General features: G+C 30.7%; 3 protein-coding genes and 3 pseudogenes across 5 annotated transcripts; 4 read left to right on the forward strand and 2 right to left on the reverse strand.

Annotated features, from left to right (window-relative positions):
• Positions 1-7,831: 7,831 nt before the first annotated feature.
• On the forward strand, positions 7,832-9,300 carry LOC106794724 (shaggy-related protein kinase theta-like; annotated as a pseudogene).
• Positions 9,301-12,972: 3,672 nt separating this feature from the next.
• On the forward strand, positions 12,973-14,051 carry LOC100815684 (protein BIC1). The gene has a single exon (XM_003535583.5). The coding sequence runs from the start codon at positions 13,210-13,212 to the stop codon at positions 13,750-13,752; it is 543 nt and encodes a 180-aa protein (XP_003535631.2). The 5' UTR covers positions 12,973-13,209; the 3' UTR covers positions 13,753-14,051.
• A 9,918-nt stretch (positions 14,052-23,969) lies between these two features.
• Positions 23,970-27,503, forward strand: LOC100810335 (tRNA-splicing endonuclease subunit Sen2-1-like). 3 transcript variants are annotated; one of them, XM_006588419.3, is made up of 4 exons: positions 23,970-24,252; positions 24,437-24,484; positions 25,162-25,234; positions 25,355-27,503. In XM_006588419.3, exon 4 carries the CDS (start codon positions 25,360-25,362, stop codon positions 26,125-26,127), a length of 768 nt encoding a protein of 255 aa, XP_006588482.1. In that variant the 5' UTR covers positions 23,970-24,252; positions 24,437-24,484; positions 25,162-25,234; positions 25,355-25,359; the 3' UTR covers positions 26,128-27,503. The 3 variants fall into 3 exon arrangements, with proteins under 3 accessions (XP_006588482.1, XP_006588481.1, NP_001240148.1); XM_006588418.3 differs by having other exon boundaries at positions 25,162-25,190; NM_001253219.2 differs by lacking the exon at positions 25,162-25,234 and having other exon boundaries at positions 23,982-24,252; positions 25,355-26,238.
• Positions 27,504-35,241: 7,738 nt separating this feature from the next.
• LOC100819426 (iron-sulfur assembly protein IscA-like 2, mitochondrial) lies at positions 35,242-38,623 on the reverse strand (annotated as a pseudogene).
• Positions 38,624-39,552: 929 nt separating this feature from the next.
• Positions 39,553-43,320, forward strand: LOC100785951 (1-(5-phosphoribosyl)-5-[(5-phosphoribosylamino)methylideneamino] imidazole-4-carboxamide isomerase, chloroplastic-like; annotated as a pseudogene).
• A 2,717-nt stretch (positions 43,321-46,037) lies between these two features.
• LOC100780937 (uncharacterized) lies at positions 46,038-47,005 on the reverse strand. The gene has a single exon (XM_003535603.5). The coding sequence runs from the start codon at positions 46,930-46,932 to the stop codon at positions 46,444-46,446; it is 489 nt and encodes a 162-aa protein (XP_003535651.1). The 5' UTR covers positions 46,933-47,005; the 3' UTR covers positions 46,038-46,443.
• Between the last annotated feature and the right edge of the window lie 17,352 nt (positions 47,006-64,357).

Genomic DNA, 64,357 nt, shown 5'->3' on the forward strand with positions numbered 1-64,357 from the left:
GATGTTTTCACTCTTGCCTTTTACCACTCACTCCCTAAGTTCCTGGATGAATCAAATTAGACACACAAGGTAATATAATAGGAAAGATTTAGATAACATATTAGATTTGATTGGACAACAAATTAGATTTGATTTGGATAACCGAATTGATATGGATAACATATTTAATTTGGATAACAAATAGAAGAAACAAGGAAACTACTTAATCACAAAAGAAGAACAGAACAAAATTAACGAAGATGACATGTAAACTTCAAATGGTCATAACTTTTGCTACGGTTGTTCGTTTGAGGCCCACTATATATCAAAACGCTTAGAATTCATAGGAGAATCCAGATAAAGGGATTTGGTCCATGATTTTCTTGCCAAAAAAATGCCTATAACTGCCTCAATTTCGTGTTCAAAGATCAAACACCCACTTTCTTTTTTCTTTCTTTCTTTCTTTCTTCTTTTCTTCTTTTTTCTTTTCAAAATTTCTACAAATTTTTTTTATAATGCTTTCTTTTCAAATTTGTCTAGGATAATTTAGGAAATTCGTTTAATAATCAAATAGGCACATAGATTCAAGAGCCCACTCAACCCCTAAATTCTTCCAGTAAGCCCAATTATCCTCAAACAAAATTTGAAACAAAGTTCAAACAATTTTTTTTACACAAAGTCTAAAAGAAACAATAAACAAGAACAAGAACGTGACAAGAACAAGAATGAAAAACAAGAACACAACAAGACGCAAACAAGAACACAAATAACAGAACAAGAACAAAACACAAACCTGGACAAATTACAAAGAAAAAGTATTGGATAGGATAGAACCTGTATCAAGAGCCGAAGCTCTAATACCGGATGATGTGATCCTTACTAGGAGCGGGTCACTTGATACAGGTTACGGATTTTTGGATGACCCCACTTCCAAAGAGGGAAGATAAGTCAGGGTAGACGCCACAAGGATTACCTTAATAAGTCTGAGATTGGTTCAACAAGGAACCCAGAGAGAAGCTCTCACAAAATTTTATCAAATGTCAAAAGTCTCTTTATTGAAAACGAAATCCATACATATAATGTATCTGAACAAAAAAAATAGAAATAGACATAGGCCTTTAAATCAGTTTGGGCCAAAATTACAATGACAAAATTATAAATAAAAATAGAACATATTGGCATGGGCCTTCAAATTAGTCTAGCCCTTCAGCAACGATTAATATGCTTAGTAGTGCCTCTGCTTCTGGGCTTTCATCCTTCTCCACTTGGGCCTTATTAAGTATGTCTGCTACCATTTGTTGGAGGATATCCACTGACTGTTTGGTCCTACTCCTGGTCATAGGTCCCTGTATTTGGGCAGTTTCAGGATTCTTATCAAGCGTTATGCAACAAATACACTAGACTTAAGCCTACATGCAATGTGGTACAATTTTTCAATGAAAATCCTCGTCGAGCGCCTAGGAGTACATGACGAGACATGTCTCACAATGGATAAATCAGGTCACTCCTACTAAGTGAAATCATAGGGAGACTAGTCAGGATCACTCTGTTTTACGAGAATGCTCCAACCATATGAGATCAACATAGGCTTAAAGGAGCCCTCAAACCAAGTGTATTTACCCCCAAGGCCTAAACTTCGAGAATCCATCAGAGCTTCTCCCTCCTAATTCAAGTCCAACCCTGAAAATAGTTTAACACACAGACTCTACCTATGAACTATGTAATGCACACAACTACTCAATTATTTTCAAAATCTCAATTATTTTCCAAAATTATTTTAACTCATCGGGCCTCAAGTGATTAACTCGTCGGGTTCCCACCATGGAACCCATCATAACTCATCGCACATTAACTTGTCGTCCTTAAAGGGTCTTACAGTTATGTGATTGCATAATTCATAACTCACAATTCATCGCATACTTCAATTATACTCATATATCATGTTATACATTCATAGCAATAAATATAAGACACAATCCAATATGTATACATCGACTCAAATAATTTTCAAAATCATATCAAAGCAACATTATAACATTTTCAATGTCAATTAATTAATAATATAAATTCTAGGTAGTATATTTGCACTAACCAAATCAAAACATTAAGTATAAAATACTGATATGTACCCCTAAGTCTTGATTAACTAACTAAAAAAATATTTAACTAATAGGTAAACATGTATTATAATAATAAAATATATCTAACTTCGAAGCTTATAAATATATTTACATGTAACGAATATATACAAATATATATATATATATATATATATATATATATATATATATATATATCTCACCCGCAAGAACTTGCATGAATATTTCCACTGCTGCAAAACCGTTTGCCAATTTAATATCTCCCATGATTAACATATTAAACATGTATATATTGCACCTTGAAAGAAAATCTCTAACGTATCAATATATTTACTGCTGCAATCCATTTACCAATATAATATGCCTAATGATTAACGTATTAAACATATATATTACACCTTCAAGGGAAACCTCTAATGTATCAACATATTTACCGCTGCAAATCCATTTACCAATATAATATGTACAATGATGGTACAAAAGTTGTGCCTCGACAGATGCAATTTGATGCCATAATAATTCATATTCACATATCTAATAATACAAAGGTTACATGAATTGAGAGGCAAGCGATGATAAACAAATTAGACTGTTAAAACATTTGAAAAACAACTCATATATTTATCTAACACACATGCAGACATATTGTTAATTTTTATAACCAAAGGACACAGGGGCGTGATAAGAATTATTCATACGAAAAATCAATTTGAGGTTTGACAATTCACCTAAGTTTTGCAAATGAAATCAATGTAATAGGTCGTAATGACAATTAAAGCGTATATAAAAAAAATCGTATAACTCCATATATATATATAATTATTATATAATTTAAAATTTGAAATCAAAGCTTGAAACATATGTAAATAAATCAAATTTGCACGAGTGAAATTCAACCACAATGACAAGTAAAAAATTTAGAAAAAATAGAATTTAATTTCAAGAAAAGAAACAATCCAAAATAATCCAGAATTGATCCTCTAGGAATCCTAGTACATGTTCCTTCTAATCCCCAACGAGTAACTCATCATTTACCTTGATATAGTCGCTCAAACATTCTCCGTGTGGCGTTTCTGATGCTCTCTAGAGCTCCTCCTCTAGTTACTCCGTTAGGGTTCTTATGCGTTAGAAAAAAAGAGAACAAAAAATAAAGTGAATAGAAATAGGTGAGAATAAAAATGTTTTGTTTAATAGAAATAAAGAAAAAAAATAAGAAAAAAAGTATTTAATTACAACAATTGATTCAACTGTGCAGGAAAATCTATAAAAGCATTTGTGTGAGCAATGTGCAGCGCATAATCATTTTTTGCAATTATGTGCATGTTTGGATAAGTATGAGTAAAATAATTTTGAATTAAATTAATTTTGGTTAAAATTGATTTTAAAGTGATTTGATTTATATTTGAATTTTTTTTATAGAATCAAATTAAGAGTAAAATTTAATACAATTTTTGTGATTCAACCCAAAAGCAAGCATAATTAATTTTTCCGTGTGTGGTGTATAATCCAATTATTGTTTTAAAAATAATCAATTATTGGATATCCGAAACTAAATACCTATGGAATTCGATTTTTCCCAAGCAAGGGCTAGCGGAAGGTGGTCCGAGGATCAGAACTAGCTCTGGTTCCATCTTAGAGTGTATAATGTGAGAAACCTAACTCAACCCCAAAAACTAGCTCAAGGGATGAGGGTTGCCCCTCACTTATATATTCTAATGTGAGATTACTTTTAACCGATGTGAGACTTGAATATTTCCCGGTCCTTATATTACATTTGTTAGATACCCATACATAGATTGTTTTAGCTTAGTAGTTTTGAGTTTGATTTTTAGTTATACAAGTGTATTCAATGCTAAAAAAAGTTTTAAGTGTATAATAATTTTATTGATTTGAACAACATTATGTCTTTTATATATATATATATATATATATATATATATATATATATATATATATATATAATCTCTTAAAAAATCCAACTTAAAAAAAATTGTAGTGGCCATGAAAAAGATCCAGCAATTTGCATTAGTTGATTTTTATTTTTATTTTTTAGTTTTTTTGAGGGGCATTAATTGGTTTTATCAACTATTATTTAGAAGGAAAAAGAAAAGGTAAACAATACTAATACCAAGAAGGCAGGAATACTGTACAGGCCCAGCAAGACGCCAAGACCTCTAGTCAAAATCTTTGATACAATGCCACTATGCTGAACATTTTTCTTTTCTTCCTTAAAGTTTGGTGTCTGTGTATGCATAAAATTTGGATTGTATATTTCATTGAGAAGAAAAGGCATGAATAATAATATTTTTATTTAATTAAAGAAAAGGAGGAAAATCTGTTTATTTTTAAATCAAATTTCTTTTCTTTAATATAAATTTTAAGCTTTCCGATCCCTAATTTTCTTTCCCCTATGGCAAATATAGGGGCATTGAGAAGCAGTCATGTCATGAGTATTGACGTAATAGGTAGGGCAATGGAGGAGACAACCCACGTGTAATGTATGGTCACTAAACATCTTGGTTTGCATCAAGCCAGTGACAAAGGGGCTGCATCACCTTGTTATTCTCCATAATGCGGTTCAGTCAATCGGGACGGTGACGCATTAATCCACCCTCTATGTCTTGTTAAAGAATGCAAACGACAAATAAATCTCTTGTATTTTCAACAATTTATGTCTTCATATGTTATTTACATTGACATATAAGGAGTGCATATAGGTTGTGTTCTTCTAACAATGATTTTTATACGTAACAGTCAGAATTTGATTCCCTAATGATATACTTAAGAGAGATGATTGTTTACTTGTTTGGTAGGATAGAAAAGAGAAAGAAAGAGTTAAAGGAAAGAAAGAAATTATTTTTAAAATGACATAATTATCTTTAAGTAAAAAGAGGTATAATAAAGAGAATAAAAATATAAAAATTAAATATTACATCAAAGTTTAAGATAAATTTAAATATTTATTTTTATCTATTAATAAAATAAAAATAAAAATTATTTATTTGTAGTTAATGTTTGTACTATATAATATAAAGAAAAAAAATAAATTATCAATAGAAAAAAATAACAAAAACCCAAAATAAATTTAACAATATTAATAAATTTCAGAATTATTTATTTAATTATATAAAACAAAAATAACACTTTTTATAAAATATAATTTATTTTTTATAATCATAAATGATATAACTATCCTTTTATCATCTTCATTCTTTTTTTTATTATTGTTTCTTTCAAATTTGGAGAGAGAAAAATCTTGAAGTGGAACCTACATTATATTTTTTTTCTTCTCTTGTTTTCTTCTCTACCAAATGAAGTAAAAGTTTTTTATGGAAAATGTTAAATGTTCACTCCATTTTAGGGTGAATTAGGGTGGAAGGAAGAGTGAGAGAAAAAGAGAAAAATATAAGGTAGGTAGATAAATAAAAGGTTGTAATATTTACAATTAGAGTAGTGAGCGCAAGTAATAACATTTAAGCATCTTTTAATGATAAATTAAAAGACTAAACTATACTAAGAAATTGAGGAAGTTATATCCTTTATAAACATTATCTTGATAGTTATATAAAATAAATGTATTATGTAAATTTCTATTAAAAAAATTAATTATTATTTTCACTTTTATATATATATATATTATTTATAATTTTATCAATAATTAATTTTTACCAAAAGAATTTATAACTGACCGATCTTTAGTAGAGTTTACAATTCTCAACCAATTTTTTATTATCTTTGGCAATTACTAATTTCCTCTAAGAAATCTAATCTTAGCTACACTGAGATTAATGTAATTAATAAATATTTGAAATCACTTAAAATGTACTGGCTCCATATTGTAACAAGTGTCTTACTAAAAAAATCCCAAAATGAGTACTATTTCTTATTCTTATTATAAGGTGAAATTAACTAATTCATCCTATTTTTCTAAAACATGAATGTGTCCTATTTTTTAAAAAAAAAAACACAATAAATTTGTCCTTTTTTTTTTTCCAAAACTATCATTTGTGAATAAAACTTACAAACATTATTATAAGTTCTCAGTGTCACATCATTCTAAAACCGGCTTTCATGAAGAATATTTTTGTAAAAAAAATAATTAATACAAAAGATATTTTAAATTAAACCTTATAAAAAAGATCAAGTCATACCTTTTATTTGATCTTATAATAAAGGCTGGAGCTAATATCATTTTAGCTTTTTAATCTAATATTAATTATTTTTTCCATATTTATACCCCTAATAATATTGTTTAGGATATTTTTGAACCATATGTTTCTAGTAAAAATAAATAATAATAAGATTAATTTCATAAAATTGTTGCATTCTTTTATTTATTTATTAAATTAAATTTTTTCGAGAAAAAAAATTAGGACGACACTTATTATTATGAAATGGAAGAAACATGATAAATAATTGTTATATTCTAACATAATAAATATTTTGAATAAAAAGATATTTTTCATTTCTCTAACTAATACCCTAAATTAAGATAGTGTTGGCCTGTTGGGTGTCCCCATCTCCACGAAGAGCTTAACACTTCCAAGCCTCCAAATTGCTTGAGTGGCATGCAATGAGTTTCTAATTTCTAAAGAACCAGCACACAAGGTATATACCAATTTCTAAGTGAAACCTAGCCTCCCTAATTGTGTGTGTAGTGTAAATGTAACCACGTTGCCTTGACGTTGTGGTTTCATCGACTGATTAAGTGAATTTTGAATTAATTGGAAAATTAGCAACGTTTCATGTTCGTGCAAGCTTCCTTCAGCTTTACCAAGTTATTATTGTGCTGGCATATGCCTAGGTTATTTTGTTTGGATCCTGTAGATGCTATGTGTGGGATTTGACGTTTTAATTGTCTGTTATTCCCACTACTAGAAATATAATTTTTTATGACACCTATTCTATGACAGTTTTCTTGGAACTGTCTTAGAAAATGAAACAGTGGCATTTTTGTAATTATTGTAATGAAAAATGCATGCCTTTTACGACACACGTTCTAAGACGGTCCCTGAAAACTGCCTTAGAATGTTACATCTAATAAAATTTACGACGGGCTTTAATAAAAAAATCGTCTTAATTATGCTGAAAAAACAAATAAAAGCCCTATATGCGCAACGAGAAGTAGCCATAACTCAAGCTCGACCCTTAGGGCAATCCCTTTCTGTCATCTCCTCGAGCTTCTTCTCACTCCAATGTCGGTCGATGCGTATGTTGAAGGTGTTGTATAGTTCAGCGGAGGCCACCTTGCGGCGCTGGGCGTCAGCCTTCTCGGGCTTCTCCTCGATGTCGTCTTTCTTGCGGATTTGGTCGCGCATATCGTTCTCGTTCTTGACGATGAGCTTCTTCTGCTCGTGGCGGTTCATGCCGGCGCGAAAGCCGCGACTGAAGAGGAGGTGGGCCTCGTGGGGGATCTGGTAAATGGAGTTCATGACCGCTCCCTCTCTTTGTTGTGGCGTTTGGCTTCACGGTCCCGATCATGTGCCCTCTCACGCTCGCACGCATTCTCTATCTCTGTCCCGGTCTTGGTCACGATCACCGTCCCAGTCTCGGTGGTCTCTGTCGCAGTCGGAGGAGGGCTTGGGATTGGATGAGTGGTTGTGGGTGAGGAGCTATTCCTGGCGGCGCTTCTAGTTGACGATGTCTTCCTGGCGGCGCTGGAAAGCCAATTGCTCATGTTGGGGTTTGGTTAAGAACACTGACTTGGCGATTGAGACAGGAGCAGCGACGTCGTCGTTTGAGCGTTTCATGATATGAAACAAGTGATTGATAGATTAGATAATAGAGAGAGAGATCGCTTGGGTAATTGTAGGAGGGGAGGGGAGAAAAGTGAACGTGCAAACACCAAACCACTTCCAGACACTTTTATTGAACCTCCACTACCTTCTCCGCAATCAGACACTTGTCTTCTGCGAATGCTTGACCATACTAATGTTCTCAGACTAAAACACTGTTTCTATTCAACGACTGAGAAAGATGATTTGTACCTTAACCTAGTTTTGGAGTATGTACCTGAAACTGTCTACAGAGTTTCAAAGCACTATGTCAGAATGCACCAACATATGCCTATCATTAACATGCAAATGTATACATACCAGGTAAACTAGAAATTTTAAATTGATTGACCTTTTTCTATTTATTTTTGGTTATAAGTTTCCCTGATCATGCTTATAGTATTCAGTTATTTACTTTGAGCTTATTACTTTTGTGTTGTTATTGATTGATCTTGCCAACACTCTCATAGATATGTCGGGGTTTAAATTATTTGCATCATGTGATTGGAGTCTGTCTTCGGGACATCAAACCCCAGAATCTATTGGTAAGATTTTATTTTCCTTAAAATTTCCTTGTTTGTGAACCATATTTAATTTATTTCTTGCAAACACGAGAAATGATTATTCCCAGTTTGATGCTTAATACCATTAATTAAATCAATTGATCAATATGAAATATGCATGGTAAACCTCATTTAAATCTTGCCTGGCGGCAGATGCTTGTAAGTTATAAATCTACCATGTTATTGCTTGGAAGAATTAATAACTAGACAGTAAACTGTGCCACATTTTGTTTATTTTGTTATTCTCTATGGAAGGATTTACCAGATCTTACTGTTTAATGTATGGTTTGCGAGTGATTAGTTCTGCTCATTGTAGATTTTAATATTTTTTTTGTAATGATTATTTTGACATAGTATATATTGCTTGGAATCCTTCTTTTATAATACCAAAGTGTTTTGAACTCATGATGTGATTGCATGTCACAGGTTAATCCCCATACTCATTAATTAAAAGTATGTGATTTTGGGAGTGCAAAGATGTTGGTAAGTTTATTTTCGTTTTTCCTTATCAATTTGAAAGTTGTACAATAGTTTGTGCCTAAGCTTCTGATACTATTGTGCTATAGGTGCCTAGCGAACCCAACATATCGTATATATGCTCATAGTATTATAGAGCTCCGGAACTTATAGTTGGTGCAACAGAATACGCAACTGCTATTGATATTTGGTGTGCTGGTGACGAGAAAGTTTCGAGCAAGAGTAATTTTGTTGGTGATGTTAATCTAAGTTCAGAATCTGGTATTGTTTCTAAGTCAAGTGTTTTTACCTGCTAAATGTTGTTGCTCAATATATTGTTTGTAATTTCTATTTTCTGCTAAATACGAGCAGGGCATTAGTCCATCAAACATTCTTGCAATGACATTTACTATAGCAGTTGCTTCTTAAATGAAAGAACGCATAAGAGCTATAGCTGGGAAGGCAACAGCTAAAGAACTTACTATCAGTACTTTCATTCATTTTCCTTGCAGCTTTGTCGTTCACATGGAGAAAAGTATGTTGCTGTGAATTTGATTCAGATTTTCACTTTAATTTGTCCTCAATCTACTGATTAAAGGATACAACTCATGTCCTTTTTTTTCTTGTGAAGTTGTAGTTTATTTCCTTGCTATTTAAATGTTAATTGTGTCGTTTATCATAATTCACAATCCATCTATCAATTCAAAAACTGATAACTCATTTATATAATTAGTTTTGAATATATTTTGTTGATTTGTTCCCATGAATATCTTAGCATCTTGAGATTAAGTTAGCAGAAATAAAATAGCTAGTTTAAGGACATTTTTGTATATTTAAATTTAAAAGATAATGACATCCTACATTTTAAGAAGCAATAAATTTCATTTGGTACATATAATTCAGATGGAATAGCTTTTGGGAAAAAAATGCTAATTTAACTGCAATGTTTATAAGTTGAATTAGAAGAACGAAAAATTCTTCACCAGATTCTTTTCTAACTCTATTTCTTATGTCATATTATGTGACTAGTATAGTACATGGTTTCCTCAATTGTGCTAGCAATAATAGCTTTGACACTGTAATATTGCTAAACTATTCTGCTTTCATTCTTTCACTTGCATGTGGTCAAAATAGTCTACAGAGTTTCATCTTCTTTAACTTCCAACCTAGATCAGACATATTATGTGACAAATGAAACAACACATCATGATTTGAAGATAAAGGAAAAAAAGGGGGGAAAGGAGCAGAAGGACAAGGATCAGTGATGTCTGGAGTTAGAAATGTGAGGGTAAAATTCTTCACAGTTACCTCTAACACCCCTGTAACACAATTACACAATTGAGGAGAGTTGTCTAGGAAGGTACCTTTGTAGATTAATTTATGTGTTTCTACAATCATGCTAGAGGAATCTAAATATATTGTTTGAACTTGTTACATTATCTGGTTAGAAAATTGAGGCCACAATAGAGGTCCGATCCATAAATTTTGTATACTACGCATGCATGTGTGTATTGTATTTATCATACTTTCTATTCCTCCAAATCTTTTGGATTGATGGAAAGCCAATAGTAGAAGCTATGATAGCACACAAAAAATAAAAAAAAAAATCAAATTCTAAGTCGGTTATGCAAAAACTGTCTTAGAATGACACAGTGGTTATACGCATAACCGATACAAAAAGCCACACACATTCTAAGTCGGTTATCCAAATAATCGTCTTAGAAATTAAAAATCGGCGTTATATAAACCACCATATTTTACAACATCCCTATTTAAGACGGGTGAAAACTGTCGTAGAATGGCCCCAATAGCCAACTTAGAAAGACTTATTTGTAGTAGACTCCCAATTTTATATGGAACCAAGTATAATATTATTTGTCCCCATGCTTGGATTCTAGCATTTTTTTTAAACATTATTGTTAACGAATTTTTTATACGATGATCTAATCATAAATTATAATATATGTAAAGTTTATTAACATGTGAATTTCTTAATCAATTTTGATCTCTTTGTAAGTTTAGGTTGACTTTTGAATGATAAACTTATGTGAAACACACATATTGAAATATATGACATAGTATAGGATCTAATTTTATAGTCAGATAAAAGGACATTTTGGTCACTAAAGTGTATAGCATTAGTTTTTGAAAGTAAGAAAGTTGGAAAATAATTCTTGAAAATACAAGTTATTTCATCTAAGTCCATAAACTTTTCATTTAAGTTTCCAAAATTAAATAAGTTGATAAGTGATTAAAAATATAATAAATAAAAATATTACATATGACTATCTCATTAGACTCTTTGTTGGCCTCAAAAGTTTATAAGCTGACAACATAATTATGTCATCAAATAACACTATTACTTGACAATAACAACTAAGACAAAAAAATTAATGAAAAGTTATCATGCTAAATTCATAGAAAACATAAGGAGTGTGAGTGAAAGGGAGGAGTGTCCAATGTTACATAAGAAAATAAATTAGATTTTTCTGTAGGACTACAAAATGAACAGGTGAGTTTTTTTTTTGGGGGGCATCCTATTGTTTGCCTAAAACTATTACTTGTTGTCTAAGAAATTTGTGAAGTTTATTTTTATTTACATGGGGATAAATGGATATCTAGCTTGTTTTTCGCTCATTTGTTATTATTTATCATCTTTTCCAACTTTACTCTTCTTTCTTGATTTCATCATCTTTTAAAGTCTTCTGTAAGCTAAAAAAAACTAGTTATGATACAAAAATAGTTTTTGTCTTTCTTATACAAACCAACTATTATTTTGTCTTATTGCAACATATTAAAAAAAGAGTAAATTACATAAATCTTCTCTTTCGGAGGTTGAGTTATTACACCTAATATTCTTCCATTTTATACATTATTTTTACCCTCGTCACCACCATTGTAACAACGTCTATTCTTCATTAGTTTTTCTAATAAAAACATAAAAAATAACTTTATGTAAATTAGTAGTTAATGTTAGGATTGAGTGACATTTCTCGGGTTGAGACTTGTTGGACTTCGATGCCGAAAGCTCCCAAAAGAGGACTTCGATGCATCATTGTAATAACAATTCAATGACGTTAGGGGGACAAGGGGTGTTACTATTATGAGACCATAAAAAATTAGAGAGTTTTGTGTAGATTGAAAAAATGGAAGAGTATTAGATATAATTTGTGTAAACTTTAGAGGGGTGTAATTAACTCTAAGAAAAATGATCTTTTGAAGCTTAGATCCTTTAAAGTTTGAGTTTTGGTTAGAACCATCTAAATTATTGTATACTAGTATTCAATTATGAATCTCATGTTTATTTTTATAAGAAATTAATTGTAATATACATTAATAGTGTAAAGATCCTCTATACTACGTTCTATTCAATTATAAATGAATCATCTTATATTAATCATTTTAAAAATCATATTTAAAATAACTTTTAAATAACTAATTTGTGTAAAAATTTATAATCATATTTAAAGTCATATAAAATCAAACTCTTACCATAATTGATCACACATATTGTTCAAGCTATTAGTTGGTTAATATATTAGTCCATTAATAAGTTAATTTATTAACTAAAAGTATCAATTTAATTTAATTTTTTTATTCATAAGAATCAAAAATAATTATTATAAATTTATAAAAATTCATATATTTTACTCAATCAGTTCAGTTAAATTATATTTAATTTGAATCTGCAATACCAAGCAAGAATACTAAAAAAGAAATTCTTCAAAAAAAAATTAAACAGAAAAAAAAATCTATAAAAAAAGTCTCTTCTATATCAATACGTGATATACATTTATATCTTTCAATTTTAAGTTAAAATATTATAATTTTCATGCCCTACCAAAATCAAATCTTGCATCCTCATTGATTGAATCGAAAGCCAGGAATAGTCTATACTGTTTTGCAGATCAACATCAACCTCACAATCCTTGCAAAAATCCAGCCAAGGAATCGTTCGCCCCCTTCCACTCTCTTTCTTTTATTATTTCTTTTTCCTATGTAATTTTTCCCAATTGGTTAATTTGTGTACTTTGCAAGCAGGAACTAACTACACTAAGCCACACATTATAAGAATCCCACCTCAAACAAGACACGTACCTTTGTCACTTACCATACAAATGAAGAGTCTCCAAGTGGGTGACGTGTGAACTAATTTCCCACCCATATCATTGCTTTTTTTCACCCACCCAATAACACACTACCAAGCTCTAAAATCTTCTCCTTTCCACATAAAAAAGATTGCAATAGAGAAAGAAAGAACAAGACCACATCTATAGCACACAGAATCACCAAAACAGCCACAACACAACACAAAACTCTGCTATATTCCTCTTTTGCATGAAAGAGAAAACCCTCTCAATGGCTCACCAATATTCCTCCTCTAATGAATCTGATAGCCAGATCATTCCTCCTCAACCATTCAAATTGAAGAAACCCCACCAACCCAAAGGCAAACAAATGGGGCAAGAACAAGAAAACGAGTCTCAGTATCTCGAGGAATTAGTCTCTGACTCTCGGCCACGAAAATATAGTGGCAAAGATAATAACAACATACTTGGGCAAATCCCATCTGCTTCGAAAATCCACAACAAGGTGGAAATTGCATTGGATCACAATGCTACAAAAGAAGGAATCACAAGTGTTGAAGGTGATCATCAAGATAGTGGACGTGAGAAGTTGAAGAGGCATAGAGTGGAAGTTGCTGGAAGGGTTTGGATTCCTGACATATGGGGACAAGAGGAGATCTTGAAGGATTGGATTGATTGCACAGCATTTGATGCTCCTTTGGTTCCAAGCAGAATCGTTATGGCACGAACGGCTTTGGTTGAAGAAGGTAGAAGAGCCACATCGGGTGGATTGAGAATCGAGAACAGGTGTTGAATTTTTTTCATCAATGTTTTATTACTATGTGGATTATTCAGTTTATTCGGTGACAAACCATATATTAATTGTTATTGGTTATGTTATGAAGAATGTTTTGTTAATCCTATGATGATGTTTTCTTTTGGGTATATATGTATACATTTACATATCCTTCGTTATTTGATGATTTTGGAAGCGTTTGATACCTCAACAAAAATAAGAAAAAAATATTAGACTACTTCCAAAATCTTGAACCTTAAACGAGTGTACAAAGCCACATTAGTTCAATTAATTCACCTATACTTGTCTTTGTTGTCTCTTTTCTGAGTATATATAATCGTTGACTTCTTTGCTTTGTGTGGGGACTAATTTGTTCAAACACCAGCTTTACCTTTGGCAATAATAAGGTATTTTTTTGCACGTGCTTTCGAATTCATCGCAGGTAGTTAGATTAATTTGCCTACTTTTATTTATTTACAAATGAAATATTATAATTAATTAATAAGTTTCTGGTGTGACTGCCCGCGAATTTTTTAAGACAAAATTCGATCGTAAAATTTCTAGATTATAGCTTCCTATGATTAATAATAGATATTTTTAAGTAACCTTCCCACCTTAGACAAATAATTCTCGTATAATTTTTTATTTGGGTAATTAATCAATTCAAGAGTTTTCATAGATCCCATGCCATATTTGAACCTATCCTTCAATGCTTTGAGATGATAGCAGTAAACATCAACATAGCTAGAGAGGATTTGGCAATCAATTCAATCACAGATAAATTAGTTTAAACTAGAATGTTTCATTCATTTCATAGCTATTTTAATTATAAGTCTAAACAATTTTTAACATAAAATATAAATATATAATAAAAATATTATTATTCTTTGGCAATAGAGAATATATAATTTATTTTATTGAATGAAAGTTAAGTTAAAGAGGGAAAATTATATAAAAAAAAATATTTGTCAATTTTTTATGTCGATTAATTTGATTTAGTATGTCAGAATTAGATTGATATCACGATTGACTAATATTATAATCTTAAAATAGATTTTTTAATTTAATATAGTCTGTCAAGAATTACGATTTTAAAATTAAATTGATATTAACTTAATTAAGCAATAGTGTTTAAGTGGAATAAAAGATAAAAATAAATAAGAATATGATACTTAATGAAAGAGAAATTATGTGACTTAATGAGAAAAGAAATAATTCTTAAAAATACTTTTATTCAAGAATAAAAACTAAATTTTATAATGTAAGAATAGATGAAGATTCGATTTCAACCGAATTATGATGAATTTAGAAGCCCCGCTTTATAATATAGCAATAGAGTTTAATAATAAAAATCAAAGATTTAATACAAGAGTTTTAAAATGCTCAAAAAAGTATTTTTAAACAAGTTTAACCGAAGCCATAGTTCAATTTTTTTTAAGCAGCGCAGAAGCGCTAGCCATAGTTTAATAAAAAAAACTTCTTTATTCAAAAAAAAAAAAAAACTTCTTTCGTATATTTTTTATATTAAAGCAGCTGAAATAAGTTGCTTGTCAAATATGAAAAGTTTGAACAACTTTCAATATTGTGAATAACACACAAAATACAACAAAGGGATAATAAAGTTTAACTCTTTAAGTCATTCATTCAGTTCAACTTTGTGCCTAGAGTGACTTCCAAATTTTAAGAGAATCACAGAAACTAAGGAAAATTGAAATTTAACTACCAAAAATTTTATTTTATTTATTAATATACAATTATTTTAGTCTTTGCAAATTTGAGTTAATGTAAGTTTAGCTATAAAAGAAGATTTAATTAAGTTGAATGAGGTCATCTCATATTTGTTAGTTATTTTTATAAGAAAGATGCAAAATTAATGTAATGCGACTTTATCATTACAGTTAAATACCATTTTTATCTAATTTCTCTTTCATATTTAATATTGTCATTCTAAAAGGGTGTTATAGATTAAAATTTTAAAAGATTATTTTGCCTTAAAAACCTTTGGATTTTAAAAGACAAGAGTATTATAACTTTTAAGATTTTTTAAAAGACTTTTATGATTAAGATTTTATAGTTCAGATTTTAATGGATTTATAAAATATGAATTCATAAGATTTGAAAGGATATTATGAATTTTCAAGATTTAAAAAGATTTTATGAATTTTTTTAAAAATTTAAAATTATTGATAAAAATTCATGAATTGTTCTCACCTAATACTTTAAATAAAATTCATCCTATACAAAGAATCCTAAGCCTATTATATAATAAATCAATTTTTCCTAACATATTCAGAAACACAATATGTTCATTCTCATTCAATTATGTTAACTGTAGAAAATTATATACCGCAATGTCTGTAAGTAGAATGAATATTTGTAATCATTCTCACAATAAAGATCACATCAAATAAAAAGTATGTCCAACAATTGTTTCAAACCTCATTTATAGATGTACCAACTCATGTAAAAACAACATTTATATATTTATTCAGTTATATACAAATCAACTTCTCATGTTCCAGGACATGTTGTCTATATCACATGTTGTGAAGAATTGTAAAAACTTCTCATATCGCATTGTAATCAAGATGTCCCAAATTCAAAGAATTGTAAAGATCTCTCATATCACATGCTTCATGGCATGTTGTCTATGGGTCAAAAGAGTAAAAAAAATTATGAATGTCAATTGCTTTCTACAAAAAGACAAGGAATTATGTATGATGGAGAAAGAAAAGTATGCCAATTGACATAAAAAGAAAGAAAGAAAGAAAGAAAGTCTCATGAAATCTCAAGGATTTGAGTGGAATTATTTTATGTGTATTTTCTACTAAAAAGTCTCACAAAAGTCATTAACATTCATCATAAGAAAGAATCCATTGAAACTTATATACTTTTGAATTGTAGAAAACTTTTTTTAGAGTTATAAAAAAAAATATTAATTGAATATATACCAACGAATTTTATTGGATTTCTTGAAAAATCTTAATAATCTTGATTGAATATCACAATACTTGTTTCTATTATTTTAAATTTTTTATTAAATACCTTAAGATTTTTTTAAAATCCTTTCAAATCATGATTGAGTACAAGTCCATAAGGTCCCAAGTTACAATAGGTTCTAAGTTATATTCTTATTCTCATCATTTTACACCAAAAAGTTGTCATATTGTTTACTAAACACGAAAATATTTAAGTCCAACTAAATTATCTTATTTTTTGTCCTACGACTATTTTTTTTACGATTGTATAGGTACGAAGTAATTACTACCAAAAGTAATGTCTAATCTTTGTCGAGGACCATGAGCACACACAAGATGTGTATTCACCTCCCAACATGATTTATTTTATATCCAATATCAAAATTTGAACTTTGAACAACTTGTTTATGGGACACAAGCGTTACCACTTGTCAACTCTTGTGCTATCTTTTATCATCGGAAAAATATTTTCTCTACTCATATGATTGTTCCTCGCTCATCACCTGTAAAACAAAATACACACATTATCATAAAAAATGATTTCTACAAGCATTTCCTGATGCCAAATCATTAATAGTAACATCAACATCAATGTTTTTTTACATATCTTTCTCAATAGATAAAATTGTTAAACCAGTCAACCTTTCTTGTGACATTGATGACCTCAAGTAAGTTTTTATTAATTCTAGCTTTGAGAAACTCCTCTTGGTTGATGCTACAGTAACAAGCATGATTAATAAAACTCTATAAGCAATTGAAATATTTTGATAACAATATGCCACTTTAATAAACTAAAGAATTTCAAAGGCTGACATTAAGTTATCAAACAAAGTCACTTGCAATACATTAAATTCAAAGAAAAAATAATCTAAATCAACATCCAATAAATCACCATGAGAAAAGGTAGAGTGAATGTTAACACAACTTTCTCTCAAGTCATTGCCATCTAATGACTTTAACTTCTTTGAAGTAAACAAAAATCCAAAAATACGTTCAAAAGATTTTAATTGTTCAAATCTATTCTTTAAAGAAGTAATTGTCATCTCTACAACATCTAGAAAATAATTAACTCTAAATGACTCATCAGCTAACAAAATTTCTTCATCGTGATTATTTTCATCAATTTTTTTCCCTAATAACACAATGTTTTTTTTTTTGAAAGATAGGCCCCATATTCATATCAAGTGCAACACTTTTTAGCAGCATTCATACTAGATGTGAAACCATCATCTCTATACTTTAAAAAAGAAAAAACAACACCATTTCTAATTGTTTTACGGTAGTATCAAGCACATAGACTTAGATTGTAATTTCTTATTCACCATATTAATTGCGAATAAGATGTCATACCAAATAAACATACCAAGCAAAAACTCAAAACTCTCAAGTGCATTAACCAAACTCTCTGCTTCACTCTTTGACTTGGCATCATCATAAGATTTATGTAATTCCAACAAAGCCAAACTTAGTCAGGGATTATGAAACCTAATAGCTTTAATACTTTTAATTTGACTTTCCCAACTAGTGTTAGACAAAGATTTAATAGTTAAACCAAGAACATTATCAAGCAAAACTTTTCATCTTTTTGGAGAACTCAAAAGTAATTAATATATGCGTTGAACAACTCCAAAAAATAAAACAACTTTAACACAAGAATGCGCCATATCACTAGCAGTAAGATTAAGACTATGACAAACACAAGACATATATAATGCTCTTGGATTTATTTCAAGAAAACACTTTTGAACTCCTTGGTGTTTTTCTTTCATATTAGAACCACTATCATAACCCTGAACCCTTACATCATCAACTTAAGATCAAGAGACTTTAACACATCTTGTAAATCATTAAAAAGTCTTAAGCCAGATGTGTCATCCACTTTTAAAAATTCTAAAAAGTACTCTTCAACTTTTATTTCATTTGACATATTTACACATTGTACTATTAGAGTCATATGCTCTTAATAACTCACTTCAGGGGTACAATAACATTATGGGCCAAAAGGGATATAAACTCATTTTAAATTTTATGCCCAAGATAATGATAATGAATTTCATGATTTTCAATGCATCTAACATGATCTTGGATTATCACATCAAATTCTGCAATCATTTCAATTAATTCTAAAAAATTATTATTGTTATCTTGATATGATTTTTCATGTGATCCCCGAAAAACCAAATTATGTTTAGCAAAACATTTCACAGCTAGAAATATTCTAACTAAAACTTGTCTCCAACGTTCTTTCTCTTTCATAACCTCATGCTGCAAGTCTTTATCAATTGTTTGATTCTTATCCAATCTTTCTCTTAATTCATTCCAAGCATTTATATTATTCATATGCTTAATACTATTCTCATGTTGTTTAAGTCTCTCACTAATATGCCTCCAATCTTTAATGCCTTCATTTGCTATCAAAGTTTTGTAATTTTCAGATTTCAACAACACACAACAGAACCAATATACTTTGTCAACATGTTTGGAGTAAACATTTTTTATCACTAGTCTCGTCATTGCTCAACTTTCTAGAATAATAACCATATGAAAAAATGTCTAGAAGTGTTATACAAATGAAAAACAAGATTCATTTCACTTATGGGCCCTTTTTCAACTAAAATGTCCCTTGCTATGTTATCAAGATTATCCCAATTTCAAGGATCATATATATCTAATGAGGGAATTGATTGTTCTTCATCAATGCCAAAATTTTCATTATTGGATACATTTTTCACATCATTAGGCTCAATTGAATCATTAACTTCATCATTCTCAGCCTTGCATGATTTTCGTTATTCAAATATTCATTTAATTGGTTTAAATTTTCATGAGAACCTACATTCTTTAGAACAAATTTATCAATAGTTCCTCGTTGTGATTTTATCAACCCTTCCTCTTGTTTTTTTTTTTATTTTTTCACTTCAAGATAAATGCTTTTTAGGAGACATCTTATAAAAGATAAATCAAATAGTCAATTAACAAAAAAAAAAAGAACAATAGCACCCAATGGAAGTAGAAGTCGAAGTTGAATACTCTTTCACATGTTTGCTAATTCCAAAAGCTAAATTCAAACATTGTAAACATGATAAAAATGATATAAAATTAGTCACGATAATTAATGATATTAATGCAAGAAAAATTATAAATGGACTTGAAAGAAAAAAAAGATAAGTCTCATATAAGCAATATTCTTATTTCGACTATTGAGTGTTATGTTTTGCATAGGCTCCTTAAATTATATATTCACAAGATTGTTTCACTTTAAATTTTAAGCTGCAAAAAATAGTACCAAATCATGGCAAGCAGCAAGTACAACAATACCAATGCATCATTTGATCAATCCAACACCAATTATACAAGTCAAATTATAATATACATATACATATACATATACATACACACACACACACACACATACTAGAATAACATTATAGAATGAATGAATAGTAAATAACCTTCGAATTTCAAGCCTTGCGAGTTCAATAATCCTCTCGGTAATCTATAATTGTTGTGTGCGGCACTAGCAACAATGTTGTTCACGACCCTCTCCGCGATTTGGTCCTTCCCTCCTTGACTTGTTGGCTTAAGTTCAGAAGGAAATCACGATCTAGAGCACAATCCAAATGTCGTTGGCAATGATAGTCACTACTCAAACTCAATATAATATTAATAATTAGTGTATTACTCTTCCTTTTTTGGGGGGTTCTCCCCTCTGTAGTTCCTTGCTTTCCATACCTTTTATCAGAGAAAATATATTAGCATTTCCACAAAGCTAGAAATTGGTGCATGCTATTGAATAATTTAGTGGAAGTTCAATGTTCAATTGCTTGTAACCTTTAAATTTGAGGTTGGAATTTGGGAATTGCCATTGCGTGCGCTATATCGAGAAGTGGAGAAGAAGTTGAAAGGGTGAGTGGTGCATGGACTTTTTTTTTGTTGATTGATTAGTGTGTGAATTGATAAGCCATATTAAAATGATTTTTTTAACTATTACAACAAAACAAAACTTTGGGCCCCTTAAATTTATGGGCCTAGTGCAGGTGCACCTCTGAACATAGTTGAGGGTCGACCCTATATATATATATATATATATATATATATATATATATATATATATATATATATATATATATATATATATAAATATAAGAATATTTGATTTAACTTTTCTAAAAACTAAAAAATTAGAGGATAAGGTATAATTATAATTTCTTATATAAAATCATTTGCTGATTTTTTTTATATTTTAACTTAGGCACTAGGTAGTTTACCACAACTCATACAAACTACATAATTTAACATACATTTGATTGTATTTTATTACTATTTTAATTATTTATTTATTTTAGAAAATATACCATGTTTTGATAGGGCAAAACATTTTTACACTGTTATCTAATTAGAAATAACTATATATTGTAAGTACCCAAAGAGGTTGGCCTAGTGAAAGTATGTTACATTCACAAGGCATGAGAATGTGTACAGAAATACTCCACAAGGAGGTCCTTGGTTCGATTCTTGCGAAAGCATCTCCTTGAAGAATAAGTTTACACATGTCGTTCTAACCCTCAAGGATGTGAAGTTTCCTCTCCATACTTTTAATGCAAAAAAAAAAATATTTATACCAAATTTATTGACTTAAAAATAATCACCTTAAAAGTCATATCGATAACGAATTCTAATTAATTAACAGTGTAAAATTATTTTACATTATATAATAATTATAAATATACTTTAAATGAGTTATATCCAAAAACATTTAAGAAATTGATCCCTTATCATCATTTCTTAAAATCTTAGCATTCAAATTCACATTCTCCCAAATATGTTTAAACCATTGTGTAGTTCTAGGTATTGGGTTTCTAAATACTATGGGTTGTTGTTTGTGGCCAGTGTGGAAGACTTACACATGTGTGTTTTCCTTGAGAATGGGTAAAAACATCTTCATCTCGTGAAATGACAACCACCACCCTTGCCCCTGGGATGAATAAAATGCAACACAAATGGCACCATGGTCCTAACTTAGGGTTTTTGACCAAAATAGGTCAATTTTGCTAACTAAATACCATTTTGGATTGGTCTCCAAAGTATTTATTAGAGTGGGTGAGTTAAGTCACGTAAGATTTTGGGTGGTGTCAATTAACTCCTCTTCACCTAAGTGGTGCCACTCTACAAAGTGTCACCAATTCAGGTCATTAAGTGACTTAGTGGCACCACCTTGGGTGGATTTACCTAGTTAGACATGTTTTTTCAAGACAGTGCAATCTTCTTGACTTGGTGACACCACCTTGCATGACTTCACATAGGTGACACGAGACTAGGTGGTTTCACCCAATTCTTATTTAATAATATTTCTACTAAATATTATTATAAAACTATAATTTGACCCATCAATTTTTTTAATTAAAACTATTTTTTTCTACAAAACTAAAAAATGCCCAACATAGTTTTCTATTAAACTTTATTCTTCAACTATACTATTTTCTATTAAATTATTAAATAAAACATTTTTTTATACGACATATTTTTTTCTACAAATCACAACATTAAAATTGTATGCAAATATTTTTTAAAACTATTTATATCATACAAAACTAAAAAATTGGCAACAATGATTTTAAAACTATTTTTTAGTTTTGTAGAAAAAATATTTTTATTTAAAAAATTTAATAGGTAAAATTATAGTTTTATATAATATTTAATAAAATTAGTATTAAATAAGAATTAGGTGAAGTCACCTAGTCTAGTGCCACCTGTGTGAAGCCATGCAGGGTGGCGCCACCAAATCAAGAAGACTGCACTGTCTTAGAGAAGTGTGTTTGACTAGGTGAAGTCATCCAGGATGACATCACTAAGTCACTTAGTCACCTGAACTGGTGACACTTTACAAAGTGGTGTCACCCAGGTGGAGAGAAATTGAATGGTGCCACCAAAATCTTATGTGGCTTGAATCACCTACTTTGGTAAATACTTTGGAGACCAACCCAAAATGGTATTTAGTTAGCAAAAATGACCGATTTTGATCAATAAACCTCTAACTTAGCTACTTGTGTTGGCCTTTTTAGATCCCATGATTACAATGCATGAATGTCATAAACGTCACCCCAAATGTTCACTAGTTGAGAGCATCCATAAATTAAAAAGGTGCCTCTACCCTTTCATCGCATTCATAGAGAGACAAACATCATCGTAGATAGCTTAGGTAACCTCGCACATGCTTTGTCGTATGACACCCAAGTCGTGCATAATTTGACAACTGTTATTTATACCTCTCAATTTTACTTATATATATATATATATATATATATATATATATATATATATATATATATATATATATATATAGAGAGAGAGAGAGAGAGAGAGAGAGAGAGAGAGAGAGAGAGAGAGAGAGAGAGAGAGAGAGAGAGAGAGAGAGAGAGAGAGAAACCAAAAACTATTTTTTGGACATTTTGGAAAGTAGTTTCCACAAGTGTTGAAAATTTAACACATTCTAAAAAGTACTTTTTAGAAATTCAATTTTTAAGAAAACACATGGGGGAATCAATTGCATTGTTTAGGATAATCCTAGAATATTTGTCATAACTATGAATGAAGTGTTGATGCATCCATGAGATTCATATTCCTATAACTTCTTCCAAAATCTCAAAATTTCTCTTTTTCCTAGGGTTTATTTAAAGAAATCGAGAAAGTGAGTATTATGCATAGCAACCACAAAGCAACTTAAAAGTGATTGGTGCTTGAACTCTTTTTTTTTTTCCCTTTCTAACAATTGGTTATCGAAAAAGTATTTTCCAAAAAATGAGTTAAATTTTTAACACTTTTGAAAAATAATTTTCCTGAATGTGTTAAAATTTGAATCTATTTCGAAAATTCGTTTATGAAAAAAAGATTTTTTTTAAAGAAAAAGTAAATAAAAAAGGTATATTAATAAAACTAAGAGATGTAAATAACAATTGTTGGGAGTTACTTCCTACACCTTCAATTTTGGTTGCTGCGCTTTTTTAAGCTTCCAAAACACTTAATCCGAATGTAAAATTACATTATGGAAAGGTTGGAAACACGTTTTTGAAATGTAATTTTACATCCCAGATTAGGTGCAGGAAGTAATTTGGAGGTTTAGGAAGTAATTGCCCTGGTTTTTACGCAGTCCTTTCTTTATGGCCCACGTTTCTTAAAAAAGTTCAAAGAATTCGCCTAAGTAATTATCCATATTTAAATATTTATTTTTTAATAAATGATAAAACGCTGCGTATTAGCGAAAATTAAACCACCTTGGCGAAGAACATTCTCGGTTGTTGAACTCTGAGCAGCCAGTGTGAACCAGTCTCACCTCATTGATTCATTCTCCGTCAGAAATACCTTTCCTTTGCGAAAGAGAAGAGATCTGAAACCCTAACCCTAACCCTAACCAGAGGTAATGGATTCAGTGCCTCGAAGAAGCAGAGGAGGAGGCGTTTTGGAAAACCTCGACAAGGTCCTAATGCGTCGCAACTGAGTCTACGTCACCTTCGTCATCGCAGGCGCCTTCCTCGGAGAACGGGTCAGTGCCGCTTTTCCCCCCTTCAATTCCAACAATTGCATTCTCATTTTCCTAATTTTAACTATTTCTTTCACGGTTGGAGGATGCGCGTGTTTATTGTCCAAATAGTTTATTCAATTTCTTTGTTTTGGACTTTACATTGCTACTTGTTTATATACTGAGGTTCCTGATTTCGCGGTTGCAGGCTGTGGATTACGGAGCTCACAAGATCGGGGAGCACAATAACGTTGGGGTAAAATTTACGAATTGAAATTATGATTTGTTTGCATCTTATTCTTGTTGTTGGTCTCTGTGTATCAAATCTTTGATGTTATCCTAGTAGTTTATATTGGTTTTAAGATTTTCATGAGTTTAATTTCTATGATGGATTATTAGTGAGCCAACTAATAAGAAGGGGGCGCAGTATGGCATTTTTAATGCCTTCCCCGTCTATACTGTTCATGTAACAGTGCTCATTTTTTAATGGCTTCCAACAGTTCATGTAACAGTTTGTCTAGTTGTTTAATTATTGATTTAGTCCGTTATACATACACAATCTTTATGTAGTCTTAGTCTATTGAAAATTTACTACAATTTTGTAAACTATTACATGTTTAATTTTTTGAAATAACAAAGTACTATAATCAATATTTCAAGTGCAGGTCAAGAGTTGTTAATTTAAGCTGCTTCTTCTGTTCATATTTTATCTCGATGAATGTAGCTTAAAATATGTATCCGAAATGTGAATGTATGAATATAGGAAATCTATTTCCATGAGAAGTCTTGATCCTTAAAGCAGTCAAGAAGTAAATGCACATGGATACCTGTCGCAATTTCTAGTTTTCTACAACATTTATTTGGACCTTATTTTTGTTTTACTCAATCCTTTCAAGTAAACTAATATAATTTACTTGATGGTTGTGTTAGTAGGTGTACAAAATTGCTCATGTTTGTAAATTGTGAGTTGGCCAAGCAAATGACAGAGCTATTTCCGTGCATTTTGGTGATTGTTTGGGAAAACTTGAAAATTTTTTCCACCTTTTTATTGCAAGAAATTTTCCTTTCATTTGCCTTTACCTTTTTTATTGACTTGGGTTTGACACATCTGTCTACTCATTTTAAGTCCAAATGGCACCTAGATGGAAAGGAAAAGATGCAAAAGCTAAAAAGGATGCACAAGCTGAAGCGCTCAAGGAACCCATGTCAAAGATTGTATCTCAACTTCAGTCTTCTCTAGTTCAATCAAATACTTGTGGATTTCTCTCTGGTAGTAGTGTACACTTAGCAGTGGGAGCAGAACAACTTCATTTGCTCGATAAAGCATGCTTTGGCTCACCTGTGAGAACAGTTGAAAAGGACAAACCTCGGTTTCAATTAAGCTTTGAGGAGGCATTCTACCTATGCTATTCCTTGAAATGCCTTAAGATTAATAATGACAGTGATGATACTAGTCCCCAAAACAGTGAAGAGCTGTGGCATTACATGAAGTCAAAGAAAGAAACATTCCCTTGTTTCTACAAGGCTTATTCCCACCTGAGAATGAAAAACTGGGTAGTGAGGTCAGGAGCTCAGTATGGTGCAGATTTCGTTGTCTATTGTCACCATCCAGCTCGGGTCCATTCCGAGTATGGTGTGCTTGTTTTATCAGATGGAGAAGATAAAGATCTAAATGGAAGGTTGAGAGTATGGTCTGATGTTCATTGCACAACTCGACTTCTTGGAGGTGTTGCAAAAATCTTATTGGTTTTGTATGTCAATAGAAATGGTAGCAGCAATGAGTCTCCATTATGTTTGGCAAACTACACCATTGAAGAGCACACAATCACCAGATGGAATCCAGAACAGTGCCGCGAAAAGATGGTAATTCATGCTAATTCTGATAATGGAACTGGGTAAATACTTCATCATATGGACGCAACAAAATATATCAAACATGAAAAAAAAAGTATTTTTTTTATTGTCTTTGTCCAAAGATATTAGTTATTCAAGCATAACAATATTCTTAAAGATTTGATTCCTTTTCCGTTTAAAGTTATTGTCATTTCACTTTTTATTTTTGAAGGTTCTATATGCTACACAATTAGTTTTTTTTTTTTTTTTGTACCAAGAAAAAAGAAACTAAATGACTAGTCTTCTTTTGTTCGTGTTTTCTGTGTTTTGGTTTGAACCTAATATTTAGTCACTGGTGAAACCACTTCGTTTTATAATTTAGGTTTAATTGTATTTTTAGTTCTTATGTTACGTGTGATTTTGTTTCTTAGTTTTAATTGCTCATGCTCACATTTGAGTAAAATCTTTCTTTAGTTTTTTACTTTTCCCTTCTTTCCCCTCCTCTGAAGTCTGAACCATGATTCTAACATGGTATCAAAGTGATACCACCCACCTTGATTTCTTTTTCCTGCTGCTTTGTTCATTTGGGTTTTACTTTTCTCTTTTCCGTTTTCTTTCTATTTTCATTTTCTTGAGAAAATTCCAACAGATTTACCATCATTGTTTTCTCTTATTCATTTCTCTGTTTTTCGATTTGTTTTCTCCCTGTTCTTTTTCTCAAGAAAACTTTTGCTCTGTTATTCCCTTTTTCTTAGAATTGGATTTGGTGAAGAAATTCTTGCCAGTCTTGAACTTCCTAAAAGTGTTTCATGGTTTCCTTGAGAGTGGTGTTTTCATTTTTCGATTATGAGAACGGGTTTTTCAGCGGCAGTGATTGCAAGCTATTGTTTTTGGCAGCGAGATAGTGTTTAAAGACTAGTAGTGTTCTCTGATTATTGTTTGACTAGATTAGGGAGCACAAGTTAATTGTGATGATGATTTTGTTTCAAGAACGACGATAATTGTGGGTTTTATAGTGTATGCTGCTTCAAATTTGTGGATTATGATTAGAAAATTGAATTTACGTTTGGAAAAGTTTCTATTTTCTCACTATCTTACAGTTGACTTGGTTGCACTTTGAATTTCAAAGTCTCGTATTCTAGTTTGGTGAGCTGAAAAATTGTACTCACTTGTGTTTGTGAAAAATCCTCAATGAAGACTGATTAAAGTTTGGATTTCAAGAAGTTCGTTGGTGGTTCAATGGTTGAAATATTTGGTGATTTGGAGATTGTAGTCAAGTTGTTTGATGAAATGCCTGTTAGACTGCTTGCATTGTTGAAAAAAATTAAGCATTTTTTAATAGGTTCATCGGTTTGCTTCTTGCTTGCCGCTAGTTAGTTTTTGCCATCATGGAAATTTGTAGATATTGAAATGTTGAACACTGAATCTTGGTTGGCATTTTTCTTTGGAGGCTATTGATAGTTAGGTTTACCTTCCTCATATTCACGAGTCAATTTGTCAAATTTGTAGAATCTCTCTCGTATAACTTATATAAATGATAAGAGAACTACTACAAATTAGCTTATATATAAACTCAAATTAGATTATGTATAAATTAATGTGAACTTTTAGCAAAGTTTATTTCATTTTTTCCTTCTAAAAGTGTTTATGAACAAACTTGTCCAAACATAGTCTCTTAAAAAGTTGCAGGGTAGTCACGCATGTTTCATTTTTAAATAATGATTCTTTAATTATTTTTTAAAAAAATATTAAGAGTTTTAGATACATTATTTATATAAAATATTAAGAGTCAATAAGTGTAGTTTTTATAAATTTAAGAGAAATTGAAATACAAACAAAAGTTATATTGATTTCATTTTGATCTATAAAATATTACTAATTGGATGGTGATGGTCTATCAAATTTAAAAAATAAAAAAGATTGAACTATCATTCATTTAAAACTATAAGGACCATTCAATCCAATTCTAGGGACATATAGCTTCGTTTGAATAGAACTGGATCATAGATTTTCCGCCTAAGAATAAGGATTAGTCATTCATCACTTTACACATGATAATTCAGTATATGTATTTTTTTAATACACCGCATAGAATCATGGAAATAAAATTTTCTTAATTTCATGTCTTGCGTATTGAATTATGAGTATAATAATATCATCATATGATAAATTGAAAAATTATATACCTTGAGACAACTGAACCTGTAGTATTTTACACAAAAAAAAAATAAACATATAGAATATAGTATATATATAAATTTATTAATTATCATAGAGTCATAAAGAGTGATTCAGATAGGATTTAAAGGCGTGGCGAGAAGAGATTGGGTGAGAAAAAAAAAAATAAGAGGAACCGTAGTGACTTCTCCATTTCTGATTCTCACTCCCTATGACTCTATCATAATTAATAAATTTATATATATATATATATATATATATATATATATATTACATACTATAGGTTCACCTTCTTTTTTTTTTGTGAAATACTATAGGTTTAGATGTCTCATGGTATACAATTTTTCAATTTTTCCGTCACAATTACATGGACTCTCAATCTGTTTCATCTAGGCTGCGTTCGTTTGAAGACAAATTGAGCGAAAAAGAGAAGAAATGAATGATAAAAGAGTTGAAACCTACATTTTTATACTTATGAATAGGGGTGGGTAAACGGACTTAGGTCCATGGACTGGCCTGCGGGATCCACGGTCCGTGCGGGTAACGGATCAATTTCTTTAAACGGTCGATGATTATATCATATTTTTGGGTCCGTTCCGCTTAACCCGCAGACTATGCGGGTTTGGCCCACGGGGTCCGCGGGTTATCCGTATTAGGTTTGATTTGTGTGACCCAATTACATTAGGTTTGATTTTCTCTCTTTCACTTAAAACTTTTCTTTCTTGTTCTCTTCAGAGACTTGTGGTTGCATGTTAACTCGTTGCAAATCCAATTTACAAGTAAGATATAAAGATTTTTTAATAATAGATAAAGAAATATATTAGATAAGATAAAGATTTAAAGATAAAAATAAAATATTTAAATTAAAAGATGATAAAGATAAAAAAAAGATAAGATAAGAAAAGTAAAAAATAACAGAAATAAAAGATTAAGATAAAAAAGAAAAGTGACTTAAGAAGATGAAAATAAGGAGATAGAGAAGACTCAAACTACTTCAAATATGGAATCATTTTTCTTGGAGATGTTTAAGTTTCATATTTTAGATTTATTGCTTGGATTTTCTTTTGTTAAGACATTATTTATTTTATTGATGTAATTGACAAATTGTTGAGATTTTATTTACATTTGTGTTGAACTTAATTTGATTGTGTTACATTTTTATTGAAATTAAAATTCTTTAAAACTAGACTCGCGGACTGGCCGATTTGACCCGTGGGATCCGCGAGGCGGGGGCAGACCAATTTATTTGGTTCGTGTAAGAATGTAGAGCGAGCTGACCTAGTCTGCTGCCAATGCGGGGCGGACCAGCCCGCTTACCCACCTCTACTTATGAAATACAAACACCTCTTTTATTTAAAATGTGTTGTGATGGACATATCTCTGACTTCGACACACCTCTTTTAGCTACTAATAAATGAAATTTTTATTCTTTTAGAAATTAAATTATCACAATTTACTCGTTAAAAAACCAGAATGATTATTTACCTTTAGTTTTTACCCGAAATTAAACCACCTTGGCGAAGGACATTCGGTTGATGTATCATTTGCCTTTGTTGAATGACTGAGTGAAGCGGTCTCACCTTAGTTGCATTCTCTGTCTGAAACACTTCCATCAGGAAAGCGCAGAGATCTGAAATTCCTCGTCTTCGTCAAAATAGAGTCCCTTTAACGCTTCTTCTTAGAACGGGTCAACCCTTTTTCGGTCACAATTGCATGGACTCTCAATCTGCTTCATCTAGGCTGCGTCTGTTTGAAGACAAATTGAGCGAAAAAGAGAAGAAATGAATGATAAAAGAGTTGGAACCTACATTTTAGAAGAAATTGCTTGGATTTTCTTTTGTTAAGACATTATTTATTTTATTGATGTAATTGACAAATTGTTGAGATTTTATTTATATTTGTGTTGAACTTAATTTGATTGTGTTACATTTTTATTGAAATTAAAATTCTTTTAAAACTAGACTCGCGGACCGGCCCGTTTGACCTGTGGGATCCACAAGGCAGGGACGGACCAATTTATTTGGTCCATGTAAGAATGCAGGGCAGGCTTATACGGGCGGGCCTTATGCGGGGCAGACCAGCCCGCTTACCCACCCCTACTTATGAAATACAAACACCTCTTTTATTTAAAATGTGTTGTGATTGACACATTTCTAACTTCGACACACCTAAATACTTGTTTGACATTTTTTATTGTGTCTGAATTAAAAATTATTTTTTGTTGACTTTAAGCCGTTATCTTTACACAGCTAGTACACTTAAAAAAAATAGAACATTGATTTAAAAAGATAAATATACTATCAACTTATATATTTTGTTATATGTTGGAAAAATAAAATAAAATAAACACTCAAGCGCGCATTCAAAAACTAGAAATGTAATTTGGTGCAAAAAATTAATATTTGTTTTGGGTCCTTAATAAAAAAACATTTATTGAAAGTAACTCAAGTTAAACAGGTGATGTGCTTCTAACTGAAGAGTACAGTAGGTGTGTTTTAGATCCATTCGTCATCTGTTCCAGACACAGGGTTAATTACTAGTTTCGTTGTCTTCAATTCTTTATATGTTCGAAAATCATGGTCCCAAAACCAAAAAGCGTGTTAAGATTCTTATGTACGCATATATTTAGTTTAAGTGAGTTCATATTATTGTGAGTAAATTCAACTAAAACTATGCAGAGTAATAGAGTCAGTGTATCCATAGTAGTATCAAGTGTTTGCATTCACGACTCAAAACTCTTCCACGTGACTTCAAATCTAGTGTTGTATATTTCTGATTTACTGAATGTGTCTGACCAAGTCATTGCATATAATAACAATTTGAAGCCTAATTGTGTTTGGTATCCCATCTTGGATGTGCTTTCAGAGAGGGAAAAAAGAAAAACTACAAAACATTCCTACAGATGTAGAAGCTATAAATATTTGCTTTTGTGGATATGGATCAACTTTGATGCAGTGAAATATCAAATTCACACTTATTTCACTACTTGAATTTCGAATTACAACAGAAGTAGTAATGTCAAGCCGGGCTAGACCAAGAAGGTTGACACCTTTTCTTTTGGGGATCAGCTGCAAAAAACCTGTTGATATCTGAGTTCCATGAATGCATAATGGATCACTTGATACTAGGACAACTGCATCTTACATTAAGAGCATTGTACAAGCAATAAATTTCACCTTGAGTTCAATGAATCGTCCTTTTTAGAGGTATAAATGAACCGAAAATTGGTTACCAGCTATGAAGCACGGACACACTGTCGAAGTGCAGCGTCCCGCGTCGGAGACGCACCGGACACACAAACGGGTATGACTCCGGTGCGACACGGTGTCCGTTGCCGCCGCCGTCGCCGGACACGGTTGGATGTAGGAGACGCGTGATTGGACGCAGCCCAACAAGTGGACACGCGCGTCCAAACGTGGCCCAACCAACTATTTTATTATTTATTTAAAAAAGGCTTACCTAAAACGAAAATCGTTTCTGCACGTCTTCTCCTTGCCGCAAGCGAACCTCCATTGCTGGTCGCTACCTCTGTTTCCCCCTTTGCATGTAGGCCCTTCTTTCTTTTCTGAGTTTTCTCATCTGCTCCATGTTGTTGCTTGCGTTTTTCTCGCCTCCGTTTCCCTCTTTGCTGCTTGCTAATTTTGGTTTTGTTGCTTTTGGTTTCTCTCTCGCCTCTATTGTTTCCCCGTTGATGCTTGCCTGGTTTTATGGTTTCTGATTTCATTGAAATGCTTTTGTGCTTCCACTGTTCCACATTTGTTCCCTTTAAGTAAAATACCAATTCTCTCTCTTTCTCTTTCCATGTGTCGTGGCTAAACTCTGAAGTACCCATTACCCAATGCCATTTGATAGTTACAATGCATTTGTTTTACTTTCTTAATTAAAAAAGGGGCACAAAAAGAGAAACGAAAATTAAAAAAAGAAAAGAAAAGAAAAGAAGAAGTACAACACAAAAATTATTATTATACAAGTCCGGGTAGGTGTGAGACATTAATTGAAGTATACTATTCAGTTTCTCCTACCTTAATTTTTATTTTTATTATTTTATTTAGATACTTTTTTGTTTTGTTGTGCCAGCAAGAGAGTTTGAATGTTTTAAGGTGGCCTCAAGCTCAAGCACGTTACAGCGCACAAAAAAAAGGGTTTTTAAGAACTTTTCTTTTTAATGATAAGTTCTGTACGACAGCTAAGAAAATAGAAAAGAATATATAGAGAAAGAGATTGCTTAGGTATGTAACATCAAAAGTAATACGTTGGAAAATTATAATTTATTATTTATTATTTAAAGATGCAATTATCATATTTTCTAAATAAAATAAATGGGTCGATGTTAACATATTTTTGTAGGATTGAAAGTTTACTTTTTCATCAATTAAAATTTTAAGGGTTTACTTGTATTTTTTATTTATTTTTTTACTTTTTAATTATAAAATTGTCACATTAGTTTAAATCTGTTTTTTGGTTTTAAAAAAATTATACAAAAATTGTTTTTTGTTGTTTGTTTTTTACTTAGAAATTGTTTACATTGATTTTTATTTTTTTTAAATTGTTGTAGAGATTAGTGCTTCTAGTCCTAGTCAAGCTAAAGAACAAGATGATGATACCAAACCTTTATGGACCTATGTTACAAAGATAAAAAGTGTAGGTGGTGGTGGAAATTATGAGATAAAATGCAATATTTGTGATTTTACCTTTAATGGGTCTTACACTAGAGTGAGGACACACTTGTTGAAGATGATTGTAAAGGGAGTTAGAGTTTGTCAAAAGGTAACAATTGAAAAACTTATAGATTTGAAGAAGATAGACAATGAGGCAACATTGAGGGTGGAGAAGTCAAAAACAAAATTTGTGTCATTGCCTCCGGTTTCTACTCAACACCAAATGGATACAAACACTCTTGGTGTTGATCCAAAAAAGAGAAAGACATCAACTGTAGAAAATGCCTTTAATTTGCAAGCTAGAGAGACACTTGATCATGAAATTGCTAGGATGTTTTACTCTTCGGGGCTGCCTTTTCATTTAGCAAGAAATCCTCATTATAGGAAGGCGTTTGCCTATGCTGCCAACAATCAGATCAGTGGTTACCAACCTCCAGGTTATAATAAATTAAGGACAACATTACTTTAAAATGAGAGGAGACATGTGGAGAAGTTGTTACAACCAATTAAAAAAGCATGGAGCCAGAAGGGTGTGAGCATTGTTAGTGATGGATAGAGTGACTCGCAAAGAAGATCTCTTATTAATTTTATGGTTGTCACAGAGAGTGGATCTATGTTTTTAAAGGCCATCGATTGTTCAAATGAGATCAAAGACAAGGATTTTATTGCCAAACTTATGAGGGAGGTAATTATGGAGGTTGGACACTCAAATATTGTGCAAATAGTGACGGATAATGCAACCGTTTGTAAAGCAGCAGGTTTAATAATTGAGGCTGAGTTTCCTTCCATCTATTGGACTCCATGTGTTGTCCACACATTAAATCTTGCTTTGAAGAAGATATGTGTAGCCAAGAATACAGAAAAAAAAAAAAACAATGTTGTTTATGAAGAATGTTCTTGGATCACCCAAATTGCGGATGATACAATGTTTGTGAAAATTTTTGTCATGAGTCACTCTATGAGACTATCAATTTTCAATTCATTGAAATTACTATCCATTGCTTCAACAAGATTTGCCTCCACTATTGTAATGCTCAAGAGATTCAAGAAATTGAAGAAAGGACTCCAAGAGATGGTCATTAGTGACCAATGGTCTTCTTATAAGGAAGATGATGTTGCAAAGACTAAATTTGTTAAAGATACTTTGTTGGATGATAAATGGTGGGATAAGGTTGATTATATTCTTTCTTTCACTAGCCCTATCTATGATGTTCTTAGAAGAACTAATACAGAAGCTTCATCTCTCCATCTAGTATATGAAATGTGAGATTCAATGATTGAAAAGGTGAAGAATGTCATATATCAATATGAGAGAAAGGAGGAGAGTGAAGGATCAACCTTTTATGAGGTAGTGCACTCCATATTAATTGACAGTTGAACTAAGAGTAGCACTCCTCTCCATTGTTTAGCTCATTCCTTAAATCCAAGGTAATTAACTCTATACTTTTTTACTTACCTTTTTTTTAGAATTACATAAATTTTAATCATGTATATATTTCTTTTTAATTATAGATATTATCGTCATGAATGGCTAAGTGAAAATTCTAATCGAGTTCCTCCACATCAAGACTTGGAACTCACTCGTGAAAGATTAAAATGCTTCAAGAGGTTCTTTCTTGATGTGAATGTAAGGAGGACGGTGAATATTGAGTTTGCCAACTTCTCGGATGAAAGAGAAGGTTTTGATGATCTTGATTCTTTAAATGATAGAGGACAAATGGATCCAAAAGCTTGGTGGCTAGTTCATGGCGTTAATGCTCCAATACTTCAAAAGGTTGCCCTTAAGCTACTTGCGCAACCTTGTCCATCTTCATGTTGTGAAAGGAATTGGAGTACATATTCATTTATACATTCTTTAAAGAGAAACAAGATGGCACCACATAGAGCTGAAGATTTAGTATTTGTTCATAACAACCTACGACTTCTCTCAAGGAATACTCCACAATATCATCAAGAGGAAACTAAAATGTGGGATGTAGCCGGAGATGATTTTGGATCACTTGATGATTGTGGTATTCTTGAAATTGCTAGTTTGTCTTTAGATGAACCAGAGTTAGAAGGTGTCTTTTTCAATGATGATTGCTAGTTTGTGAAATTCTTGAAGACTTGAAGATGCTAATTCATCATCTTGCTTTATAATTTTTTTTTAAAGAAACAAAGCGTACAAATTGTATAATGAGGTCTCTTAGTGTTTTTTTGTGACTCATTATCATAGGAAAAGTTCTTTTTAGATGATGATGAATATATAAATCTTGATTTTCAATTTAGATCTTTTATGCATATCACTCATATTTAATTTTATGTAACTTTATTTTATTTAATTATATATATATATATATATATATATATATATATATATATATAGCCGTGTCCGTGTCCTACATTTTGGACATTACAGGTGTCCACGTGTCCGTGTCGTGTCCGGTGTCCGTGTCGGTGTCGGTGCTTCATAGGTTACAAGAAATATCTGAGAAGTGGGTGAAGAGGCAAGAAGGACTAGCAAAATCACTACTGTTTCACCATGAAGGAACTTTTACAACTGCAACCACCAACTGCACTGGGGTTTTCAGTCACCTGCACATAAAACCAGAATCTGACTGTAAATTTGTAATTGGTTAGATACCTTAATGATGCTAATATGGAACCTTATAACAAAGTAATGATAACCAAACGCTTCTTTTCTCCCTTGCACTCTTCATATACACCTTACTGTACCAACAGCTACGTCAATTTTCACATCAAAACTTCTCTTCAGACATACAAGTTAATAGTTTTGTACTTGATGAAAACCATACACACCACTTTTAAGGTTCTGCTGCAAAACTTTCTCTTAAATAAGCATGATACCATGAAATGAAACAAAAGAGAAAACATGGTTGTGAAATCATTCAAAAGTGAACCCAAATAACATGATGACAGTTGGTTATCACTGATTGTGCTTACGCAGGATAATAAAACATAATATCACAGTGCATGGAATGATGTTTCTTAATGTTTTAGTATCAAAAGACTTCTAAGAGCATCTATCGGCATTACTTGATTGATTACAAATCAAGTCAAGTCTATTTAGATTTAGAACAACTGCAGCAGGTTCACCTAGGATTTTTTTATGAAAACCTTCAGATAAATTCCCAAATTCTTTTGCTTTTTTAAATTTCCAAGATTTCAAAAGATTGTATAGGTCCTTAATGTCCTTTGAATTTGTTAGAAATCAGAAGAAGGAGATATTAAAAGAATATATATTCTATAAGGAATAAGGGTGCAGTTAGTTAAGTGGGTTGTAGGTAGGTAAGTATAAATAATAGGGAATAAATAAAGTCAGGAAGAGTTCTGTAACAGAAACTGTATTACAGTTGTCCCTTGTAAGGGTGTTTGATACCCTTGAACAGTGAGTTATACAAGAGCTGTTCTTCTCAATTCATATTCTTTCTTATGAGACCTATCAAAAATCTGAACCATAGATAGCATAGCAGTGAAATGTTCTCCAATTCAAACTAACTATTAATACAAGCAAATCAGCAACACCCCAACAATAACTGTGATGAACTTTAGCTGATATTGAGGAAATTTTCCTTCTTAGAGAACTCTAGGAAAGAAAAACAAAAGAAACAATTATTCCTCAAAAGCCATCAATTCCCAAACATGCACAAAGAAACTTTCCTCCCTAGTTGTTACCACAATAATAAAGTCCTGTGTCACAATAAAGGTGAAGTGCAAATAATGAAGATAGCATTGAGGGGGTAAAACAAAAATAATAGGTCATGATCAGCTCACAAGAGTACTTGACTTACCACAAAAGCTGAACGGATTAGCTCCTCAACATAATCAACAGTCGCCCCTTTTACAAAATCGTATGATATGTTGTCAACAACCAATTTAACTCCTTTCTCAAAAACTCTGCCAATATAATAACAAAAGTTGTAAAGACAAGGGCATAGCACATTCATGCCCAGGGGTCCAGGACACAGTAGGCAAGAAAATCATCTTGAAATTTCAGTGGGAAAAGGTAATTACTTGTCGTCTGAGTTGATTCTATCATCTAGATTAAAAACATACTGGAATCCAGAACATCCACCAGTTTCCACACTCAAACAAGCGTTTTTCCATCTGTTGATGATTCACTACCTTCCAGTTTCTTCATTCTCTGTTACATGTTAATTAGTTGTAGACATGGGTTAATAACTCAGTACTGATTACAGGTAATGATACACAGCTTCTGTGACTTATACACTATGAAATCACATTCACAGGCATGGGAAAGAGGGTCCATGAATCAAATTAAATGTAAATTTCATGGATTTAAACAAAGCTTAAATATCTTTTTAGTCCTTGCAATTTGGCGTTTTTTTTTTGTTTTTCGTCCTTACAAAATTATTTTTTGTTCTTAGTCCTTATAAATTATGTTTGTTTTGTTTTTCGTCCCTATAACACTTTAAATAATGTTTTTTCACTGTTCAAAGCGCTATTGAAAGTGTTTTAAGGAATAAAAACAAAAGAAACATAATTTACAAGATTAAAAGCAAAAGGATAATTTTGCAAGGACGAAAAGTAAAGAATGTTAAATTACAAGGACTAAAAAATTATTTAAACCTTTAAACAAAACAATAGGTCATGATAAACCTGTCAAAAAAAAAAAATATAAGTCATCATAATTGACCACTGAAGCAAGACAAATAGACAGTCGATTTTGGAATGCATTTATTTGTTAATAATTTACAGAGAAGGAATCATGCAGCCACGCCTCTAGTTGGAGAGACAGGAGTGCCTTAGTTTCTTTCATTTCAATGAAAATGACTAAATTTTCAACTTGAGTTACAGACTGTCGGAAATAACAATCCAAAATTCCTTACTCTTTTAAATCAAATTGGGCATTAAATGAAAGTGTAAGAGTATGTGAAGGTAGCAGAATGACATCAAGGATTAACAAATAACAACAGAGCTTGCTCTTCCTAGGGCTTCCACGGGACAACCAAACCCTCAAAGTGACATTTCTAACAATAGCATCCAAACAATAGCATGTTTTATGGCTTTCCCAATACTAGCACCAGATATATCAGACAAACAACAAATTATAACATTTTTTTTTCTCTCCCAATTTTGCACTTGCCAAACACAAATCAAGGCACTGTTCACGTGACCAAACCAATATCTATCACACATGAAAAATAAATAAAACAACAATAATCTTTTCTTTCAATTGTGTTTACAAAAAAAAGTGTCACGGAATTGCAGGGAAGAATAGCCAAGGTTGGATTTTGTTTCCTTTTTCGGTTTCAGCGGCGCATTGAAAAAAAAACATAGTTGGATCCGAAAATGAAAAAAGTTAAGAAAAAAATAAAATTGGGAATGGGAACATACTCGAACGCAGTTTTGGGTGATGTGAACGGGCTCGGAGGAAAAAGGAGAGGGAGTGGCATGATGAAGAGTGGAAGCAGAAGAAGAAGAAGAAGAAGAAGAAAGACGAACGAGGTTGTGGTAATGTCGGAATCGTGCAGCCAAATGAAGAGCAAGGCTTTGAATCATTGATCGTTGTTGTTCTGTTCTCTTCTCTCGCAAATCAAATGAATGATGTTGTTTTGTCTGAGATTGCGTTTCTCTCTGTTATTCGATATTCGATAGCATAGGGTAGGTGGCAGGCGCTTTCTATTGAGATTGATTCAGCCACCTCGTATGATCCAACGGCTCACAATTTAACAACTCACCCCACGATAATAATAAGAAATATATTCTTTCAAACACATTCTCTTTCTTCCGTAACAAGTGTGTTATAGAAAATGTTAGTGTTATTTTTCATAATAATAATTAAATTATTTTTCTTATAATTAAAACTCAAGGCTTTTTTTATTATTTAACTTAAATATATTTTTTATTCTTATAATTTAGAGTTTTTTTATTCTCATAATTTAGAGTTTTTTTATTTTTATTTTAGTCTTGGTAAAATATGTTTATTTTATTTTTTATCTTAAATTATTTTAAAGAATGTTTTTTCATTATTTAAAACATATTTTTTTACTGTTTAGAATGTTATCTAAAATATTTTAAGATTAAAAAATAAAATAAATATATTTTAAAAAAGCTAATAAAAAAATTACAGAAATAAAAATGAAAAACACTCATTTGCACGGAAAAAAAGTATTTAAATCTTATTATTTTGTTGTTGTAAGCCAACCTCAAGATACATTACATGAACATCGTAGCTCCGTCCGATCATCGAGAATGCGAAGTTTCTCTGCACCTCATTCCATTCGGGTTTTCGCCCCAACATCGTGCTTAAAGCTGCTAATTAGTAGTTTTTTGAATGTGATACAAGGTGGATGCGATATGAGTTTTTTAAACTTTTGACAAATGCAAGTATGGAACCAAGAGAAATGCTAGCAATAAATAGACTTTCATTTCAACATGTTTTTCTTCAATAGGTTGAAAGGGATAGAGGAGTGCTGACAACATTTTCTCTCATGGGATTAGTTTAAAATCTATTAAAAACTATACAATCATGAGTGAGGTTCATTTAAATAAAAAGCTAAGACTTATATAATTTTATGATTTCCAACAAATTTTAACTAGTAGTTGAAAGTGTGTCGAAAAAAACATATTAAAAAATGTGTTGCAAGTATTTCTCTTGGTTGAAATTCATGTGGGCGCTGTTAATTTGGGAATGGGACCACACATATTTAGTAGGACTCATGAACTTCATCCAATAAGTGAGAGTGTGTTTGAGAGCGTTAGAGGATGTATTGCTAGCATGAGTAGCATCATGCCACTACACATCTACTTGAAGAAAAGAATTAATTTTCAACCACTTAGTATACACGGTTATTTTAGGGAACTGATTGTTTTGGTTTTTCAAAGATATCACCCAAGCAGCTAAAAAAGTTATTAGTTCTTCAATAAGCTAATTCAAACACACTAACTTAAGAAGTTTTGCGCTATTAATTAGTTATAGGGTGTCACCTATCTAAATAACACTTCAAAGCTTTCACTCATTATAAATAATCGTGGGTTGAATTTACACTCCAAAGTCCAAAGTAGAAAAGTAAAAAGATACAGGACATATATTATTTGGCTAATGTTGAATTGCATCTTATTTTTTCTGTTTTGGTCATTTTGTTGACAAGAGACTATTTGTATTGGCCTTGAAAGTGTCTATGCCATCTCAATATAGATAGCATTCCCTGTGTCTTTTATGGTTGATGATATCTTTAAAACTCAGATTTTTGCTCTGCTGGACTTACTGTGGAGGACTGGTAAAATTTAGGTTGTCTGCAAGTTGGAGGGGGAATAAATTCTGACAATTGTTTGAGTTGCATTGAAGAAGGAGCAAGCCATGTCATTGTGACATCTGTAAGTCATCTTTTTTTTTTCCTTCTTTGGGCTGTTCAATGTTTTCATTCCATTATCATTATTTATCTAATATACATTGAGAAAAAAAAAACATGTTTCATTAAATGTATATGGATAGAGCTTCCTCTTAAATGCACTCTCATTAATCACATTGTATATAGCGCTTGGTCTTCAATCATGAAGAGCAGTTTCCCTTTCATTTTGATGTAAAGTTGTTCTTTTTTTTTTTTGTTTCAAATCTAGACTTTAAAAATGAAAACACAAAAAAGGATCCATAATATGTTTGTCAGATGGCAAGAAAAGCTCGTTAATTTCCATTGGGGGGCTCCAATCTTGATTTGCATTAACTCAGCTCACTGATTATCTCATTGAAGAACATGTTATGTGGATTTTGTTAATGGAAGTTATTTAGACATTTATATTTATTGATTCTGTCTTTGCAGTATGTATTCAATAATGGACAAATGGATCTTGAAAGGCTAAAAGATCTTGTTCAAATTGTTGGAAAAGAGAGGCTTGTGTTGGATCTCAGTTGCAGAAAAAAGTTACTAAACTACTAATAGTTATCTTTATATTTGATGATGTTGGTAAATTTATACCAGAAGAAAAATGGGAGTTTTTTAACAATTGGCTAAAAGTGTTCAAATACTCTTGACTGGAGCAGTTCCGTGTTAGCTGAGGGAAGCGTTTGTAATCAAGAAACCGTTTCATGAATTGATAATTTGATCCACATGTGAACGAACGTTATGGACAATTTTATGATGTTACCTACATGTCGTAACATTTCTATTCTTTTTTATCCATTAGTTGCATTATTTATTAAGCACTCATGGTTTTCATTGCTCGGGATGGTAAATATGCAATTGTCACTGATAGATGGCAGAAGTTCAGTGATGTTTTTTGTTGATCCTCATGTGACGGAATTTCTTGCCAACTTTGCTGATGAGTTTCTGGTTCATGGTGTTGATGTTGAAGGGAAGAAGTAAGTAATATTTTTTGTTTTATGATAACTCCATATTTATTAGAATAGTTGGTAATGTATCCTGGAAGAAGTAGAAAAGTATTCTGTAAGTAACTTGTTCTGCCTATTTGTTGGTTTTTTCAATGCTACTAGAAGACATCAAAAATCTTTACATTGTATTCTTGCATAGGTCTCTCAATCTCCGTCACTCCATGTACATCCTAGTTTAATTCCCACTTTTCCTGATATCCAAGAGCCTCCACTTTCATACAAAAAAATATTGACAATTAATTTGGGAATAAGATTCGTTAAAATGTTTTTAGATTTTTTGTCATCTCAAGTGCACTGGAGTGAGTGGACTAATCAAATACTACTTTTAATAGTATTTTTTGGATTGTCGACATATCAAATTTGAGCTCAAACTTTGATTCTGTACGAAGGCCATCAAAGTAGTTTAATTGGTGATTGATGAAGCTTGCTTCCCTTTTTGGTTTTGTACATAAAGAGATTGTTTCATAATCAGAAGTACTCTGCAATTAATAGTTATGAAATAAACAAGTTAGATATCAAAAGATCAATTTAGTTAATTTTTTGGATTTGGCAATTGTTGAATTTAAAAGGGTAGAATTAAGAGAGACAAAGAACTCAGAGAATGAAAATGCTTTATTATTAAAGGGAATGTAGAGACTATTTTGTTGGCTAATATTAATTGAGTGAAATTCCCTAGACACTAATATCCATGAACATTTTGCTAAGTGCATTAAGTATTATTATTTGCAACACTCCCTCAACCTAAAGCTTAATAAGCTTTAAGCTTGTTACAATAAATCCTCTTTTTTTTTTTTAATAATACTGTATCCACTAGACATGGTTGAAATGGCAGCATAAGGCATGCTTAGATCAATTGCTAAATGCTATAACAATAGTTGGAGATTAACACAGCTGGAAATGGCTAGAGTTAACTTAAAAGTCACCAGAAAAGCTAGCAGCAGTAAGATGTCGCTGAAAAATTGACAATAGTTGAATATTGCCCAATGAATTGAGTGCAACTCCTTATACACTAATAGTCTCGTACCCTGAACAATAAATGCATCTTATCATGTGATGCATGAATATACTATTTGTCTATTTCCCCAATGCATTAACTATTATTATTCCCAACAGTATTGTATACACGCTCCTTATCATTGTTGTCTTGTTAAATCAACAGTTGATTAAACAAAAACTATATGTTGTACTTCAATCAAAGTATTGTGTGAAATGTTTCAAATTATCTGTTCTGGTAGTTATTTCAAAATATTAGTTAAAGAATATATCTGGGAATCTATGGTTGTGTTCAAGATCAACAGAATTTATTTCACAGATTGAAAAAAAAAATCACAACTCCATATGCATGCATTGAAAATACATCTGATGATAAATGAAATCTCCTTGTAGGTTGAGAATTGATGAAGAGCTTGTGGCTTGCTTTGGCAAATATTCACCGGTTGGTAGCCCTTGATTTTATTTTCACCCATTTTAAAGAACTTTTCAAAATTTTCAAATATCGTAAGTTTTCAATCATTAAGGATTGTTTGGGGGTGTTTGACCTTGTTAAATAATGTGTGTCCATTTCCATTGAGGAGTGGCATATGTAAGAAAGAATTTTTTTCGTTGTTTGAAAGACTGGCTCTGAAATACTAACAGTTAAAAACTTGTGCCTCTAATCGATCAGATTTCCATTGTGTTTGTATCTGGAAACTATTTGAAGAAACTATTTGAAGTGTGTATATTATTGATGCATTTTGATTTTCAGATTCCTGTTACTTATGCTGGTGGTGTGACTGAAATGGCTGATCTAGAGAGGATAAAAACTGCCGGGTTGGACGGTGTGAATGTTACTGTGGGCAGTGCCTTGGATAGCATTTGCCTTCAAGAGGTTGTAGCTTGATATGCCCAGCAAAACGCCTTTGAAATTAGTATGTTTTCTTTTAGTTGGGGGTGGGGACTGGTGAGCAAGGATCTCTTTGTTAGTGTTTCTCTGGGTGTGAAACCGACTAACCGTGTATCAGGTTATTTTTGTATCATTTTTTCTTAATGATTCTAGCATTTGCCTTCATCATTAACTTCTGTGAGATTTGACATGATTATTATCTGCCACTATACTTATTTGCACCTTTATAATCTAATTTTAAGACAATGCTTACATATTTTTCCTATGTATAAGACTACGAGTGTCTTGTTAATTAAAGTCATGCTAAGATAGCATTGTGTCAAGTTTTGCATGTTGAATGATGCGTTATGTTATATGTACTAATACAAAATACTGTTAGGGTTATAGTTTTAATCAGCAAGTTGTGTTGTAGCAATACAATGGAGTTCATACGTCAAGCTAGATTGTGTATTTGTTAAATATGCACCCTCACCCACCCAAATTCCGTTCATTGATTTCATAACATACCAAACATAGGAAAGGAATAATAAGGAATAATCTTGAGTGCTTTTGCATAAATAATTTAATTAAACGTTTTTCTAGTGTCTTGATAAAAAATGCAGAAACATATATAAAACTTGAAGCAATTGTGGAATAAAGTGGCAGTTTATTCATTTTTACCCTTTGGTGGAAAAAACACGAAAAAATTCCAATTTGATATGTTGGATCATGGAAATAGTCTGGCGGAAAAGGATAAATTATTATATAATTTAGAACTACAAACAAGTTTGTGGTCATTGAAAATTTGAAATAATGAATTGATCATAATAAAGAGAACAGAGTTATTTCAAACTTTGTAAGTGACAAGAATAATACAATTCCTTCTCTTTTCTTTACATAATTTAGAACTAAAGATTAACAAGACACACTCTAAAATAGAATGAAAGTGACAAGAAAAAATCACAATTACACAATCCCTTCTCTTTTCAAACTTTATACTAGGAGTGTAAATGGACTCAGGTCAACTTGACCCAACCCAATTAGGTTATTTAGCTAGGTTAATTTTTACTAACTCAATTAAGTTAGGTCAGGTATCAAGTTGATGAGTTCCAAAATTGATTAAGATGAACTAAATCAACTTACATCTTACTACTACTACTATCATTATTATTTGTTGAGTAAACACTCACCTAGACACAATGTATTGCATTATGTTTTTGTTGTTTTCTTTGTATTGATTTTTAAACCATCAAATCTCAAAAATACATGAAAACTTGCACAACAGATGAGTCATTGGATAGGATAATTAATTTAAAAAAAAATTACTAAAAGGTGTAAAAAGATGTGCAACCCAAGGACTTTTTAGGAAGTTATTCATTTTAGTACTACTTTTGTGTAAACATATTTAACCGCGAAGTTCTAATGAAATTTAGTATATTAGTATTCTATGATTGTACCTTATTGAATAGGATTATAAGTTATTCTAAACTCTTTTAAATTTTTCTCTTATCTTGGTTAACCATTTCGACCAAGTAGGAATATTTATATTTCTTTTTAGTTTTATGTGAAATGTCATTTTTTATTTGATCTTTTGCATTATATTTGTTTTCTTCAAATTTTCATAATATGATAATATTATAATAAACTAATCTATTTACCACACCCTGAACTAACTTGTCACCTATTTCATCTGTTTGGGTTTTAAAATAGATCAAACCCAACCCAATTCAATAGATTATATTCATACTTTGTGGCAGCTGCTCCCCAAAATTACTTTCTACCCCAATTTTAATTTTTTTTATTTTTTAGATTGGTCATTCAATAAATGCAAAAAGTATCATCAATCTGGAATATAATTTTACATCCAGATTGACCAATGCATAAGGTAAAAGGTGCAGGAATCAATTCCCCCTTTGTATACAAGAGAACTACTTCCTTGGACACCCACAGTTGCGTCCAAATCTTCTCACTTTCACAGTGTCCTCCTTTTTACTTTTTTCAATTTTTGTTGATTTTTTAACGTAAATCTTACAACACCTTTGTTTTTATATATATACAAGAACCAGTTCTCTACCTAGATGTCACTTCATCAATAGGAGAATCTCCACCTAGATGCTACTTTAGTATTTTTAATGGGAGAAGGAAATAAGAAGTGATTCTTACTTTAAGAAATTACCAAATAAATAATCTACATTGGAAATGGTCTTGTGGTTCTTATTAAAGTAGAAGGGAAAGAATAAAGGGACTCCATAAGTCAACATGCATGATGCATGTGATAGAAATCCAAGACCCCCTTTCGTTGGATGTGGAGGCTTACTAGAAGTTGACCTCACTCAACAACTTATGTATGTAGTGCTGGTAATTAATCGTGGGAAATTGCAAAGCCACCACAATAATAAGAGAAATAGCAACACCATTATATATGACTAATATAATCATATATATTGTCAACAATTTTCCCCTTGGTTTAAACGTTTAAAATCTCTAATAAGTTCATATTTAACGTTCCTGTTTTTCTTTCTTTCCTATGCTATGGAGGATGAAGTGCTTACATGTATGGACATGTTTCTATCTTACGTGGAACGTCCTCTTTACTATTTGAAATGAAAACAAATTAAGACAACAGAGAAGGATGATTATCTGATCGATACTGTTCCTAATCTATTTGGTCATCGATAATTATCTTTTATTCATTTGGTCATATAGTTAAACCTTTTTATAATATTAGATGATTTTGAAACACATGGCAAAGGTGCTATATCTTTCAATGACCTTCGTTACCTTCCTCCTGCTGATCATAAATGTTCTCAGTATTCAGTAAAATTATAATTTATGAAGCTAGTACAGCATAAGATGCAAATTCTATACTCTTCATTATTCAAGATTAAGAAGTTTGTACCCAGAACAAGAATGTTTATGGTTACCCACGCACTCACTGCTGTATATATAATTTTATTGGCATCAGCAACATTTATAATTTTAATAATCAATGTGAAACTACAACTATATTTAGAATATGTTTAAATAAACTCATCCAGAAAAACTTGTAGCAAATAAAAAGAAAATAAAATAAGTTCCTCCATATGAGTTAAAATTAACTTATGTCTCATGCATAAGCTAAATATAAGTTTTTGGAAGAAAAAAAAACTAATTTAATTTGCGTGTAAGCTAATTTTAATTTATATACAGAGAAATTTTCTTATTTTTTTAATTTTCTTTTCATGTAATTGCTACAGAAAAGTTTATCCAAACAAACTTAGGACAAGGTAAACTAAAACCAAAGCCAGAAAAAAGTAGTGAAAACTTTAAATATACATATGATATAGCTACTTTTATTCTGGTATTGTTTCTAACGCTGGTTTCCACCCATGAGAACCATCGTTAACTCTTGTACACACATCTACATCACCATCCATTCCCTTTCCTTGTACCAAAGACAACACCTCTCTAACAGAAATCCCTCCTTTTTGCACTATGTCCTTCAGCTCTTGCTTACTAAGAACAAGCTTAATCCTAACCACCTCATCACCCTTATCTTCCACTTGATCATCATCATGATCAGGTTCAGCAAACCTCACCCTCTTTTTGTTCACTTTTTTCGGCGAAGGTTGTGGCGGCGGCACGAGGTAGTATAACTGGCCCTTGAGCAATCTTGTGTTGGGGTGGAGATGGTGTAAGACTGGTAGGGATTTGGATATTGCATGGCCCGGAAACTGGTTCAGAACTTGATGGACTTTGATGGGTGCTTTGTATTCGAGGATTTTGCCGTCACTTTTCATGACCCTTACCACGTTTTCTTGTAGAACTATGCAGTTCCCCATGGCTTTGGTTAGTTTATTTATTCCTCGGTGATTGCAGAGTTTTTTTATTTTATTTTTGACAATGGAAGAGGAAGGGTCACTTGTGGTGAAGTATTTATAAACAAGTGGGTGTGGAAAATGCCCTTAAGAGGGTTCTAATATTACGCAATAGCCCATTTTTGTTGTTGTTTATTGTTATTATTGTTCTAGGTTCTAGATGGTTCCCCTCCCAAATGTCTTATGCCATGTTAAGTACTACTACTTTCGTTCATATAAATTTAGAGCTTGGGAAAATGAAGGAGCTAACCCGGCCTAAACAATGAAATTGATTCGGCATGGTCTAAGTCCGTTTAATTTAACCCCTCGAGTTACATGGGTTTACTAAAAAAGATTCATTTTTATTTGGATTCTCTTTTGTTTTTAGTTCAGTTTCAATTTGTCAGTCCTATATATATTTATAAGATATAGTCAACAAATATTTTTGTTACTTATTATAAGATTTCATTTCTTTTGTGTATTAATTTTTTCTTACTAAAATACTCTTATTTATTTTAATCTATAATTAAATGGTACTTTTAATTATCATTTTATCTCTCCTGTATGAAGATTGGAGAAGATAAATAAGCTTTTATTATTGTTAATGTTAGAGGAAATTTTGGAAAAATATTAATTTTTTTAATAAGGGTAATTTAATTGGTAATCAACTATGTCTTTTAAATAAGGAAAAAAAGAGTAATAGATTATATGTCTGGTTAATAAGTGTTCTTAGGATATTAATTAAGGAACTAAAATGAAAAAAATATTTATTGTGAAAATTACAGGAGATTGTAAAAAAAAGTTATAGACAATATAATTTTACGCATCCCAATAAAAAAATTCTTTTTAATTTCTTAATCGTTGCTCTAAGGACACTGATTAGCATTTGTCATATATTATATATTCAGTTTGGTCGAATTATGAATTAAATTATATGTATTGAAAATGCCTATAATATTCATGTGTTTCAAGCTTGGTGTATATTATATTGTTAGGATCATCACATATGAGTTATTGTCCGTTTTGACGTTGGTTTTAACCTCATAATTTTTCCTTAAAAAAACATTTCCATAAGTTAAGGGAGGAGAGTTTTCATTATGAACTATTCCTAGTCGATATGAAACCATTTTGATGTATTAGAATAATATATAAATTTTATATTTTAAGAAAATATTGTATATTTATTTTAAAAAAACTTATTCAAATTCACATTATTAAATGTATCCAGAACTAGTTCAATTGGTCACTTATTTACTCAAATAAGTGTCATGTATATAAAACTAATTAGACCTGGTTAGTCACATCTAATTAAGAATTGGATCCATTATAACTATAATTGATGTTGAAATGAAATCTTCTATATTAGTTGTGGTTAAAATTAATGTAGAAAGTTTATTTATTTTAAAATTATATTACAACTATATTGTCTCGTTGATATATAATATTTCAATTCAAAATCTATAAACATAACCAAAAATAGATATTGGCCGAAACATTATATATGTATATATAAAATAAATCTCGTATTTCAAAATATTAAGTACAATTTTCTTATCTTATTAGTGACTAAATTGAAAACAGGATGTCTATAATTTCTCTTTTACAAGTGCAACTAAGCTAGTTACATAGGCCAAATGTGAGAAATTTGACTATGATTTCTTTTTGTTTTTGATTGATCTAATAGGAATTCAATTATTTCCTCTAAAGTAACTCACCTTCTCTCTTTGTTCCACATTTAAGTTATTATAAATATCTACTCACATTATATTCATTTATGTTTGATAAAGTTAGCACCACCACTTTGAACAATCAACAACACCCATTTTTTAGTGGTTGATAGGTTTAGATATAGTAGAAAATGAGTGTTAGAGTGTATGATCTGGTGGTAGAATTATTAAGGATGAATGAATATAACTCAAGAGGAAGGTTTATAATAAAAGAAATGTGGAATGAAAGAGGGAAGTGATAGTTACATTGGAGGAAGAAACTAAATTCCTATTGGATCAAATGAAAACAGAAAGAAGGACAAGTCAACAATTTTCTCGAATTTGGCCCATGTAACCAATAATTAAAGAGATCTTAATTTGTTATTATTTATGCAAACGAAAATTCATTGAGTACGTGAGCTGACAAAAAGGTTTAGAGCATTCTAACACACTATTTTGGATCTTCAACCATAAAACACTATTTTGGATCTTCAAACAAAACGCACACGTGTCATCTGTAGAAAGAGATAAAAGTATTAGGGTTTAAAACAAAAGAGACAAGGGATTTGAAAACGAAGTCATAATTAGAGTGGAGAAAATTAATTACCTCGTGAAGAAATGAGGCGTATAAAGCTAGAACTCATAATAAGGTTAAGGTTTGAAAGTCGAATGCACGCTAAGAACAAACAATTTTGAAAAGAAAACCGAGGAGACGCATAAACAGAAAACAAAATTAACTAAAGTCATATTTATATAAGAGATGTCAAGATGGTGCGTAAAATATGTATTTGCTAGAAGCAAGTATATCCTACGCAGTAACAACAATAGACTTAAAAATTTAGATATCATACTCTAGAGATTAATTGTGTTCTCAAATAATCTAAATCACATTAATTAAGTAATTTTGAGTTTTTATCTTGAGTTGAAAATTGTTTGTATTTGCATTCAAAAAATAAAATTAAATACAAACAATAATTTTAAAAAAGAGATATGTTTGAATAAAAGTGACTCGAATTATGATTTTACATATATCATTTTTCTCCTAATTCATATTTTAATTAAGAACTCTCAGTTATCAATTGATTGTCTAATACCTCTTATTCTAATTATTAGTCAATGGTCAAGGTTTGGGAATACTCTTCCCCCTAAATCAATCTTGCACTGGTCATTTGGAATTTAATTTAGAATTAAGGATGAATAACAAATAAGTTTGTAAAAAGGGGATTCATGTTGTCAATATGGTCATGCAAACTTTATGAATACTATCATTCTATAGGTCACTTAATTACGAGAAGATGATCACTAATACATAATTAACTAATAATCAGAGTGATCAATTCCAATATAGAAGTGAAAGCGATACAAAAATACAATTAATTGAATAACATCAAAGAACTTTATTAAAGAGAAGAATTAAAATACATGGGTACAACTACATCACAATTCAAGTTCTAGGGGTTTAGCCAACCATGGTCATAAAATAACTAAACAACATATAATATTGCATTATAAATAAAATAAATCAAAAACTCTTACAGATTTGGACCACAATTGTTCCTGATGTAGTTCTCCACTCATAAGCTTTTATTGTTCGTAAAATATCTAACGAATTTCGAATCCCCCAAATACAAACTCCAGCTTATTGTTTATATACTCCTAAAGATAATTACTTTAATTAGGAACACTATAGATAGATATTCTAATATGATTTCTAAAGATAATTATTTTAATTATGTGCAATGTATCTTGATTAGATCCCTAAAGATAATTAATTTAATTAGAAGGCTAAAAATAATTTCCTTAATTAAGCTCACTATGATCATGGTGATATCCACCACGACCGTTATTGAAATCCTGACGCTAAAGCTTGAGATGTTGTGAAATGACAAGGGCTCTCATGGTTGACCATGGCCTTCCTGGTTGACCATGACTGTGGTCAACGTACCATGACAGTCATAAAGTGAAATTAGGATAAGATCTTCATGAAATTGTGTGTTTTTTAACTTTTCCATTTGATTGAGTGATTATATTTCTGTAAGGTAAAAATTAATGTTCAAATGTAAATTCTGTCAATAAAATAACATAAAATATCACTCAAATTATGATTTATCACAAGACATGTGTCTTCAATATAAAAATGCATGAAAATACTTTCCCCTAGACATTTTAGAACAAAAAAATATTAGTGCATTAATGAAATTAGAAAAAAAAATTATACTTGATATATTTTAGATCTATTATACTAACAACCAATTGTTTCTTAATATAACCAATCTAAAAGTCTTGTTTCAAAATGTTATAAAGGAATCAATATTCTAGATCAATATTACCCAACTCAAAAGTATTTCTAAATTAATTCTCTCCACAATTATAGAAAAGTATTTTCTATATTAGATCTTTAGCAACTTAGGTGAGATGTTCATCAAAATATTGCAAAAATATCATTACTTCATATACTATATAATTTTTCTACAAATCAATATTTTGTGTACTAATAATCCCTAGTTTGACCGATTTGAGTATTTGACTGACCAATCTGAGCCAATTTTAATAATACGCTCTCATGAACTAAGCAATGGTAATTGCAAAATTTTGTGTTTTAAATGAAATTAAGTTAAAGCTTTACCTTAATAATTTTTAAAAAGTTTAATATTAAAAATGTAACACTAATAACATCAATTTTTTTTGTATGACTAATTTTCATCTGAACATCTAATTAACTACCTTTAACAAGATCTATCTATTCTCTTAATTGTATTTTTTTTATTCACAAAATTAAAACCTAAGACTTCATTAGGATTTGTCTGGACCCTCGAGCATGCCACATACATCATGATGACAAGTTAGTACCTCGTATCAACATGAGTCACCAACTTCGGAGTTATTGTTCTGGACCCCCTTTGGACGGCAAATTTACTGTATAGGGTTTTTTTAAAAAACAATTTACGAAACAGGGTCTGTTTCGAAACTAATTGCAACGGGGGTCTAATATTTACGTTGATTCCGCCATTCCTACTGGCGGCAAGCATGTATCGCCACTGCCATCAGCGATATACATGTGTACCGCCATTGGCAAAAGCGGAACCAAAGCTGACTGGGCAAGAAGCTGGTATCGCCAGTAGCACCAGCGATATAGGTGCTGACTGGGACTGGGCATTCCGCCAGTAGCACCAGCGAGACCCAGGCACCTCACGTTCGTTCACGTCCTTCATGTCCTTCTTTTGCATAGCTTCTGGCTTACACAGCTTAGGCCACTGTTGTTTGCAGTAAGGTCACATCCAGGTTAGGGTTCTATTCATTTGCAGGTTAGGGTTCTGCATTGCAGGCTAGGGCATGGCATGGCATGGTAAGGTTCACATGGGTACAGTTTGATTCACATGCGCCTGTAATTATTGTGGAGAAGATTATGGGTGTAAATTGGCTTTAAATAGGAGTATTTCTAACAAAAAAATTTCACACAATCAAAGATAGTCTGAAGAGAGAAACAAAGAGAAACAAAGCATCTGAAGAAGAGAGAAAGAAAGCAGTCCAAAGAGAAGAGGGCAGTTTCTAGAATTTTGCTATTTTATTCAAAGTTAGTGATTTATTTAAAATAAGAATATTTTGTATTTATTTAAAAGAATGTTTTTTATTGAGTCAATTTTTTAAAACCTTCTTTCATTTTGTTTGAAGTGTAGTAATTTTGTGAATTAGATTTTTTATTTAAAAATAATTTGCAGTAATTAATTGTAAGCCTATATTTTTAATGGTTTTTGTGTTTGAATTTTTTTTAAGTGTAATTCTTCCATTTATAAGCCTTCCATGTTGTGTTTGAAAATTTGTTGAAGTTGAGGAATTTTTCATAGAGCAACCAAATAGATTTTTGTAATTTTATGATTGACAAAATATTTATTTGAAGTAATAATTGCTTTTTTAGAAAAAAAATTGAACGTGAAATTTAAGCGTATTAATTATTGTAATTAGGTGTTACAAATATTTAAGTGATTGTCTTATAGTTTAAGCGTATAATTTTGTGAATTAGATCTTTTATTTAAAAATCATTAGCAATAATTAGTTGTAAGCCTTTTTTTTATGATTTTTGTGTTTGAAATTTTTTTAAGTGTAAGCCTTCCATTTATAAGCCTTCCATTTTTTGTGTGAAATATTTTTGAAGTTGAGCAATTTTTCATAGAGCAAGTAAATACATTTTTTTATTTTTATGATTGACAAAATATTTAATTAAAGTAATAATTGACCCTGTTAGAAAAAAATTTGAACGTGAAGTTTAAGCGTATTAATTATTGTAATTAGACCTTAGAAATATTTACCTGATTCCCTTATAGTTTAAGCGTACTAATTTTGTGAATTAGAATTTTTATTTAAAAATTATTAGAAGTAATTATTTGTAAGCCATTTTTTTATGGTTTTTGTGTCTGAAATTTTTTTAAGTGTAACCCTTCCATTTTGTGTTTGAAATTTTGTAGAAGTTGAGAAATTTTTCATAAATTATTTAATTAGAGTAATTTTTTAGAATAAAGTATGAATGTGTAGCTTAAGTTTAATAGAGCAAGCAAATAAATATTTTTATTTGTATGATTGACAAAATATTTAAGGGTTAGTGTGTAGGTTTTATATTGCATGGGTTAGGGCTAATTTCTAATGTTATAAGGGTTAGGGTTAGTTTTAGTATTTTAAGGGTTAGGGTGTAGGGTTTATATTTCATGGGTTAGGGATAATTTCTAATGTTATAGGGGTTAGGGTTAGTTTTTTTATTTGAAGGGTTAGGGTTTAGTTCTTATTTTTGAGGGTTTAGGGCTAGTTATTTTATTTAACGGTTAGGGTTTAATTCCTATTGTGTAGGGTTAGGGTTAGTTTTTTTATTTTAATCGTTAGGGTTTAGTTATGAACAATTTAGGGGTTAGGGTTAGTTATTTTATTTTAATGTTTAGGGCTAAGTTCTTATATGTTAGGGGTTAGGGTTAGTTTTTTTATTTTAAGGGTTAGGGGTTAGTTTTTATGTTCATCGTTACTTAGAAACATTAGTTTTTTCCTTTTGGCTACCTTAGTTATTTCGTTTAGGGTTCATTGATTATTATAGTTTGATACGCGACATAAATTGTATCCATAAGTAAGCCTTAATAAACTGAATATCATACATTATGTGTGAAATTCAAATGAGAAATATACAACAAAGTCTTAATAAACGGAGACATGCAAATCATTCATTTTGGTGTCTGTGATGCCGTGAGGATGTGCCACATGGTCGATCTCATCTTCGTGCTTGGCGATCAGGATTTCTTCTGGCACGATGCCTCCCCGCTTCTTCTTCGTCAGCCTCCGCAGAAAATGCGTTACGCAAATCAACACCGAACAAGTCACCGGTATTAGGTATTTGTCCCGGTACATTCCATTGTGTTCCTAATGGTGCATTAGGTGTTGGAATTGGGCCATGATATTGCTATGAAGGGGTCATTGTGGGCCATGAAAAATGAGCTTGTGTTTCCGCAACACCACCAAACGATTGCTGGCTTGCAGAAGTATCAGTGTGATGACCTTGAAAAGGATACTGATACATCTGTGTCGGATACTGAGCAAATGTTTGTGGCGTGTAATACATTCCATGGCCACGCTCCGCCATTTGTTGGGAATATTCTTCCGCTTCAACAGTGTCCCTTCTTCTGTCTATCCCCTGAGTTTCAATACTTGACTGAAGCATGTGAAACTGTTGTGCGGAAAATTGACGCTCTGATGCGGGACCATGTGACACTGGCTTAGTGACTCTCTCTTGCTCTTCGGATAAAATTGTAATTTTTTCCACATAAGGCACGGGATCATCAAATGTGCATGTATTCCTCCCTTCAGGAGACACCATGTATTGTAATGCCTCCGCAACTTCACCCTGCATTTATAAGGGTAAGAAAATTAATGACCATCATTAAATAAAAGTTCAAGTTAAAATTTGCAAAAAATTAAAAAATACCAATGTAGCCGTCTTTGCATTTTCTGGGTCAACAACATCTTTGTCTTTCGCCTATACCAGACCATGTAGTCCGAGTTAAAACTCAATAGGCCTTCTTGTCGGGGATAAGCGTCGACCCTAAATGCATGGCGATTATTCCACTGCTGAATCATTGGGGCGAACAATTGCCCCCAATTTTTGTCATGTTTCCCCTTTAATGTTATGCCATGAATGTTTAGGGGTTGTGAAGGAGACTCTGGAACTGGTTGCTGCATCCCAAATTGTCTCAAGACTCTGTCCGGTTGGTGCCACTCAATAACTTGGAAACAAATTAGTGGCACCACCGCGTACCACGCGAGACTTCCGACTAAACAAACGGGAGGCAACAATGATAAAACGGTTGATGGGTAAGGCTCCCACACAAACTGCATATAACAACATAGTTGTGAACATTGTAGTAAAATAACACATAATTTTTTATTTTACAAATATAATACCATGTTCTTACCTCATGACGTTTCATAATATCTAGCTTGCGACGAAAAACTCTCACATCATCATTGCCGATATGTTGGTTTCTACGTCGCAGCCACCTACAAAGATTAAAATTTAACACATGTCTAAAACCATTTATTCTATTGAAATGAAAGACACTGTTAAAAATGACTAACCTGTGTCTCAATGGTGTATTTTCTACTTGGGAAGGAGTCCTCTTTGGAGCCAAGGTTGGACATCGCTCCCATGCCCACAGTTGTAGTAAGATGCACATACCTCCGATTGATTTAGTATTATAATCGGTGGCACTGCACATCTCTCTATATAGAAAACCAAGTACGGCAGCTCCCCATGCATATGTGCCACATTCTTCAAAGTCACGTAAAAATTGAAGGTACCTTAGCGAAACTTTGTTACTGCTTTTGTCAACGAACAAGACACCTCCAATGAATCTCAGTATCCATGCACGGGCAAACCTTCGTACTTGTTCTTCGTCGTCGTCGTTATTTATTTGTGCAAAATGATGAGCCAGCCAACTTAATTTAACCATGCTACCTTTAATTTCACCTTCTTGTGGTCTGACTCCCAATAATTCCTCACATAAATCAGCCCAATCAAGATTTGTTGAACCGATTAATGGTAAACCATCCACACTTATACCTAACAATACAGAGACGTCTTGGAGAGTAATAGTACACTCTCCGCATCTCATGTGAAACGTATGTGTTTCCGGCCTCCATCTTTCTATCAGAGCACTAATTAATGAGGCATTTATTTTTAAGTATCCCATCTTGATAATCCAGCCGAAACCAGATTGTTGAAGAAAAGGAAAAATTTGCTCTGGAATTTGTTCTTCCCCTTGATACGTGGGGACAGCTCGTCTTATATGTAATTTTCGATCTTGTTCCCCATTCCAAACATGTTCTGAAACATGCTTAGGTTGCATCCATAATACATCAGCATCGATGGGGCCAGACTTAATGTTAATATGTGATGAAGATGCCATTGTTATTGCAAAATCAAATATAATACAAAAAATGCACAAATCAATTTATACATTATTTGTAAATAATATAAATTAAACTACGCACATTTATAAAAACATTATTAAATATATAACAATAAATTTGTAAAAAATCAATTCATTTATCTATACTATCTATATATAACATACAAAATTAAGACACTAAAAAGGCAAATTTACTTCTATTTAATATTATAATTATTTATTTACCTATAAAATGCTTAAATTTCTAAAGCTAACAAATATTACAAAAACTAAAAATTTAGGTGTGTCTAAAATTTACAAATATATACCTAAAGCTAATATTAACAACTGCCTAATACTACAAAACCTAATATTATGTATGTCTTCCTAAAGTGTATCATGCATGTATATATATTTATTAGGCTAAAGTATCAAAATGCATGTAAATATATACTTAATACTACAAAACCTAATATCACATATATAAAATTTAAGAATATATACAACAACTAAATATATATACACCTAATATTTTTATACTAACTAAACAAATATATAATATTTTCATAAGTAACCAAATAATATTTTAAGCCAAATATTATTTTCAACCAAATATTATCACACATACAATATCTAACAATATATATAATAACTAAATAAAATTTTGATTCTAACTAACCAAATATTATTTTCAACCAAATATTATTTTCATATATATATATATATATATATATATATATATATATATATATATATATATCTAAATAAAATATTTAAACTAATTTAAACTTAGAATTTTTATTACGTAAAAAATATATCTAAATGGTAAGAGCACACACTAATTAACTTAGAATTTAAACAAACTCATACTAACTAATATAATATTTAAACAAACTTAGAATTTAAACTAAATAAAATATATCTATTAATACATAAAAAAAAAAAAAACCAATACAATACCTACTGATCCTAACTAATTTAAACTAAGAATTTTTATTAACACTAACTAACCTACTATTTACATACTTATTAACAGAATATATAAATTTAAATTACTTTCAAAAACACTTACCAAGTAAGGGTGGGCACACACTTGAAGGAAAGGAAGCCACGCACCAAATTTGAACTAAGGAGCACAAAGCAAGAAGCACACAGCAAAGCAAGAAGAAGCACACACGAAAGCACAAGCTCACACTCAATGCAAGCGTAAATAAGGTTGAAGCATTTTTTTTATAGCTGAAAACTTACCCACCAACGTTCAAATTTTTAGCGTTCACATGCAACGTTTTTTGCAAACCCTAAGCCTATCTTTTTCAGACTATACACTGCAACCCCCTGCAAGCATCTTTTTTTTTTCACACTGAAACACTGCAAGCCTATACCCATTTTTTTTTCAGACTGAAACGCTGCAAAAAGCATCCCCTACGCGTTCCGCAGGTGCCAATGGCGGGACTGCCCACGTTGGCATGTCCCGCCAATACGAATGGCGACACGAGGTGACTCAGCATGTCTCGCCAGTCTGAGCAGCGGCATAGGCGTGAGTCAGCTTTGGTTCCGCTTTTGCCAATGGCGGTACACAGGTATATCGCTGATGGCAATGGCGATACATGCTTGCCGCCAGTAGGAATGGCGGAATCAACGTAAATATTAGACCCCGTTGTAATTAGTTTCGAAACAGACCCTGTTTCGTAAATTGTTTTTAAAAAAAACCCTATACAGTAAATTTGCCCCCTTTGGACTTGCCATGTGGCCCTTGGCAACAACCTAATTGTTTCATCTGTCAACTACTACTATATAAGACATTTCATGTCAATTGGTACACATTTATTGCACTCACGGACTTAGACATGAAAATGTCTATGCAAATGTTTGTAGGTTTTGCATATCGTTAAAATCATTGTCGATGCCTAAGCATCAACTACATTTGGAGGTGTTCAAAATCTCTCCAAAGATAAGTCTAATTTCATTTCAAACCAACGTAATATTGATACCCTGGTGACATCATTAATACTACCACCAAGTTTATTTTTTTCCAAATAATGTTTTAGCACAGGGGTTGACTCGTTAAGTCTACACAGAGTCATAACTCATAGCAAGAATTGTCTGATTGTAAAGCAAGTGAATTATCATCGTATGGTCCACGTCCCACTACTACGGTTAAAAATCGTGTGAAAGGATTAGGCCCATTAAGAGCTCAGGTGGTTGACTAGTTCGTTGTGGGTTGACCAAATCCAGTGCCACATTGACTATCCTCTCCTCTCGTTTCCTATGATGTTAGTACTTTGTTCAATAAATTATGTTTTTTTTTTGTTAATGAGGTTGTACAATAAATTATGTTGATTGACTCATCACAATAAAACAAAAATAATATACGTGTTGAATTAAGGTCGGCCACTATTGAAGACATGTTAGAACTTGTCCTCCCCTCCTCGCTTTTGCACCAATGAATCGTTTGTAAATTCTATGCATGTTGCATAGTTTGCTAAAGACAAATTAAAGCATATAGATAAAAGGAAAAAACAAAAACAAAAATATGGGCAACGTGTTTGAATGACACAACTTTTAAATGAAAATTCATGTATGAAATAAAACAGGAGTTAATACCATTACATAACAATGATAAATCCATACACAAGTTTAAAATTTGAATAAAATAATGTGGCGGCTAGATGCAGATTCGTATACAAATTCTTTGTTTAATAGTAAAAAAAATAAAAATTAGGACTTGAAAATTATCACTTTGGTTTGATGCATTAATAGCCTCCTTGTCATCCTTCACAAGATAATCACCAAATTCTTTTCACTGTGGTTCAGGTGAGAGATTTTGTACATGTTTAGTTAACGGTAGAGCTAGCTAGGCCAAAAAGTCCAAGATACATAAACAAATTTGAAAAATGGAACTAAAAATTGATGGTAGCAATATTGGAGAAGACATGGTAACTTAAGTTCGAAGAACCTGAACAGAAAATTTGGGTATTGGAACTTGAGATTCAAACTTCTAAAAGAGGCACTCAAGTGAGATCATAAAGGGCATGCAGCACCATGACAATTTGATGGAAAACTGGCTGAAAAAAGGGCTTAGTGCTAGGTGGTCGATGTTGCCTACACGCATGCATAATTGAAATAATGTAATAATGAAACTTCTAGCATGTTATTGGTTGCTAGTGGGGGTAGGAGGTTGGGCTATTGTAAAAGGAAAAGGGATAATTTATACTTCTTTGTAATCATTTTAATCGCAAATTGTTCATTTTTAAATAATTAAAAAAAATTTAAAAGTGCATTTTTGTTTGATTAAATATTTATTTTAAGATTTATAAGGAGAGTATGAGCTAGAAAACTATATTATTAGAGTATATATAAACATTAAGATTTATTTTTTAAGTAATGTTAAAAAAACAGTTTTTGTATAATTAAATATTACCCAATTAGGAACATGTTTTAATGAATGATATATTTTGATGAACTAAATGAAAGTATCAAATTTCATTTTTCTACAGTATTTCTCTCTCTTTCATTCATCTTCAATATTTATACATATCTTTTTTGTTTTACTTATAATATTAATGTAAAATACCCACCAATTTTACTAATAACTAATTTATGTCGAAAAACTTAATTAATCACCTTCCATTTACATATTTTGACAAGTTAAAAAAGTTATTTAATAAGTTTTTAATCAAAAGTCATTTATACCAAAATCTAATATTTTAATATATGTTTTGTACAAGATAAATGTTTATTTTATATAACTAAATTTTTAATAAATATATTATACTATAATTAATACTATTATAAATAAATATTTTGATATATAAATTATAATTTAGGTTTATAATGAACTATTTAAATTTTGATATAAGGTTATTTTAACCATTCAAAAATTTAAAATATTAAAATTTAATTTAGAAATAAAGATAAAAGAAGATTAGGTTTTTACTAGTTACATTAGTAGTGTGAATGCGCATTTAAAAGATAGAGTAGAGATGATATTGATGATATCGAAAGTGAAAATCTTGCTTTTAAAGTGTGCATTTTAATTTATAATACAAGAATATGTGAATTTTCAATTCAATTAATTATGATTTATCTTTAAATTTAACCAGTTGAATAAAAGAAGCATTATTGTCACTTGTTACTTTGTTAGTATCTCTGAAGACATAGAGACATTAATCGAGATAGCGAGATTCAATTTTAGGAGAAAATAAAAATTATCTCAATTCTCAACTTGTTTTAAGTATTATTGAGCTAGCACATGAATCAATTAATTTTTTTTCAGGGGCAAAATGATAGTATTAATAATGCAGTCCAAAGCACAAGAGATGCTTGAACTAAAGAAGAAGAAGAAATGGTAATTTACTATACAGGTACCACTTCCTTCACCGTCAAATGTTATTACAATATTAATGTGATTTTACATGAATCAATTAATATGAGATTATCTAATTTAACAATTGGAATCTTAAGTTTAAATCATGTGTATGCATTTGTGTTATATACTAAAAGAGAAATTTTGCTTTTCATGAAAGTTATTATTTGTAGTCTTTAGTTAAAAGACTTCTCTTGAAGTATAACAAAATTGTTTCTTATAAATGTGGTCTTTTAGCATAAAAGACTTCTTCGGGAATGCATTTATAAAAGAGTGTATTTAAGGAAGTCTTATTAGATTGAATAATATATATGATCGAGTTGTTATAAATTTTTTGGTATAAGTTTAATTCTTATGAATTGAAATAAATAAATAAAGAGTATTGAGATAAAATTTTGATTTTTAAGTGAACTTAAAATATTATAAATCAAAATAATTTGTTTAGATATTAAATTTTAAAAAATTAAAGCCATAGAAATTTAAGGAAGATTTTTACAAGTAAAACAAAGAAATTTCAAATAACTCTTAAAATGAAAAAATTGAAAATTCTCTCTCTTCCATAATTTCATTATCAACTCTCTCACTCCCAAAAAAACTGTGAATGTCTTGTCTTTGCTACACTCCAAAAAAATTATTATCAAGATAAAAATAAAGGCATCATAAAATAAAAGCGATCATTGAATTTTTTTTTTAAGAAACTATTATTGGTGAAAAATTAAAGTGAAATATGTTTAAGACATTTTGAATTTTGTATTTTTTTTTAAATGATATCTGGTTAAGAGAGAAAAATCAAACAATTCTAGAACTTATGGACTTTAGCAAATAAAAAAGATATGATACATTTTTTATTAGCCAATGTTAGTTATTATTTTTTTTGTTAGAATGTTAATAAAAGGATTTAAACTCAGAATCTCTTTCCTTCTCCTTTGACCTTTAAATCTTCATTTTCATCATCAAATCAATCTTATAACTCTTAAATAAAATTAAAAAAAATTATAATTTATTTTTTAAGTAGTCTTATATTAAAAAAAAAGGATAATTTTACACAATCATAAATTATACAAATTAACAATTTGACAGTTGACCGGCTAAACTTGTTACCAAGTTAACATTTTGGATGATCATGTTTGGATGAATGATGATCAATTTATATAAATGTAGTCATGTAGGTACACTTTTAGATATTTAAGGAAATTTGGCTCATTGTTACTTGTTTTGTAATGCAACTAACCTTGCCAAAGAAGAAAGATTCTATTTTTTCCTGGCTATTCACGTTGCACTTTAAGAACTAAAATGGATATGTTAGCTAAACTCCACTATATCAATCAATAGACTATTCCTTTCTCACCCTTTTTAAAGTCATAAAAGGTAAACTATTTTTTCCATACATATTGATATCACCCCGCGCATGCACAAGAGACCCAAAAGTTTCTCCAACTTCACATCTCGTCCTTTTCATACTCTGGTGCACCGTGCACTATACCCACTAATTTCCTCTCTTCATTTTAGAGTAATATTATATCCTTTTGCAATTTTTTTCTACAAATCTTTCTACTGTACTTTATAAATAAAGAGTTAAATAAAATAATATGCTTAATATCTTAAAATATAAAAGATATTTAATTTTTACTATATAAAAGACGTGAAAAATTAGTAAGAAAATATTGTAGCAGAATTTAAAATAATTTTTTGACTGGTTGAAGATGATGCATAGGGGACCAACCATGGTCGGTTGACAAGGCTCACTCCATGTTTGGACGGCTTAGCTAAGTAATCAGTTATTTTGAATGGTTCATTTTTCACTTCTTACGCAATTTATGACTCATTAAGCACTGAGTATGTGGTTTGACATTTCTGGTGGTGATAGAATGATAATTGATACGGGTATAATTTATTAGGTTAAATTATAATTTTGATTCTTATTTTTTTAAATTTATAATTTTGATCTTTTTTAGATTATTAATTAATAATTATGATTATTAGAGATATTAAATTAATTATAAATTAAATAAAAATATTAATCACTAAATATTTTAATAAAAGACTTAATATTTGTGAAGTTACATGTCACGATAAAGATAAAAGAGGTGTTTATAGATAAAAGGTAGAGCATAATGTTGTGAAAGATTAAGATTAATAATTTTTTATTCAATCTTTTAATAATTAATGATTTTGATAAATTTATAATTTATTTAATAACTCAATTAATCAGAATGATTTGTTAATAATTTATCAAGAGAATCAAAATCACTTATTGATAAGACTAAAAAATCAAATATTACAATTAAAATTTAAGAGACCAAGATTATAGATTTATGAAATAAAAGAAACAAAAATTACAATTACAACCGTAAAATAATGATAATTAAATAAATATGTGAAGAAATGTTAATCAACATTTACTTTATAGCTAAAATTTTTTCTAAACATACTTTCTATTATTTTTATTATTAGATGAATTTATTAAAAATAAAAAAATTAAGTTTCATATCTTATTTAATTAATTTCTCCCATAATTTCTAGTCTATATTTTCTATCTATATCTATTAATAAAAAGGTTTTTATAGACACATGTCAATACCTCATTAAAAAAATCTCCAAAATTTCTCTCTCTCTTTTTTATATTTTCTCTCTCTGCCTTTTTACTTTTTCTTTAATCTTTTTCCTCATTCATATCTATAATTTTAATTATAAAAAGAAATATCTTTAGAAAAAAAATTTATTATGAAGATATTATATATTATTTATGTACTTTATTAAATATTTCTTTTGGTCTAATACTATATTTAAGTTATCATGTTGATATATTTTTTTCTGAAGAGTAGTTATCATGTTCATATTTAAAAGATACATTAACAATATTATAAAATTAACAAATATAAAAAAAGATAAAAAGTTATTTATATCTATCATATATTATTATGTATTCTTACATAAAACAAAAAAATTATCATTCTATTTGCCAAAAATATATTATTATTATTATTATTTATGTAATTTATTAAATATATATTTTTGTGCAATACTATATTTAAGTTATCATATTCATATTTTTTTAAGACGAGTAGTTATCATGTTCATATTTAAAATATAATTTACATTACATTAAAAATACTATAGAATATCAAATATTAAAATACTATTTTATTTTCTCTCTAACTTTTTTTATTTGCTTTTCTTTTTTATCAGATTTTTCTCTCCTGTTTTCTAAAAAGCCATAACTCCTACCAACTCCTTTTCACTTTTTTTTATCATATTATTATAATATTACATACTACTATTTATGTACTGTATCGAAATTTTTTTGTAATATTCTTATAATTGTATTTTTTAAAATAATGTGAATCAATATTTTATTTTTGACACTCATGTCAACACCTCATTAAAAAAATTCCTTCCATAACTTCTCTCTCTTTTCGTTTTTTTTTTCTTATCTTTTCTCTCTTTTCCTTTTTACTATTCTCTTTTTCATATCTATAAATTAAATTATAAAATGAAATTCGTTATAATTTTTGGGACACATGTTAACACTTCGTTAAAAAATTTCCTTCCAAAACTTCCCCCTCTCTCTCTTTTTTTTTATCTTTTCTCTCTCTTCCTTTTTACTTTTTTTATCCTTTTCCTCTTTCATATCTATAATTTTAATTATACACAAAAAGTATTTATCATTCTATTAGCAAAAAATCTCTATTATTATTATTATTAAGATATTACTATATGTTATTAATTTACTTTATTAAAAAAAATTATCTAATACAATATATAAGTTATCATATTCATATTTAAAAGATAGTTTATATTAAATTAAAAAGTACTATATAATTAAAAAACAGAAAAAATAAAAAAAGAATTTCTTCCATTATATATTCTTATATAAATTAAAAAAACTTATCATTCTATTGATTGAGCCCCTTCTT

The sequence above is a fragment of the Glycine max genome, chromosome 10, assembly GCF_000004515.6.
Source record: "Glycine max cultivar Williams 82 chromosome 10, Glycine_max_v4.0, whole genome shotgun sequence".
NCBI classification, from domain to species: Eukaryota; Viridiplantae; Streptophyta; class Magnoliopsida; order Fabales; family Fabaceae; genus Glycine; species Glycine max.

Excerpts from the sequence above, each read along its gene's own strand:
- LOC100815684 (XM_003535583.5), top strand. The coding sequence starts at position 13,210 with ATGAAAGAGAAAACCCTCTCAATGGCTCACCAATATTCCTCCTCTAAT.
- LOC100780937 (XM_003535603.5), bottom strand. The coding sequence starts at position 46,932 with ATGGGGAACTGCATAGTTCTACAAGAAAACGTGGTAAGGGTCATGAAA.